Here is a 72,089-nt window from a genome sequence, read left to right as displayed (position 1 = left end):
TGGTTGAAGCTGGGAAAACAGCCATGGTTTCTAACCCTATGAGCACCACTATAGTAAGATCTATTCTGTTCCATTGAAACAAAAAACCAGGTACTAAGAGTAAACTTCCACCTCTTAGTTCCATTAAGTGAAAATTACAATTCATTTAAAAGCTATAACGCTGATCTAAAGAAGTTCCTTGCCCCTCAAAAATACCTGCTTATGGAAGTGTTTCCTTGGGGTGCCAGAAAGAAGCTGTGACAGCAGGTAAGAGCAAAGGAAGGTAGACTGCAACTTGAGCTCACAGCACCTAATGATACTGATCTCTGCTTAATTGCCACTAATTTCCTATCTGCAGCTGACCAGCCTCAATAGTCCCAGCAATGAGAAGGTTTTGCTTTATAGTTCTGGTATATTGTTAATCACAGCTGATTCTTCAGCCCCAGAAAACCAAAACAACAAAACAACCAAACAGCAACAGTCCTGATAAGAGTCCTTAATCTTCTCTCTGAAATTTCACAAGCCAGGCTTCCGTGGTTTGCATTCAACACCATTGTCCAAACTCCCACAGAGCTATTAACATCTCAATGGCTCTTTTAGCTCAAAGTTCCAAAGTCCTTCCACACTTCCCAGTCCAAACATGGTCAGGTTGTTACAGGAATACCCCACTCCTGGTACAAATTTGTCCTAGTCAGAGTTTCTATTCCTGCACAAAACATCAGGGGCAAGTAGCAAGTTGGGGAGAAAGGGGTTTATTCAGCTTAAACTGTCCACATTGCTCTTCATCAACAAAAGAAGTCAGAACTGAAACTCAAGCAGGTCAGGAAGCAGAAGATGACACAGAGACCATGGAGGGATATTATTTATTTTTTGTTTCCCTGGTTTGCTCAACTTGCTTTCTTATATAACCCAGAGTTGGCACCACCCACAATGGGACCTCCCACCCTTGATCACTAGTTGGGGAAAAAATACTTAAGGCTGGATCTAATGGAGGCATTTCCTCAAGGGAAGTTCCTTTCTCTGTGATGACTCAAGCTTGTGTCAAATTGAGACATAGAACCAGCCACTACACCAGGTTTTCCCATTTCTCTTCAAGAGCATAAAGTGTATGCCTGGGTACCCAATTTACACAGTCCAAATGACAGATGAACAACCAGGGGAAACATGCTGATCGTTCCTCCACTCCATCAGCACCGTGCTCCCAAAGCTGCTTCTGTTTTTCATTTCACATCATGTATCCGTAAAAATGCTGCAATGACAAGGTAATAGAAGGATGATTAGCTTTAATGTACTCCCTTTCATGTTTTCAGTTAGAGCAAATATGAGCTAATTTATACTCTTAGCTATTTTTCTTTTCAGTGTGTATTGTAACAAATGTGAAAATTGAGGGTGTGAGTGCAATCGATCAATTGAGATAAATGCAAGTCAAGTTCGATGAGTCTTTAACAAATTTTATAAGGCAAGTGGTAAAAACTGTCAGTAATTTCTGTGTCAGCATAGAGACTGTAAATCTGGAAAACTCTAGCTTCTGGGAGGCAACATGGATTTACTGATTAAGCATGTGAATCAAATAGCATCAAATCAAAATAGCAGACAATTTCAGTGTTTCCAAACAAAGAAATCACATAGCTGACATTTGATTTTAAAAATACATTTTGTTATCAACAATGTAACTAATCAATATTTTGAGATGATATGGAGAATTTGAGATTGTATAGTGGGTTCTGAATACATTAAGTAATTTGTGCTCATAATTTACTACAATTTTTTAGGACAGTATTTCTGGATGGTCTTTAAAAATAGTTCTGCACACTAAAATTGATCATTACTATTTTAGCATTTATCACATTTTAAAATACATTTAATGGATTAATAGGAAATGTCTTAAATCAATATTTTAGAAGTAATTTTACTTTATTCTTGATAAGACCATATAGCTATACAATGAAATAGGATAATGTCTGCTTCCCATTTTCCATTACCTTCTCCCACCATCATTTCATGTTGCCCTTCACAACATCATTTTTTATTTTTGATAAGGCAATGAGTCCAATTGATGTTGCCCATCTGTACACAAGTGTGAGGTCAGCTACCAGAGAATGGGCACATTCCCAAGGCCAGAATGATTTTCCCCTCTACCAGCACTTACAAACTGCCATAGCTTCTCAGTAAGGGTTGAGACCAAAAGTACTCTTCCCCTATGTCATTAGGAATTTTGACTAGATTGTGAAAGACCTCCGAAGGGAGACCCTCACTCAAATCTCAGGAGAGGCGCGCACCCAGCGAGGCACCGAGACCAGACTTGCTGCAATCGCATGAGGAAGTTTATTGAAAGTGAAAGAGTGAGATCTCAGGCCAGCATGCTGGGGTCGAGACTCATACACCACGCAGGGGTAGAGGAGTTCGACCCCGGCCTGAACTTGTAACAGGCTTATAAAGGCAAAAATCACAAAGGAGGGGGAGGACAGGCGGAATGAGGAAAGTCAAAGGGGAAGAATCAAACATTTTTTTATCAGTACACCCCCAGGCACACCTAGGGCGTTGGAACATTCCACAGAGGTCATCCGGACCTTCTGTGGTATTTTGGGAACTCAAATCTCAAGAAAGTGGGATTTCCTGGGTGGGATTTCCTGGGAGCGATTTCCTGCAGAGGAAATCCCTAGGGCAAGGAATCAGTGTCCTTTGACAACCTTTTACTCTTCAATTGCTCTTGTTAAGGTCATAACTATGAGTAATGAAGTAGTAATGATGTCATGTTTATAGGACAAAACTGTTTTAAATCTTCTACTATGACAAAGATACCCTCCAAAAGGAAAGCAAAATATGTCTATGGCTGGATATATTAATGCATATCTTTGTTGGAAATTTGCCATTCTCTTAACTAATTGAAAAGCAAACTTCTGTGATATCTCTTTTGTTAACCTTGAATAATAGGAAAAACAGAACAAAACTAAGTTATTAGTATAACCAATTTCATTTTTATAAATATCTTATTGTTGTATATTACGTGCTCTTATGCTTTGCTATAGATGTGTTAGAATAAAGAAAATATGGGGAAATCTTATAATCCACAATAATAATCACTTAAAAATCCTGAAAATATGAGTTGTTTTTAAAATTCATCAACAAATTGTAAGAATTGTATTTAAAAATACTATGTATGGAGAGATACATACCATCATGAAAAATTTTCTCTTGAGACAATTTAACAACACAAATTTTTTATGAATGACTATTCCTATGTCCTCTTTTTGGTTGTAAATATATGACGAAATTTTGAAATTAATTAATACTTAATTTTAATTTTGTTGACATAAAAGATTATATCATATATATATATATATATATATATATATATATATATATATATATATATATTCCAAGAACATGTATGTACACAAGGAACATTGAGATATATAAAATAAAATTGTTCATATTTACTTTCTACACTATCACAAATAAATAAAAATATAAATGTCCTCTTTTGTTATAAAATGCAAATGTTTTAGAAGTCATCACTTAAATACTTCTGGCAAGATTAAATTTCCAGAAAATAAATTAAAATGTTGTATTAAAGAAAGAATTAGGTTGCAGGACAGAGATGGTATCATATCAACCATGTATATTTAATTAATTTTTCATTATTATGACAAATGCTTTGAGAAAGCGAAGGAAACATTCAGGCTGGTTATTTGGGCATTGGTTAACAAGCAGAGAGCATAAAAGGTGGGGTACAAAATATACTCTTTAAGGAAAAGTTTCCAATGGTTGTAAGACCCGGAGGAGTTTTAGCTCAGGAGCGCGACCCACAGAACACAATTAGACAATAGACCACTGTAATAACAAGAGGGTTTTATTCCATCTACATGATGTTTATCATCCTCGCAGGAGACTCAATCCCAAAATCAAAAAGCACACATCTTTTATACATTTTTGTGAGGGGGATGAAATTCTATCTTACCATTGGTCAGCAGTATAAGTTTTAGACAGAGGAGAGGAAGGGGGGAAGAAAGGGGGGAGAAAATTTGAGAGTAAGGTTGTTTACAATTGCATTATCCTTGGAATTCAGTACAGGGAGGAGTGGGGAACTGTTCCTAAAGCAGTCATTTTTGTATTGTCTTAACTCAGCTTGGTCATTATAGCCTGACATGTCCATTAAAAGTTTGTTTTTACGTTTTTAGAACCTTCTTATATATTTTAAAACTCCTTGTTTTGTTTCTCAGAACTGTGTGATTAGAGCATGAGCTACCTATGAAATGTGTCAGGACCCTATCTAGGGCTTTTTAGAGGGCCAGGTGTCTATCAGCCAGTGTATTTTGTGGTTCTTTTTTTTTTTTTTTTTTTTTTTTTTCTTTTTCTGAGAATTAGTCTGGGCCATTGTTTTTATTTGTCAGGCACAGGTAAGATCTCAAAGCCTCGGGATGACTGGAAAATTCCTGAGTCTGACTTTAACTATTTCTGTATCTTTAGAGTCTCACATTGTAAGAATGGGTTGTTTTGGAAGTCTCAGAGCCCCTAAAAACCTTGGTTTTGTTCATCACAACTGGGTTCCATACACAGAAATCTCCATAACCCTTCAATAATGCTATCAAATTATGATTCTATATTTAGATAATTAATTGAATACATCAAATCACTCACTACCTCTCAATGACTGGATTTCTAGACTAAGCACCAAGTCTTCAATAAGTGAAGAATATGTCTAAATCAATGTGAGGTGGACTTAGTCCCAGATACATTACCAAAGAACTGCTGAGATTTAATTAAAAAAATTATAGAGCAGTGGTTCTCAGCACTCCTAATATTATGATTCTAATGTATTCTTGTTGTGATGACACCCACCATAAAATTACTTGCATTGCTACTTCATACTCTAATTTTGCTACTTTTATGAATCAAAATGAAAAGTTCTCTGATGGTCTTAGGAAGCCACTGTGAAAGTGTCATTAAGCCCTAACGGGGATCGCTACCCACAGTTTGAGAGTCACTGTTACAGAGTCTTTTTTCCTTCCTTTATAACTAATTATAATGTCATCAGTATTTTAGTATTGGGAATTTTATCCCAAATTGTGAGACACAATGAAATAGGAATGGTTATACAGGATATGAGATGGATGGCTGTCAGGGACAGATGACTAACATAGAAAGGCCTTTAAAATTATTCATATATGAAATTACCATTGTAGAGACTTTGTTAAATTTATACAAAGACCTACAATGGAGAGCAGGAAGTACCCTAACTAGGCAACACATGCTAGTATATAAAATCTCCAGTGTCAGGTTCTTTCCCTTTAATTGTTGGTCAGTGGCTCCATTGAAACCCAAACATTATAGATAACTGCCATTACTCTTCATTACCGTTCCTCTTCCAGAACTTGATGATAAAACAACACTGTCAAAAATACCAATTATGAGTCATAAAGTATAAAAATTTCAACCTGGTACTCACCTGAAGTTTCATCCTTAATGATAGCCATATAATATTATGCATGCTTCTGCAGAATAAAATTAACTATCCATCTCAATTAGTTCACATGGTGGAAAGACCCATGGCCTGAGGTACATATGCAGCAGAGGACAGCATTTTCTGATATCAAGAGGAGAAGAGGCCCTTGGTCCAGTGAAGGCTCCTTTTCCCAGTGTAGGGGAATGGCAAGGTGCTGAGGTGGGAGTGGTGGTTGGAAGAGGGAGCACCTTCATAGAAGCAATGAGAGGGGGAGGGGATGGGATTGTGGGAAAGGGATAATATCTGAAAGGTAAATGCAGAGAATTTCCAATAAAAAAGTTTGAGGGAAAAATCTCACTCATCTGTTAATTTGACAAGCTAAATTACATCTGGCCTGAGAAGATAGACCCACTGTATAATAGTTGTGTGAATGTCAAGGCAGATATCAACCACCTTCTGACTGAAGTTATGGCTGACACTATAAGACAAAACACAAACATACAGTTGATACTAGGGACTAAAACCCATGACTCCACATGTCATCAGCCCTAGAATAAAACAAAATCAATTTGTTGGCACAAAAACATGGCTACACTTGTACACAAAAAATAATTCTTGCTTTAAAAAAATTAATTTGTTAACCAACTACCAGTACTTATGACTTATTATTATATCTATAGATTACTGCATCTCATAAATTCCACCAAAGAATTTTTTTTTCTGTTGATATAATTAACATTATGATCGACAAATGTTCAACGCAAAAAGAATGAGAGTGTGTGGAATGCTCAGTTTCATGTGGAACATCATCATTACAATCCCTGCTCCTTTTAAGGTCCAGCAATTTTTGAAGAGGAAGGAGAAGAAAGATTTTTAAGATTCAGAGATGTTGCATGACTACTAGAAAGCAGTGTTGTCTACACACAGCAGGGCAGTTCCACACATGAACTTTTAACAGTGTGATCTCAGGGGTAAGACTTACAAAAGCCAGAAAAAATTTAGAATGAAACATGTGGTAGCCAAATACCACAGAGTGTTATTGAGGAGTTATTGGCATTCTGCAGCTGCTGGGAGAGGAAGACTAAATCTTATTTAACAGTTTGACCCCTTGTAAGTTTACAACACTCTAAGACAGGACCATCTCCTCAGACTAGTTGTCTAAAACTAGGTCTAAACCATTAGACCTAATGGTTTAAAAAAAATTCAAAGCCAAATTTGTGTAAGGTTAGAGCGAAGAATCTGAGAGAAATTGGGGAACTAGTGGGTAATATGATCAAAATGCATTGGGTGAATTTCTCAAAAAATTAGTAAAACATAGTTTAAAGTCACAGAAGTCTCTCAGAAAGAGTTAAGAATATTGGGCAAAACAGTATTAGAAATTATGAATTCTGTGAGCATCAGAGCATTGCAAATGTTCAAACAATAACCACATAAAAATTAAGACTCTCATAAGGGGCATATATCTGGTCTTATTTCCTATAATACACACACACACACACATCACAGGGATACCATGAGACAAAAATAAAAAAAAAAAAAAAAAAAAAAACAAAACAAGTCATCATTAAAGTAAGAATCATCTATAACACAAATGTTGTCAGAATCACACAAGGAAAAAGTTAAATAATTGACAATATAATGTTGAATATTCTAATAAAGAAAGAAAGAAAACCAACCAGCAAGTATAGGTATCATAACTAAAAATTCCAAGAAAGAAAACTGTAAAGGGTTGAATTAAAGCAATACAGAGTGAAGGATATATGGACTCTCCATATTAACTGATACAGTGAAGGGAAGAATTAGATTGAGAAAAGTAACAGCATGGTAAAAAAAAAACCTGAAAATGTAAAAACTATAGGACAAATTTACAGGTGTGATAAATGAACCAATAGGAATAAGAGAGGAAAGCAATAATGGAGTATAAGACCTAAGTCGTAACAATATAATTTTGTAAAACATATGACAATTCATGGCAAACATTATATTAGTAACATAAGAAACAGAAAGAGCACCAAGTTCTCCCCCCGTCGTGTGTGTGTGTGTAACAGGAAGAAATAGGTACATGTAATCAAGCTAGACATGTATTCAGTCAACCTCCGCAGAGAGAAAAGATCGTATGTACAAAGGAATAGGGGTAAGAATGATAAACAACAAACTAGTATAAGCATCTACGGACTGAAGCATGATGGAATAAAATATTTACAGCTGAAATAAAAAATTATTATGATGGACTTAGTACAGCCAAATTCTACTGCAAAAGAAATGGGAAAATTCATTCTCAAACAACACAGAGAAATCTGAATGCCAGCAAGCCCGTCTTGCACAAAAAGCTAAAGCAAATAACTCAGGCAGAGACAATCCATAGAGGCTATGACTGTTGATCTGTATTGAAAAAAAAAAAAGGAAGTATCCAAAACAAAATAAAAATAAACAAAGGCAACAGAATAGTTTTTCTTATTCTCCACTAATCTAAAGGTCACTTTTGATAAGAAAGCAAGAGCTCATCACAACTGTGGATGTCATAGTTTGAAAAATGAAATGAGTAACATCTTTTCATAAGGAAAAGAGGAAAAAATGAAAATAGTTTGTATGATTCAATAACAAACTGTGGTTTTGCTGTTGTTGCTGCTTTATGATACAGAACTCCTAACATCCTTGAGATTTCCTAAATAGTAATCATTGTCGTTTCGTTATTCAAAACTAACTCCTTAATATGTAATCTTATGTTAATGACTGGACTAGTATGGTAACTAAGAATCTAAAGAGCTTGAGCACAGAGACTGGTCACAAGAGGATCCAGCCATGTGATCATCATGTAGAAATCTTGAGTTTTTTCCTCTGATCTCCATGGAAGGGTGAAGAACTAGAGATAGAAGGGAACAGAAGGGAGGATGAATTCCATTAACGGTGCCCGGGACATTGGAAGGCCACAAAAATATCATGGGATCTGTTTCAAAAGCTCCAAGATGTCAAACATATCAATACTCTGAAAGTTGCAAGCCTAATCTGAGTGCACTTAAGGTACACAGCTCCTAAGTGGAAATAGTAAGAGACAGTGTGTAATCCCATATTCAAGGGTCCTGCTTTTCCACAAGCCTGTTACACAAGTATTATACATGATGTTAGACAAGTATTACACATGAGTCTCTGATTCCCAGTGGTGATGAGCTGAGCCTATCAGTCCCTCTATGAAGTCTGTGTACTGAAAACAGAAAAAAACTCCCAGCACATTGTGAATGAACAGAAAATGAAACAAATAGAGAAAAGCCAAAGCAAGGATACCGTTTGGGGTTGTTTGTTACGGCAGTGAAAATTAACTCATTTTGACTAAAACATTTTTTTATCACCTTTATTTCTTCAGACAGAAGAATATGTAGCTCATAGTTTTTTAGGGTAATATGCTAATGAATTAAAAATCAAATACTGAGCTCTTATCACTTGACATTGAAAGATGTGATATGCTCTGTCCTTAAAAAAACATCCACTAGATTGGAGGGCATGCAACAGTCATCTGTCAACAAGTTGTCACTTTGATCACATATAAAGAAAGTTGGTTCATGAAATCTTTCATTTAGAATGTTTAATTATTAATATTTCCCCAAATCCTATCTGCCAGGATAAGTTATGACACCAATCAAAAATTTAAAAATTATACTGATCAAAATTAGAAATTATAATAACTTGACAGCTAAAGGCACCTAACTTTTAAAACTGATAAAAGTTCACAAAGTTGATAACATATTTGAACAAAAGCATCATTTCTGTGATAAATCCTGAAGGGGAATTTAGTCTGCCACTTACATACTAGAAATACATTTCCATAAGACCATAGGACTTGTTAGAAATATGTATTCCAGCACACGGGATAAGCTCTAGCCAATAAAGTGTGAGCTCAGTGGGCATACACTACTTTCAGTCTGAGGTACTTCATTTCTCATGAGGTACTACAAAGTCTGTGCTTCATTTCCCAGCATCCTTTCCCAGCTTCAGCATCAAAACAACCTCCTCCAGGAGGAGCAGGTGAAGGATGGCATCATCTCTGCCAGTGTTTCCGTATCATTTGTTGTTCCCTAACCTCTGCTGATACCTTAGTGAACTGGCAATTTGTGAAACATTCCTTAAGTTACAGTCATTTAAATAAGCCATCTGCTTCATACTGAGTCCCTGACAGATAGAATAAGACCAAATCCCAGAGTGGAATGTGGGGGAAAGAACACCTCCCTCATCTTCTGATCTGTGCTAAATGCATAACCTCAGGAAGAAATCAGTCTCACATATATAACCACTGTGATCTGAGGGTTGCTTGTTGATACTCCATTACTCTAACCTATTCTGACAAATATACTGGTACACAGGCATACCAGCTTTACTAAGTAGTCTTCCCAGGGGAACGTAGCAAGAAACCCAACAAATAGCAAAGGAAAAAAAAAGGCCAAGAGGTTTCCTTTTATTGTTACATTTATAAAAAAAAATTCACACACAAAAATATCATATATAATTTTTAATAAGAAAATAAATTGAGGTTAAAAAGTTTTCAGTTATTTGTGCTAGAAGAATTCCTGTTTAATTCACATCTTATTCTAAACGCTAGAGGCATCTGTGGAAGTATTTCAGCTAGAGACCTCAAAGAATGTCATTTCCAGAAACCTTAACAAAGAATCTTAACAGAAAAATGAGAGGTACATTCAACCTTTTTTATTCCCTTAAGAGGTAATTCTTGTGTGACTTCTTACATGCAAAAGGAGTTCTGTTTCCTCTGGTATATGCAGCCTTATGGTAGAAATAAAAGAAAGTAAATGTGTACAGGTGTGAATTATTATCAGGTAGCAAAATGTAGAAAAAAGAAAAATCATTAGAATAAGGGAGCAAGCAACTTGTAAAAAAAAAAAAGTCAGAGACATTTGCGATAAAGAGGTCATCATATGTCTCTGATAACATAACCTCATTTGCCCTAGTAGTCTCAGTGAATTGAGGAATTAAACTCTAGAGGCATCTGTGGAAGTATTTTGGCTAGAGACCTCAAAGAATGTCATTTCCAGGAACCTTAAGCTGGTTTCTTGCTTAAGAACAACCAAGCCCTGTTCTGTATTCATACCTTGTGGAGTAAGAAAGAGAGTGCATCTCCCAAGATGCCCTTGAGAAAGTGGCTAAGGCAAGCCACATATGACAATGGAAGGATTGTATGTGTATATCCACATATGTTGGTGCTTTTATTTTTTAAACTGTCACATTGAAAATGCATTTGTCGAGAATTTTTTATGTATATATGCTATATATTGATCATATCAACTCCAACAATTTTCAGGTTAATTTATTTGTCTTATGTATGTGATTACACTGTAGCTGCTTTCAAACACGTCATCAGATCCCATTAAAGATGGTTGGGAGCCACCATGTGGTTGCTAAGAATTGAGCTCAGGACCTCTGGATGAGCAGTCAGTGCTCTTAACCACTGAGCCATCTCTCTAGCCCTGTTCCAGCTCTTACTATGTCCTCCTCTATTATCTTCCATCTATCTCCATGTTCATTTTTTAAAAATGAGAGAAAAAGTATACAGAATGTAGTTGCTATGTACATACATGCATAGGCGTGTGCAAGCAGGCAGGCCCTAGAGCATGGGGAACGTTCCAGTGACTCTCTCTCTCTCTCTCTGTCTCTCTCTGTCTCTCTCTGTCTCTCTCTGTCTCTCTCTCTCTCTCTCTCTCTCTCTCTCTCTCTCTCTCTTCTCTCTCTCTCTCTCTCTCTCTCTCTTTCTTTGACTGTCTCTCTCCCCTAGTAACCATAAACTATCAGTTCATCCGAGGGTGGGCATTCAGTGTCTCCTTTCTTTGCATGCTGCACTGCTGACTGGCTTGATCTTGTGTGGGCATTATTGTAGATAACTACAGATGCTGTGGTTGCATGAGTGCAACAGACCTTGTCATGTCCAGAAACTGTTCTTTCTGATTCCCCCAATGTCTTGCTCTTAGAATGTTTTCTTTTTCTCCCTCTTCCTCAGATTTCCTGTGCTTTGAAGGGAAGGCTGTGTGTGATATGAACTATGAGCACTATACAGATACTCAATTTTAATAAAGATTTGAAAAGTTGTTTAGTGTGTGTAGTGCTATGAATAAGAATGACCCACACAGGCTTATATATTGGAATGTCACTGAAGGTAGGCTTTGACGTTTTAAATGATCAGGCCAGGCCAAGTGTATCTTCCTACTGTGTATGGATCTGGATTTACAGCTCTAAGTTCCTTCTCTGGCATCCTGTCTGCCTGTGTTCCACCATGCTCACTGCCATGACTATAATGGACTAAGTCTCTGAACTAGGAGCATTCCAAGTTAAATAATTTTTTTATAACCATTGTAATAATCATGGTGTCTCTTCACAGCAGCAGAATACTTACTGAGACAGTGTGTGTGTGTGTGTGTGTGTGTGTGTGTGTGTGTGTGTGTGTGTGTGTCTGTGTGTGTGTGTTATATGCAAGTGCCTGAAAGTGAGAAGAAAAAGAAAAAAGAAAGAAAGACATCAAATTCCCTAGAGCTGGAGTTAAAAAGTGTTTGGAAATTATCATATTTGAGCAATGGGAACCAAATGTGGGTTTTTTGGAAGAGCAGCAGACACTTTTTAATCGAGCCATTTCTTCATACCAGACAGACAGTGCTTTATTCAAGGATAAGCTATGAAAGTATCAAAAGCACAGAACTGACTTTGACTGATCTGAGACATGAACAAGTGCTGGACTTCATATCTTATATTGTAAATAGCTGCATATACCATGGGAAATAAATATTCTCAGACACTGAACAGTGACTAACTGTTAATTTAAATTTCGAATGCCCCCTAAAAATTCATGTTTTGAATATTCTAATGCCAGTTTGTGGAGATATTCTCGAGTATTCTAGAAAAATTAGGAGGCCAATTCTAGTGAGTGGAAGTGGATCATTGCAGGTGAATTCTTAAGGCTATGTTATACCTATGCACTGCCCCATCTGTTTTCTGGTCTACAGTGTTACGAACAGCCTCTGTAATATGCTTCTTCCTTAATGAACTAAACTGCTCCAATATCTCTTCCACGCATGATGGGCTAAAGCTACAAACAAAAATATATTCTTAAATTACTCAGGTATTTTGGTCATAATTATACAAAAATAGCTAATAAAGTAATGCATATTAAAATTTATAAAAAAACAGAAAGAAGTGCTATTTGACCTTATATATGCTTTAGTTTCTTCCCAGGTTGCTGTATCTAAACTGTAACCTCAGAGAAGTAGAAAAGATGGATGTACATCAGCATTCAGGGAGACTAGAGGGACTGAGAGTAGAAAACAGTTTTGGAAAGAAGGGGTTTTGTAGAAATACAGACTTAGAAATTGTCAGTAGGATGTTATTTAAAATTATATTGCATGTTTGTGTGCAAGGTAAAACTCCAGAGAGTTTAGCACCAAATTCCATAAAGTAGTATGTCATCATCATCATCATCATCATCATCAACAACAACAACAAAAACAACAACAACAATAGCAACAACAAAGTTCACAGCAGTCAAGAGTTGCTCAAATAATTAGCTAGGAAATGCAAACATCAGTGATCAGTCAGATTATTTGGTAAAAACTTCAGAAAATCACACCTTAGAAGTAGGGATTAATTATCCAGAGACTGAAATGTGTTCCAAATACATACTACAAAACTTTAAAGTGGGCTTCAACATCAAATATTTTTCCAAAAGTATTTACCTGCCAATATAATTTTCTAAAGCAGTTGCCTGGGACATGTAAGGTCCAGCTCCAATAAAAATATTGCATCCATGCCAAAAACACAAGGAAGAATAACTTATAAACAAGGGAGTAGGAAATAAAGTCCATCAAGCTGGTAGTAATGACCACACATAAGCACATTAGGTTAGGTGCTATAGAATAACTCCAGTGATGACCTTGAACCAATGGAATGAAATCAAGTGAAAGACAACAAAAGACAGTAAAGAAATGGAAAAGTGTTCAGTGGATGAAAGCTTCCAGATCTGACACACATAAAAGGAAGAAAGAAGAAAAAAAAGTGTTCAAACCTGGATTTCAAAATTGCCTTTAAAGCCTTTTCTCATTTGGTGGCCTTGAATCATTTGCATTCGGTTTTAGATCTGCATAAATTAGTTTCCTTACTGGGAGTTAAAATGTTATCTAGTTTGCTCTCTGGGAAATAATAAAGTGAGATGAAATTGAGATGGCATTTGGCCAGTTCTCCCCCCTTTTAATTCTAGGGAGATGCATACAGAAGGATAAAGCCAGGCAAAGAGAAACTTTATTACCAGCTGACATTTCATGCCCAGAGCCCTATGAAGAATACTAGTGATATAGACTGGAACAATTGGAAAAATCAGTTTTAAAATCTGCTTTGAGAAAGTCTATGTAAACCAGTATAAAGAAGGTGAAGGGTTGAATTTCATCTTTTCCATTTCCCATAAAGCCCCAAAGAATAAATGCCATTCTCAACTATGTATAACAGAAATGTAACAGGTATCCAGAAGAGTAACTGGTTCTTAGGAAATGGCCAAAGGTAAAATGTTGTATGTTTTAGCATCATCACAGGCAATGGAGTAAAAACTTGTTTAGTTGCCAGTACTTTGGATGCTTGTTGACTAGTTCCTTGAAGGAAGAGGGGTGGGATTTAAGACTATAAAATGTACCCAGCAAATGAACAGAAACTCTCTAGAATTTCTTTCTTTTAAAGACACATTTGTAAGATTTTTGTATACATCTAAGCTTTGAAATAAATTAGAAACATTATGAGTCAGTGCTCTAAATTTCTAATTAAACTCTCTAGAATTTCTTTTTGTTGTAGCAAGCTTTAAAGTTTTAAAGTGATATGTAGTGAGAAATCTGATCGAATGACTAACAGTTCTTTGCATTTCTATTTTTATATGGTCAAGAACTCATTTTATGTTTTCTTGGACTTTCCAGCTCTCATTATCTCTGTTGAATGAATTCACAGAAGATATACAAAGGTTAGTAGAGAAGACTAACAGAGTTTGTTATGGATTGGCATGGGGCACTTGTCAGAATGAGAGTGTATAATACCAAAAATATGACTGCATCAACAAAAATGACTGGTTTTGAATAAGTTTTGTACCCATGGTGGTTCAAAGCAGAATGCTCCCTACCTCATAAGCTCATATATTACAAGACTTGGTTCCCAGTTGGTGGAATTGTTTTTGGAAAGATTAGGAAATGTGGCCTTGTTGTAGGAGGTATGACATTATTGAATTAGATGTGGTGGTTTGAATACGAATGACCCAAGTAGGCTCATCTATGAATGCTTGTTCATTAGGCAGTGGCACTACCTGAGATCTTTGGACTAGAAAAGTGCACAATTTAAAAACAACTCAATGGGCCATCTTTAGTAGAAGCATGGAAGGCAATGATGCTTAGAAAAATTTGAATGTGAGCCTATAGCTCAGAAGGTTTTAGAGGAAAAGAATATAGACCTAGAGACCATTCTCGTGGTACTTTGGCAAAGAATGTGACTGCTATTTTGTTCTTTCAATAATTTACCTGAAACTAAAATGAAGAGTCTTGGATCAATAGCATTGGCAGAGAATATTTCAAGGCAGACTCTGTCATGTGGTTACTAGTGGTCACTCTTATGCACATCTATAATGAAAAAAAAAACAAGCTAAGTAAAGAAAAACACAAAATGTACAGTTTCAGAGTCACATGCAATATAGTCACATATGCTTTTTCCAATACTAGAAAGTGATATCAGCTAATTGTACTTAAATTCATCTTCCTGGGTGGTGATCATTGTTGAAGTTCAGTAATTGAACTTCAATTGTAGATTAGCATATTCTATTTCCTTCTGACTCAATAGAAATTAAGCCTCTCTGATTTATTAATTAAAGCATTATATAACATACATTAGAAGGAAAAAAATGTTATTTCAAATCTTTCAAAAACTCAAGGACCAGCTACTTGGCCCAGTTATTTTTCCCCCTAGGAAACAGAGCCTGAGGCAAAGCTTCAGGTGAAAGGAAACTTGGGTGGTTTCTTCTGAGTGTCAGGTGGAAGGCAGAAATCATCTAGAGACGAGATGAAAGAAGATACAAAGTGGGGCTTTAATGAGATGACCGTACCAGCACAGCTTTAGATGCATGGAGAAAGAACGTTTCTGTCTCAGAGCACTCCACTTAGTGACATTAAAAAAAAGATGCCAGTGTCTGCCTACCTCTTTCCCCACTCTGAAGTTCACTGTGCCATATGTTCCAGTCAGAAATCTCAAACTTACATGTTCTCCTGAAATGACTATTTCAGAATATGACAGAATGGACAAAAGAAATAGAGAGGTTTTGAGAAGAAATATAAATTGACACTCATAAAATTTGATGAAATGTGAATTTAGAAATCTCTTCCAATATTCCTCGACTATGATTATTAAAAGCATCTTGTAAAAATGGGATTGCCACTGGCATATCAAATAGTGTTGTGTATGATAATAAATTAATTTACCTTAAAGATTTTAGTCATATATTACTTTACATGTAATTCTCATGAGCATTTACTTGCTGTCACCCTGCATCCCAAGAGCTGGAGTTTTGTCAGGTAACAAACATCCACATCTATACACAGATCTTCCCCTCTAATCTTTCTTGCTCCAACTCATTGTTTTATCCCAACCCGTAATTTAAACAAATTATCCCGGAGAATTTACAGGCCATGCTGGACAGGGAATCTTTTTCTCTCCTCCATTCTTCCCAGTCCAATGATTTAATCTAATCCCCAGTTCTATAGCACACCAACAGCCACTTCTGTTCCTCATAATCTGTCTTAATTAAAGGGAATTAATACAATCTTAATAGAAAACCCTCATTTCTTTCCTCCTATGGATTCTATCAAGACTCCTAAGCACATCCTCATTTCTAAGTATCAGATTCCAATACCTATAATGATATTTTACCTGACATTTCCCAGATCACACCTATCATGACACCAGAAAAATTCCTATCAAGCAAAACACAGCAGCTAGACTCTTTTAATGACCAGGAAGGAAAACAGAAACCAAGAAAAAAATAGGCACTGAAAAAAGACAAGACCAGATATCAGCAACTATTAATACAATCTTCCCTAAAACAAAAACCAGTCTAATGAAATAACTAATAGATTTTGGGACCAGAATGTGAAAATACCATGAATCAATTAATCCTAAACTGAAAAAAATCTGGAAATAAAAAATTTGGAAATTCAACAGGAACCACAGAGGCATGTTTTACTTACAGAATATAAGAGATAGAAGAAAGAAAGTGCAACGCATTGAAGATTGAAGACACACATGCAAAATAAAAAAAAATTCTCCCAGAAAACGTCTAGTAAATCTGGAGCACTGTGAGATAACCAAATCTATGAACAACAGAAGTCAATTAAGAAGAAATCCAGGTCAAAGTCATAGAAAATATATCCAATATAAAGAATACGGGAGATGGGGAAATATCAGATAATGAGGACAGCATAGAAAAAAAAAAGATAACTCAGTCAAAGAAAATGAGTCTAAAAAATGCTGGCACAAATCATCTAGTAAATCTGGGACACTTAAAAGACCAAATCTGTGAATAATAGAAAGAAAAAGTGGAGGGGTAGGAAAGAAAGGTAGAAGAAGAGAAAAAGGAAGATAAGGAGGAAGAGGTGGAAGAAAAGGAGGAGAAGAAGAAGGAGGAGGAGGAAGAGGATGAGAAGAAAGGAATCAAGTTAAGTCAAAGGCATAAAAAAATTTCTAACCTAACGAAAGAGATACCTACCACAGTACAGAACCATACAGAATGAATGCCAAATAGACGGAACCTGAAAAGTCCCTTTGCCACCTAATATCAAACAAATAATCATACAAAACAAAAATATTTTAAAGTTGTGGGGGAAAAAAAGACACATGTAGATGCAGACCCATTAAAATGTCACCTGGTTTCTAAAATGAAAAACCTAACCACACCCAAGAAAACACAAGTAATAAATAAATACATACCAAGAAATCAAAAGAGATAAAACATATACACTCCAAAAATAACAGGAATAGATAAATATTGCTCATTGCTCTATCTCAACATCAGTGGTCACAATTCCCCAGTAAAAAGCCATAGCCTAGTATAATGGATGAGAAAAGAGGATCCATCTTCCTGCACTATCCAAAAAATATTCTTTAACTTCATGGATATATATCACTTCTGGGTAAAAGAATAGAAAAAGTTACCCCAAGCAAATGAACTTAAGAAGTAATCTGGTACAGTAATCAGAAAGCTAGACTATAGAGAATAAAATAATCCTATAAAAATGTGGTACAGAGCTAAAAAATATTCTCAGCTAAGGGACATGGAATGGCTGAGAAGCACCTAAAGAAATGCTCAACTTCCATAATTATCAGGGAAATGCAAATCAAAACAACTCTGAGATTCCACTTCACACCAGTTAAAATGACTAAGATAAAAATACTCAGGTGACAGCAGATGCTGGAGACTATATAGAAAAAGAGAAAGACTCTTCCACTGTTGGTGGTGTTGTAAACTGCTACAACCAATTTGGAAATTAGTCTCCTGGTTCATCAGAAAACTGTATATAGTACTACCTGATAACTCAGCTATTCCACTCCTGGGCATATACCACATAGATGTTCCAACATATAACAAGGACACATTCGGTTTAAAAGTAAAATACAAGAAATTGAGATTAGTAAGAATTCTAAATTAGATTAATAATGTTTCTGTTTCAAAAGAAAATACAAACAAAATTTAAAAGACTAGAGTCTCAAGTAGGTGGAGACTCAGATACCAATGTCCATTTGTTAATGTTTAAAAACATTAAGCTCAAGTCTACTAATACACTAAAAGGTGATAGAGAAAGGCAAAAAATGCAATGGGGCAATTCTAACAAAATATTTTTAAACTTTTGCCCTCTTTTTGGCTTGTCTATTGCAACTAAAATTTTTCTTTTTCTTTGTAGTCTATCATGACAAAAAACTTTACCTCTGTGACTGAGTTCATTTTTTAGGACTTAACAGCCATGTTGAGCTTCAAATTCTATTTATTTCTGGTGGTATATGTGGTCACAGTGGCAGGGAACCTGGGTATGATCCTGATTATCAAGATCAATGCCAGGCTCCACACACCCATGTACAATTTCTTGAACCACTTATCCTTTGTGGATATGTGCTTCTTTTCCAGTGTGTCTCCAAGGATGCTCCAGATTCTCCTTTCAGAGAGGAAAACTATTCCAATCCTACTTTCTTAGTCCAATGTTGAAATCTACATCCTGACTCTGATGGCCTTTGATCAATACATGGCCATCTGCAACCCTCTGCTTTATGGTAACAAGATGTCCCAGTGGGTATACACATCTCTAATCAGAGTGCCTTATGTGTTTGGGGCACTCTCTTGTCTGATGGAGACCATGTGGACTTACAACGTGACTTTTTGTGGCCACAATGAAATCAGTCACTTCTATTGTGCTGATCCATCACTGATTATGCTGGCTTGTTCTGACACTTAACACAAAGAAACTTCCATGTTTGCTGTAGCTGGATTTTACCTCTCCTTCTCCCTCTTCATCATTCTCACTTCCTACCTATATATCTTTCCTGCTATTCTGAGGATTAGCTCTATGGAAGGCAATCGCAAAGCTTTCTCAATCTGTGGCTCCATTTGACAGCTATCCATGTATTCTATGCAACTCTTTTTTTCATTTATCTCAGACCAACATCCAGAGAATCTGTCGAACAAGGCAAAATGGTGGCTATATTATATATCACTGTCATTCCCATGTTGAACCCCATGATTTATAGCCCGATGAGCAAAGATGTGAAAGAAGCAATAAGCAAAGAATTGTCACACACACACACAATGTATTTTTCTGAAGAGATTCATTTTTTTTTTCTACCCATTTTTTCTATCAAGGCTATGAGTTTTCCTCTTAGCACTGCTTTCATTGCAACCCATAAGTTTGGGTATGTTGTGTTTTCATTTTTATTAAATTCTAGAAAATCTTTAATTACTTTCTTTATTTCTTCTTTGACCATGCTATCGTTTAATAGAGTATTTCTTAGTTTCCATGTGTATATAGGCTTTTTGTGTCTTTGTTGTTATTGAAGACCAGCCTTAGTGTATGGTGATCTGATAGGATTCATGGGATTATGTGATGTTCTTGTATGTGTTGAGGCCTGTTTTGTGACTGACTATATGTTTAGTTTTGGAGAAGGTGCCGTGAGGTGCTGAGAGGAAGGTATATTCTTTTGTTTTAGGTTGGAATATTTTACAGATGTCTGTTAAATCCATTTGGTTCATAACTTCTATTAGTTTTACAGTGTCTCTGTTCATTTTCTGCTTCTATCATCTGTCCACTGATGAGAGCGTGGTATTGAAGTCTCCCACTATTACTGTGTGTGGTGCAATATATGCTTTGACTTTTAGTAGAGTTTATTTTATGATTGTGGGTGCCCTTGTCTTTTTTGATTACTTTTAGTTGAAAATCTATTTCATTCGATATTAGGATAGCTCCTCCAACTTGTTTCTTGAGACCATTTGCTTTGAAATATTTTTCTCAATCTTTTATCTCTGAAGTAGTGCCTGTCTTTGTTGCTAAGATAAATTTCCTGATGCAACAAAATGCTAGATCATGTTTGTGTATGCAGTCAGATAGTTTATAGCTTTTTATTGGGGAATTGAGTTCACTGATGTTAAAAGATATTAAGGAATAGTTATTGTTGTTTCCTGCTATTTTTGTTGTTAGAGGTAGAATCATATTTATGTGATTTTCTTTTTTGGTGTTTGTTGCAAAAAGATTAGTTTCTTGATCTTCTTAGTGTGAAGTTTCCCTCTTTGTGATGAATTTTTTCCATCAATTATGCTTTGTAGTGCTAAATTTGTGGACAGATATTGTATAAATTTGCTTTTGTCCTGGAATATCTTGGTTTCTCCATTTTTGGTAATTGAGAGTTTTTCTGGATATAGTAATCTGGTCTGGCACCTGTGTTCTCTTGCAATCTGAACAATGTCAATCCAGGATCTTCTAGCTTTCATAGTTTCTGTTGAAAAACCTGGTGTAATTCCAGAAAATAATTAAAATTTACTTATAAAATCTGGACTCCACAAAATAGGAAAATCTGAGAGAAATAAACAATCATATTCATGGATACTTCTCAAAGTCAGCAAAGATCAGAAAAGTGATTTAAATATGCTTATAACCACTGGTAAAACAAAAGCAGGCTTTAATATTTCTCAACCACAAAAAGCCTAGGCCAGATGACTGTAGAGAAGAAATATATCAGACCTTTGAAGAAGAATTTTCAAATTATTTCAAAGAATAAGAAAGCAGAAATCTTGCCCAATTAATTTTATAAGGCTACATTAACAAGCCATGTAAGGACCCAACAATGAAAGAGAATAACAGACCCATTTCCCTTTTGAACATAAATGCAAAATTTCTAAATATAATTTTTTTATCATTGCATTTCTTTTTTTTTAAATGACTTTATTTTGCAAAACAAAGATAAATGTAAAGATTTTAAAATATAATTTTTTTTAAATTCAATCTGAGAACACATCAGAAAGACTTTTCTATATGATCCAGTAGACTCCATTTATAAAATGCAGGAAAATTCACCATATGCCAGTCAATAAATTCAAATATAAGGGAAATTGAAAGAAAAAAATATGATTATCACATTAAGTGCAGGAAAGGCCTTTGACAAAATTCAACACCCCATTATGATAAACATTCTGGAGAAATTAGTGATACAAAAAAATGAAGAAGAAAAGAGCTTAAGACAATAAAAGCCCATAACCAACATCAACTTAAATACAGACAAATACAATGTAATCTACTAAAGTTTAGAACAAGAAAAGGTTGGCTGCAAACATACTCAATATAGTGTCTTAAATAGAACAATAAGACAAATAAAATATATCAAAATGGTTTAACTAGAAAATGACAAAATCAAAGTTCTATTGTATGTAATTAATATGCTAGCGTACATACCTGACCCTAAAATATTCGCCAGGAAGTATTTATAGATACTTTCAGAAAAGTAGTTGAATGAAATATAAACTCACAACACTGAGTAGGCTACTTATATACACAACCCAGTTGGAGTAAGAGAGAAATCAGAAAAACTAAGCCTTTTACAATAGTTTCAAATAATATAAACTATCTTGGGGTTAACTGTAACTAAGCAAATGAAAGTGTTGCATGATGAAACATCAAGGCCTTAAAGAAATAATTAAAAAAATATCAGAAGATGAAAACCCTAACACTAACCTTAACCCGAACCCTAACCATAGTCCTTACCCTAACATAACCCTAAACCTTGCTGATGTTCCTACAGTATCAAGATTATTACAGTAAAAACGGCCATACTACCAGAAGAAAGCTACAGATTCAATAAAATCTCCCCCAGCATGCCCACAAAATTCTTCACAGATCTTGTTAGGACAATATTTTAGCTTCATATAGAAAAACAGAAAACCCAGGATAACTAAACAGGCCTGAGCAAAAGAAAAATAATATCATCTAAGATTTCAATTTGTACTACTGAGATATAGTAATTAAAAGCTATTGGCACAAACTAGATCTGTTAATCAAACTGATGACTCAGACAAAAGTGTTTATACCTATGGCCACCTGATTTCTGATAAAAGAGATAGATATATACAACACTGGAATAAAATCAGATAGTCAACAATTGGGTCTGAAAAAAAAAAAAAAAAAAAAAAAAAAAAAAAAACACCTTGAGGGCTGCATGTGGAAAAAAACACATGAATCTATATTTATCTTCTGCAAAAAGACTCAACTCCAAAGACCTCAACGTAAAACTAGGTAAACTGAACTTGATAAAAGGGAAATTAGGCAATAGACTAGAAGTTACTGGCACAGTAAAACTCTTTCTGAAAGGAACATGTTAGTACATACACTAAGATCAATGATTAGAGCTGCAAAGCTTATCTACAACCAAGGACAATACAGCAGCCTACCAGATGGAAAAAGATTTTTTTTACCAACACTTTATCTAACAGAGAGCTAACATACAAAATAGAGAAAGAACTTAATGCACTAGATAGCATGCAAACAAATGATTTAATTATAAAATGAATACACATATAAAGACTTCTTAAAAGAGAATAGTCTAAACAATGTTCTATTATACAACAGAAGGGTCAAAGAAGAAATAAAGAAAGAAATTAAGTATTTTCTAGAATTGAAAGAAAATGAAAACACAACATACCCAATCCTATGGGATGCAATGAAAGCAGTACTGAGAGGAAAACTCATAGCTATGAGTGCTTCCAAAAAGAAACTGGAGAGAAAATACACCAGCAACTTGACAGCAAAGCTGAAAGCTCTAGAACAAAAGGAAGCAGATACACCCAAGAGGAGTAGATGACAAGAAATAATCAAACATAGGGCAGAAATAGATGAAATAGAAACAAAAAGAACCATTCAAAGAATCAACAAAACCAAGAGCTGGTTATTTGAAAAAATTAACAAGATTGATAAACCCTTAGCCAGACTAACTCAAGAGCAAGAGAGAGTATCCAAATTAACAAAATTAGAAAGGAAAGTGGAGAAATAACTACTGAAACTGAGGAAATTAAAGAAATCATCAGATCCTACTACAAAAGCCTATTCTCAACAAAGCTGGAAAATCAGGCAGAAAGGGATGAATTCCTAGACAGATACCAGATACTAAAGTGAAACCAGGATCAGGTAAACCATCTAAATAATCCCATAACACCTAAAGAAATAGAAGCAGTAATCAAAAGCCTCCCAACCAAAAAAAGCCCAGGTCCAGATGGGTTCAGTGCAGAATTTTATCAGACATTTATTGATGACATAATACCAATACTCTCCAAACTAATCCACAAATTAGAATCAAATGGAATACTACCTAACTCATTTTTTTGAAGCTGCAATAACCCTCGTTCCTAAACCACACAAAGACCCTACAAGGAAAGAGAACTTCAGACCAATCTCACTTATGAACATTGATGCAAAAATACTCAACAAAATCCTTGCAAACCAAATCCAAGAACACATCAAAACAATCATTCATCATGATCATGTAGGCTTTATCCCTGGGATGTAGGGATTGTTTAATATACAGAAATCCATTAATGTAATCCACCATATAAATAAACTCAAAGATCAAAATCACATGGTTATCTCACTAGATGCTGAGAAAGCATTTGACAAAATTCAACACCCCTTCATTTTAAAAGTCTTAGAAAGAACAGGAATTCAAGGCCCATACCTAAACATAATAAAGGCAATATACAGCAAACCAACAGCCAATATCAAACTTAATGGTGAGAAACTTGAAGAAATCCCACTACAATCAGGGACTAGACAAGACTACCCACTCTCCCCCTACCTATTCAACATAGTACTGAAAGTCCTGGCCAGAGAAATTACACAGCAAAAGGAAATCAAAGGGATACAAATTGGAAAGGAAGAAGTGAAAAACATCACTATTTGCTGATGACATGATAGTGTACTTAAGCGACCCCACAAATTCCACCAGAGAACTCCTACAGCTAATAAACAAGTTCAGCAAAGTGGTTGGATATAAAATTCACTCAAACAAATCAGTACCCTTCCTCTACTCAAAGGACTAACATGTGGAGAAAGAAATTAGGGAAAATATACACTTCACAATAGTCACAAAAACTATGAAATACCTTGGCTTGACTCTAACTAAGCAAGTGAAGGACCTGTATGACAAGAACTTCAAACCTCTAAAGAAGAAAATCTAGGAAGATCTCAGAAAATGGAAAGGTCTCCCATGTTCATGGATTGGATGGATCAACATTGTAAATATGGCCATCTTACCAAAAGCAATGTACAGATTCAATGCAATCCCCATCAAAAATACCAACCCAATTCTTCATTGAGTTGGAAAGAGCAATATGCAATTTCATCTGCAATAATAAAAGACCTAGAATAGCGAAATCCATCCTCAACAACAAGGAACAATATGCGGGAATTACTATCCCTAACCTCAAGCTATATTACAAGGCAATTCTGCTAAAAACTGCATGGTACTGGTACAGAAATAGGCACGTGGATCAATGGAATAGAATAGAAGATCCAGAAATGAGCCCTGATGTATATGGTCACCTGATTTTTTGACAAAGGAGTTGTAAACCTTCAATTGAAAAAGGACAGCCTATTCAACAAATGGTGTTGGTCCGAGTGGCACACAGCATGCAGAAGAATGAAAATAGACCCTTTCTTGTCTTCTTGTACAAAGCTCAAGTGCAAGTGGATCAAAGATCTCCACATTAAACCAGGTACACTGAAACTATTAGATGAGAAAATAGGGAAAACCTTAGAACACATAAGCACAGGAGTAAATTTCCTGAACAGAACACTAATGGCTCCTGCTCTAAGGTCAAAGATTGACAAATGGGACTTAATGAGATTGCAAAGTTTCTGTAAGGATAAGGACACTGTCAAGAAAACAAAATGGCAGTCAACAGAGTGGGAGAAGATCTTTACCAATCCCACATCAGATAGAGGCCTAATATCCAAGGTATACAAAGAACTCAAAGCGCTAGACACCAGAGAATCAAACAACCCTATGAAAATGGGGTACAGAGCTCCCCAAAAACAGGAGAGTCAAATGATCCTAAGAAATACTATACAGAAGTTTCAGCATCCTTTACCATGAGGGAAATGCAAATCAAACTACTTTGTGAATTCATGTTACACCTGGCAGAATAGCTGAGATCAACAGAACTAGTGACAGCTTATGATGGCAAAAGTGTGAAATGAGAAGTTTCATCCATTGCTGGTGTGTGGGTATGAACTTATACAGCCACTATGGAAATTAGTTGGCAGTTCCTCTCAGAGATTCGAATAAATCTCCTTTATGATCTAGCTATAATACTCTACCTGCCCAAGACAACTTCATATTACCACAGAGACACTTGCTCAATCATGGTCTTTGCTAATCTATTTTACAAGAGCCAAAATTTGAAACAACCTAGATATCCTTTGACAATAGAGAAAATGTCATTTACATCTGTGCAATGGAGTATTAGTCAATCATTTAAAAAGATGAACTCATGAAATTCACAGGTAAATGAATCAGGTCACAAAAAAAATAAACAAACAAATAATCAGAAAACATCCTGAGTGAAGTATCCCAGGCCTAGAAAATATATTTATATGTAGATATTGTTCAATGATCCTTATTCAATGATCACCAAGGTACAATTTATAGAACAACAGAGATTAGGCAGAAAGTAAGGATATGAAGAAAACAGAATAACTAGGAATATTTGAATAGGGTTAGAGCTGGAATAGGAGTTGGAAGGAAGAGATATATGAGAGAAGAGGGCCATTTGGGGATAGTTTGAACCCTAATAAAATATAAAATTTTTTAAAAATTGAACAATGTTATTTTTAAAAAAACAAAGATAAATGTACAGATTTTAGGCATTTTTGCATAAAACTATACAAGCACATTTTTGTCAGTACTTGATTATTTTAAAGGTTTGATAGTATGCATTAAAATCTTACTAGTTATAATGAGCATAAAGTACATGTAAAACAAGATGTAACCTAGAAATAGGCAAAGTTTTCTTGGTGTGTAAAGATTAAGTATAATGGTTTTTCATTTTCTTTCTTTTTTTTTTTTTTGGCCTTTGTTTTCCTTTAATTTCATATAGTCTGTGTGTTGTTTCTGGGGTGTTCAGAGCTTTCTAGGGTTAGCATCTAATTATCAGTGACTGAATATCATGTCTTTTCTTTTGTTACTGGGTTATCTCTTTCAGGATGATATTCTCTAGATGCATCCATTTTCTTAAGAATTTCATAAAGTCATTGTTTCTAATAGCCGAGTAGTACTCCATTGTGTAAATAATCCACAATTTTTGTATCCATTCACGTACTGAAGAACATCTGGGTTCTTTTCAGCTTCTTGCTGTTATAAATAGTGCTGCTATGAACATTGTGGTGCATGTGCCTTTGTTGTATGTTGGAGCTTTTTTCTAAAATATGAACATACATTAATGTGGTCTAAATAAAATCATAAAATAGTAGGAGAGACAAAACCCCAGTTTCATATATCTTGCCACCACATTAAGATTTTAGTGTTGGGTTTAGGTTGCATCTCATTGAGTTTTGGTAGTGTATAGTTTCTCTCAACAAACTGATGGCAAGACCTCATTCCTGGATACAACATCTATGGAACACACTGAAAATGGAGAGATCATCTGATAGCTATATAGAGTCTTCACCTTTACATGCTTGTGTTTTTGGTATGGAAAGTTATCTGCATACTATTGTAGAAGAAAATTAAATGCCAAACCATCCATGAAGACAGCAACATTGTCTTACCTGCTAGATATACTAGTTTAATTGTGACACAAAGCTTGTGGAAGTAACCAAGCAATAACTGATCTGATTGAAGGCATACTCTAGGCATTGGACCCCATAGCTAGCACTGCTTAGGTGACCTAGAACCTAAGACTAGATAGCCCAGGGACCTATCCAACTTTGTTTTACTAGTCTAAAAACAAAGGAAAATTAAATGGAGCAATAAAACAATTCCTAATGACATTCTATAGTATTCTTAGATCAGGGTCTTGCTCATCCATCATCAAAAAATCTTCCTTCAACAGTAGATGGGAACACATTTAGAGACCTACAGCCCGGCATTATGCAGAAAGTAAGAGACATTACAAAACAACAACAACAGCAACAACAACAACAACAATGGCAAGGTCTCCATTAAATCATTTTCCTCAGTATGCAGGAAGCTTTAATGAATAGGAGGAAGAAAGAGTGTTAGATCCAGGGGTAACATAGTACACCAAGAACTCAAGGACCTCAAATAACATGATTAATGCACATGAACTCAGAGACTGAGGCAGAATGCATATGGCTTATCTGGATGTGCTCTACATTATTTGAGCATATTTTATGACTTCTATTTTAATATTTGCATGGGATTCCTCTATGTTGAGACATGTGGGGCTCTGGTTCTTGTGCCTTTTCATGGGTTCCTTTCTTAGTTTTTGTTTGTCTAATTCTGATGTGTTAGTTTTTGACTATTTATATCTATAAATCATATCGTATCATATTGAATCTCTTGATTATATTTTATCCATTAGAAGCCTGTTTTCTAGTGAGAGTCAGAAAAAAAAAAAGTGGCTCCATATGAGAGAGTGCTCAAGGAAAACCTGAGAGCAGTTGAGGGAGCGAAACCATAAAACAACGCATTATGGGAGGGGAAAAATCTATTTTCAGCATAAGGGAGAATGCAAGAAAAATCTCAAGAAAATATTCACAGCTCCTCAAAGATAATTTATACTGGAGTAAATTTTGATCAAGCATAAAGCATCGCTAATTTTTGCTCTAGGGATTTTATTGCATAAGAGTTGGGACTTTTATGAAACAAAGGGAAAACTTTTTCTTTGTTATTGGAATAGTTTATTTATTTATTTATTTTTGATACAAAGTTGTCCTCTACCCTAAAGGTAACACTTTGAAGCATAAAGCTTGTTCAATATTTAAGCCAAAGGCCTATTTGACCTCATTTAACATCAATGTTAAATTCAAAAGATTAATGAAAATCAGATAGGCCCAGAGATAAGCACATTAAACTATTTTATTTTCCTTTATAGAATTTTCTGCCTTGTTTGGCAAAGCGATTATTGATTCTCAATCAACGTTTAGGAGAAAAAAAAAATGGAGGGTGCCTCAAAGAAGGAAGTTAACTTCTTTTGCTTGTTCTGGAGTATCTTAGGCTTAGATAAATTAATGGTTGATAATTATGTTCAGGAGGAAGGGCTGACCTAAATAAAGCTGTTAAAACACACATAAAAATGCCAATTGTTATGGCACACATTTGTTTTTGTTTTTGTTTTTGTTTTTTTTTTTAGCCACTATTTTTTTTTAAAACAACTTTAATTTACAAAAGAAAGATAAATGTACACATTTTAAGCATTTTTTGCGTAAAATTATACAATACATTTTTGTCAGTATTTTTTTCAGATTTTAAAATAATTTTTACATAAAAATATATGAATATATTTTTTAGTCAGTACTTGAGTTTTTTAAAGGTTTGATAGTATGCATTGAAAACTTAATAGTTACAGTGAGCATAAAGTACATGTAAAACAAAATGGAACATGGAAATAGTCAAAGTTATCTTGTTGTGTAAAGATTTTTTTGTTTTGTTTTGTTTTGTTTTCTTTATTTCTTGGACTTCATACAGTCTGTGAGTTGTTTCTGGGGCAGTGCGAGCCTCGGGGTTTAGCATCCCACTATCAGTGACTGCATATTATGTCTGTTCTTTTGTGACTGAGTTATCAAACTCAGAATGATATTCTCTAGATGCAGCCATTTTCTTAAGAATTTGGTTAAGTCATTGTTTCTGGTGGCTGAGTAGTATTCCATTGTGTAAATGTACCACAATTTTTGTATCCATTCATCTTCTGAAGGACATCTGGGTTCTTTCCAGCTTCTGGATATTATAAATAGAGCTGCTATGAACATTGTGGTGCATATATCTTTGTTGTGTACTAAGGTGTCTCTGGGATATATGCCCAGAAGAGGAATAGCTGGGTCTTCAGGTAGTACTATATCCAATTTTCTGAGGTATCGCCAGACTGATTTCCGGAGTGGTTGTATTAGCTTGCAACCCCACCAACAGTGGAGAAATGTTCCTCTTTCCCCGAAACCTTTTCAGCATCTTTTGTTATCTGAGTTTTGGATCTTGGCCAATCTGACTGGTGTGAGGTGGAATCTCAGGGTTGTTTTGATTTGCATTTCCCAGATGGCTAAGGATGTCTAGCACTTCCTCATATATTTCTCAGCCATTCAATATTCCTCAACTGAGAACGTTTTGTTTAGCTCTGTACCCCATTTTTAATAGGGTTATTTGATTCTCTGGTGTCTAGCTTTTTGAGTTCTTTGTATACCTTAGATATTAGGCCTCTATCTGATGTGGAGTTGGTAAAGATCTTTTCCCATTCTGTTGGCTGCCGTTTTGTTTTCTTGACAATGTCCTTAGCCTTACAGAAACTTTGCAATCTCATTAAGTCCCATTTGTTAATCTTTGACCTTAGAGCTTGAGCCATTGGTGTTTTGTTCAGAAAATTTTCTCCTGTGCCTATATGTTCTAAAGTTTTCCCTACTTTCTCATCTAATAGTTTCAGTGTATCTGGTTTAATGTGGAGATCTTTGATTCACTTACACTTGAGCTTTGTACAGGAGATAAGAAAGGGTCTATTTTCATTTTTCTGCATGCTGAGTGTCAGTTGGACCAGCACCATTTGTTGAATAGGCTGTCTTTTTCCATTGAATGTTTACCGCTCCTTTGTCAAATATCAGGTGACCATATACATGAGGGCTCATTTCTAGATCTTCTATTCTATTCCATTGATCCACATGCCTATTTCTGTACCAGTACCATGCAGTTTTTAGCAGAATTGCCTTGTAATATAGCTTGAGGTCAGGGATAGTGATTCCCGCAGATGTTTTCTTGTTGTTGAGAATAGATTTCGCTATTCTAGGTCTTTTGTTGTTCCATATGAAATTGCACATTGATCTTTCCAATTCCATGAAGAACTGTGTTGGAATTTTGATGGGGATTGCATTGAATCTGTAGATTGCTTTTGGTATGATGGCAATTTTTAAAATGTTCATCTTTCCAATCCATGAGCAAGGGAGATCTTTCCATTTTCTGAGATCCTCCTCAATTTCTTTCTTTAGAGGTTTGAAGTTCTTGTCATACAGGTCCTTCACTTGCTTAGTTAGAGTCACACCAAGGTATTTCATAGTTTTTGTGGCGATTGTGAAGGGTACCTTTTCCATAATTTCTTTCTCCACATATTTGTCCTTTGAGTATAGGAAGGCTACTGATTTGTTTGAGTTAATTTTGTATCCAGTCACATTTTTAATTCCCATATTGGGAAACCTGAGACAGGAGAATCCCTGGGGTCCATTTACCAGACAGCCCTGCTCACAGGGTAGACTCCACCTTAATGAGAATATCTTCCTTGAATGTAGGTGAATAGCATTCCAAAGGATGACACCCTATTTTGTTACTGATCTTACCACATTCATATACACATGCACATGTATGCCTCTGCACTCTAACACACACATGCATAAAAGTAATTATATTCCACATATCAAAATATGATTTGTTAGTGAGGAATTATAAAATAAAATTAAGAAATTACAAAGTAATGGAATAACAGAAATGTGAAGAAAAGTGACATACTTAAATAAATCTTAGAAAAATAGAAGGCTAAAGGTTATATAGAATAAATTATTTTATTTGTAAGAATGAATGTGTGCCATCTCTACTCTAGGCATTTTTAAAATACAATGTGTATCTTATTTTCTGTTTTAAGTTATTTTTAATGTGCAAGATGTATGTTCGATCTGCAGTGGGGACAGATGCACAAGCCTAGGTTCATGAATCACTCCATAGAAAGAGGCTCCCCCTGCTGACAGAGGACATTCAGACCATGCAATAGAGAAATCAGCCTTTTCCATCTTTGAATTGTTATGTGCTCTGAGACTATTTCAGCATCCGGCTATACACTAAAGAAGAAATCTACTTTATAGTAATGGAAAACAGCTGAAAGTTAACACTGTCTCTTGCTTGGTGGCAAAACTTTATGAACATTTTATTTCTGTAAATATATGTTTTGTGATTTTTTTCTGCAAAACATTTGTATTATTATTCTCTAAGTTTATGTGCAATTGCACTATAATTTCATGTGAATAGTAAGTATATACATATATACTATATATATAGATAGATAGATATTTATATATACACATGTATTCACACTTATAATCTTACATGTGGTGCTATAGGAGTTTGAAAATGTACTCAAATACAGAACTCTTAAGGATCTCTTTTAGAAATTTCCCTGGCTCCCTTTCTGCCTCATTGTCCTCTGGAGATCACTCTTTTGACTTCTGTTGAGTATAGCAAATTGGCTTTTTTTTCAAATTCATATAAATGAAACGATTACAAAACCATGATACAATATGAACTCTTAGAAAATATTTCGAGAAATTACTTTCATGGTGGAGTTGAAAGTTTTCCAAAAAGTCCTGTACTCTTTACCTCAGTTTCCCCCATATATCTGGCACAGTTGACAGCATTGTTTACTTGCATGTTTCTGCTGAGTAAGCAGTTATTGACTTGAGGATCAATCTTGTGAAGCCAGTGCAGACACAAAGTAGCTCCTCATAGAGTTGTAATGGATGACCTAAAATATCTTGTACTGTAATATAAAGGTTTATCTTTATACAGAACATCATATAATTTTCGCCCTTCTTTTGCTCTTTCTTGAGCTGCAGTTTTTATGTTTTCATTATGGTATATAAAAATGTTTAATCCATACACACCAAGAAAACTCTGACTGTTTCTATGTTACATTTTGTTCTACATGTACTTTATGCTTATGGTAACTAGTGGGGTTTCAATGCATACTATCAAACCTCTAAAAGAATTGCCAAAAATGCTTTTAAAAATCTGTACATGTTTCTCTCTTTAAATAAAATTGTAAAAAAAAAAAACTAAAAAAAAAATTAAAAAATGTTTTGGTTTTTGTTTGTTTGTTTGGCTTGTTTCTTTTACTGTAATTTAATACAAATTAAACTACTATTATATTTGCTCTTAGACAAAGATGTTTTTCATTGTAAAAAATGTACCATAAATGGAAAGAATAGTGTAATCTCAATACTACACAAAAATGTACAGGCAAATAAGGAAGGCTGCAAACTGGAGAGGTGGTCTGCCCCATGTAAGAAGATGCCAATTGTTTGTCCAGTGCCAAATGGTCACTACTGAAGACATGCATAAAAACAACGTTATGGAGACTCAACAGGTTATTTTTAGGGACATCCATGTATATATCAATATATCTATCTGTGCACTAACAATCATTGAAAAAGTAGCAGGATTTGAAGAAGATTGAGAAGGGATGAGTGGAAGGTTTTGGAAGGAAAAAAAGGAAAAACCAAACATTGCAGTTAAAGTTTAATCTTTAAAAGAAGAGTAAAACCAACACTGTAGGACTTGGACTAACATTTTCATGTGTATATAAACAATTTCGGGAGAGCAGGAATTTTAGGAAAATGTGACTGAGATTCTCAGGAATGGGGCACTTGTATAATCCTGGGCTAGAGTCTCTTTCTGTGGAGTCTGACTAGGGATAAAACAACGATCTACTCATTTTCCCTTGTGCAGTCTAAAAGGATGTTAATGCCAGTTCCAAGAAATAAATACAAATAGAAACAATGTAGAAAAGGGGAGGAACATTGCTTTGCTGGTCCAAGTCTCAGATTCCTTCATGCCCAAGATGTCTCTTTTATTATTCCTTATAACTATTTTATTGTCATAATTAAACATCCTCTTTTCATAAGAGACAAGGCATTGTGTTTGCTTAAGTATGAATTAATTTTATACTGCATTTTCACATCACCACGATTGCTTTACTATACTTGAAGAAAAATAATTTAGATTATAATTAAGATGTAAGAGTGTTTAGTGGCTGGGACTTGGCAGCAATAATGGTGATACAACTCTTAAATTTGAGAACTTCATCTATTCAGACACCTCTTGAGCCATAGTCTGTGATCCACATGATTTCTTTCTATGTGACACACCAAAATAATGATAAGCAAGTGTCAGTCAAAACTTTCACCTTTTCTTGTCTCAAACTTAGTTAAAAGCAAATCTGAGGACATTAGATGGTAAACCTACATGGTTCAATTTTCAATACAATCAATTTCCCATTAAATAGTCATTCTTACTTCTCAAAGAAGATACTTTCTGAATTATGATTATGGTGATATCACAAAGATAAAAAAATTAGTTAACTGTATTTTTTTTACCTGGACAACATTTACAACCCGTTTCAATCCATGCCCTTTCCATGTAGGTAACGATACGAAGTCCACAAGGGCTAGAAAGTTCTGTACTTGAAAGCATAACTGATTCACTTAAATTGGTTTGAAACTCCTCAAAGTCCTATGAACTTATTCATACTGTAGAACTTTATGAATAATAAATATCAGTTGTTTTCCAAAAGGACATAAATGTAGCCTAAAGCATGTATACACCAGATATAATTTTATTTTATACAGTTTATAGAAACTGGCAATAATGTTCAGTGTTAGAATGACAATTCATGATCCAAAATTTACTTTGTCTTCTTGCATTAAAATATTTTCCAGATAAATACCCAACAATATCAATTAAAACACCTAAAATATTACATTTATAACATTTAAAATATATAATTATATAAATATATTTATATGCAAGTATATATTTATAGCATAAGCAGAATATAGAATATAAAATATAATGTATTTTATCCTTCACCTATGTTTTTCTTCAGGGTGCAAACCAAGACACTATTACAGATGCCAAGAAGTGCTTGCTGGTAGGAGCCTGATATAGCTGTCTCTTGAGAGGCTCTGCCAGAGCATGACAAATGCTGACATGGATGCTCACAGCCAGCCATTGGACTTCACACAGGCACCCCAGTGGAGGAGTTAGGAAAAAAAAAAAAACCTAAAGGATCTGAAGGAGTTTGTAACTCATAAGAAGAACAACAATAAATCAACCAGACCCCTTAGAGTTCCCTGGGACAAAACCAGAAACCAAAAGGTAGAGATGAGGGGAGGGGCCCATGAGTGCATCTGCATATGAAGCAAGGGATGGCCTTGACATCAATGGGAGAAGAGGTCCTTGGTCCTGGGAAGTCTTGAAGCCCCAGTTTAGGGAAATGCCAGGGTGGAGGGATGGGTGAGAGTGGGTAGGTGGATGGGGGAACACCCTCATAGAAACAAGGGTAGGGAGGATTGGATAGGGGACTTACAAAAGGGTATCCAGAAAAGGCAATGGCATTTGAAATGTAAATAAATGAAATATCCACTTTTAAAAAAAGAAAGAAAATCTCAAAATTTAAGTAACACCCAGGAAATACATTCATTTGTGGGTTTGAACACAAATGATATATTTAATGGTGGTATTATAAAATATTTGCAGATACTCTACATACAGTTAGGTAAATTGAATAAGTTCCCCAGTATTTATGATGTCACAAGGAATATTTATAAGATATTCAGATTTCTCATCCAGTTAGTTAATTCAGTTTAGCAAAACTATTTAATAGCATCAATCTTTGGATGTTTATAGGAAAAATGGCATCAAGATTTTTTATTTGGAATGATTTTGTGCCTGGTCCTTGCTCTACCTCATAGAAGGTGGCTAGGCTTCCCAATTCATTCCCACTCTCCACTGCCTACCTTCTTACCCAATCTTAAAAATCTGTTTTCAGGTAATGACTAAATTAACATGATTCTCTCTAAATTGTCTTTTTAGTATTGTCTGAAATCAGAGAATAGCTTAAAATCTTTAAAAATGGCTGATAATTCCAGGGTAAAAAACACACCCCTCTGAGTGTGCATGTAAGTGTATGTGTATGTGTGTGTGTGTGTGTGTGTGTGTGTGTGTGTGTGTGTGTGTAATATGAATTGTTGAAGTATGAGTCAAGTCCTAGTTCACAATAATTCTGTCTGATGTCCATTGCTAATCCCTATGTTTCAGGGATGTGCGGCAGATGCTTCGAAACAAGCTGTTCCCATAAAGGAAAGGGGCTTTCCTGTTCTTTCATGACAAAGACTGTCATCATTCAGTTATCTAGAAAATTCTGTTGATTTTAAAGTAAAGATATCTGAGAAGGTCGCAAACAAACAAATAAAACAAAGAAAAAAAGAAAAGAAAAGAAAGGAATGGGAAAGAAAGAAAAAGAAGAGGTAGAAAAGTTTGTAGAAATGCTTTGACTTGAGAACCAGAAGCAGGGAAGTTATAATTGAGAATCATAGTCAGTAGAAGTCTTTTCTTTATAACCCAGGCCTTTTCCACTTGTTTGTTTTAGTGGCACAGAGAATGGAACCCATGGCCTCCCAATGGCTAGGCAAGAGCTGTGCCAATGATCAATACCTTTTGTTCCAAGTTTTGCTACTTGCAGAATTTTCCACATGAGCTCATCTGTGGGGCGCCGCCCACACATTCCCACGCTTCCGTCATTACAAGGTGGCGCGGATATCCGGCTGTGGGGCGCCGCCCACACATTCCCACGCATTCGCCATTACAAGATGGCGCTGATATCTGGCTGGAGTTAGCAGTAAACAAGCCATGTGCGCACAGGCTGGGTAACTTCCGCTTCATGAGTTCCGCCTCTTCCCGTGGCGTCATAGGGCCTGCTGAGTCTCAACCAATCAGGGGGCTCCGCGTCCAAGGCAAGGACTGATCCTTTTATAGGGGACGGGCTGGATAGCTTCTCTCTCTCTTCCTTTTCTCTTCTGCCTCTCTCTCCCTCTCTCTTCCCCTCTTCTTCCTCTCTTCCCCTCGTGGTTTTCGGCCGTCTCGTGGAGCTTGTTCGTCTTGTTCGTCTCCTTGGATCTCTTGGTTTTCCCCGTCCTTTTCGTTACGTGAAGCAAGTACCGGTTTTTCCAGATTAATAAAGTTTACCGCAGAAGGATTCTATTTTGTGTGCCGCGTCGTTCTTGCAGGCGAGACGGTTGCGCGGGACATCTGGTGCCGAAACCCGGGAAATTCGACCACTCCATCGTCTGCACCACAGAATTCAGAACTGCGGGGAGATTAGTTTGGCAAGGTATGTCTGATCCTGGATCTTTCTTTAATTTGGTTTAAATCCTCCACGGCCGTGTGAAGGGTCCGTAGAGGCTCCGGTCTTCGTCAGTGCAGTTTTTATTCTCTTCCTCTTAATTTCCTCTGTGTCCAACGGGGCTGGTGTTAATTTTGTGCTTAAGTCGGACGTAGATAAGCAGAGGCACCCCTGCGTTCCATAAGTCTTTGTAGATAAAAAAAAGCGAGAACGCGCTGAGACTTGCCTTTCAGTTTCGCCGTGGGCCGCCACGCGAATAAGCCGCGGGCATTACATCGCTGTGATGGGCTCTTCACACTCGACCATTACAGCCCTGCAGTCAATTCTTAAGCAGAGAGATTTAGAATTGCCCACCCGCATCTTGCAGCGTTTTGTAAGAGAGGTTGAGCGAACGGCCCCTTGGTTTGCAGTTTCTGGGTCTCTCTCACCAGCCTCATGGAACAGATTGGGTAGAGAATTAAACTGTGCACAGAATGCTGGAAACCTCGGGCCCGGAACCATGGCCATTTGGACGATGGTACAAAATTGTTTAAGAGATGAGAGTTGTAGGCCCGCCGTCGCTGCGGGGCAAGAGGTATTGAGTGAAGCGCAGGATAGGCTATCAGAAGCCGAACAGAGTGAGAGAATGGGCGCGCGCAGGAAAAGGTATTATCCCCCTAAGGAAAAAGGACCTCCAGAAACGCTGTACAGCGGGAGAGTTGTTACCCACAAACCTTCAGATTTTCATTCTTTTATGCCCTCTAATGTTAAGAAAAGGAGAGTCAGCTTGTACCCTGTAGAAGACTTTGAGGCCCTTAACATTGGTAGCCTCGAGACTTCAGATGATGATTATGAGCGAGAAGGCTTAGACCCAGAAGAGGAGGCAGGGGTAGATGAAGGAGCAGCTAGTTATGAGGAAAAAGGATATTATCCTGACGAGCAGTATAGGCCCACGCGCTTGTCCCCAGTTGTCCCGACAGCGCCTCCTTTACCAGTAGCTCCTCCTTATGAGACACGCGCACCTTTAAAAGCCTTCTCATTCCTCCCAGAGAGAGTAAAGAAACAGGTGCGTCTTGCATTATGCCACAAAAATTTGATGATTTTAAAAGAGGCATTTCCTATATTGTTACAGGCCCTAAAAAGTAAGGGCCTATATATTGCCACAGAAAAGCTCCAGATTTTTGATACTGGTCAATTCCTAGGGTCTGTGGTATTTATTCACTGATAAGATTGTCCCTCAAAAGCTCGAGATAAGAAGGGATCACCTCCACACTCTTAATGATTTTCAAAAATTACTGGGAGACATTAATTGGCTTAGACCTTTTCTTAAGATTCCTTCTGCTGAACTTAAACCCTTATTCGATGTTTTAGAAGGGGATCCGCATGTTTCCTCACCTAGAAGTTTGACCCCGCAAGCAGAAAGAGCGTTACAGTTGGTAGAAGAAGCTATACAGGATGCACAATTGGTTCGCATGGATTATGATAAACCTTTCTCATTATGTGTTTTTAAAACAAACCGGCTCCCTACTGCAGTGCTTTGGCAGCAAGGGCCCTTATTATGGGTGCATCCTAATGCCTCGCCAGCTAAAATAATTGACTGGTATCCAGATGCTGTGGCGCAATTAGCGCTGAGGGGGCTAAAATCTGCCATCACGCATTTTGGCAGTGAGCCACAGCTGTTAATTGTTCCCTATAATGCCATGCAGGTTTCCACTCTTGCTGCCACTTCAAATGATTGGGCTATCTTAGTCACTTCCTTTTCAGGAAAAATAGATAATCATTACCCAAAACACCCAATTTTACAGTTTGCTTTGACTCAACCTGTAGTTTTCCCCAAAGTAACGTCCTGTAGTCCCCTAAAAGAAGGGTTAGTTATTTATACTGACGGTTCCAAAACTGGGCTGGGGGCTTTTGTGGTTAACGGTCAGGTCTACTCGAGGCAATATGCAGAAACTTCCCCACAGGTGGTAGAATGTTTAGTGGTTCTTGAGGTTTTACAACGTTTTTCAGAGCCTATAAATATAGTGTCTGATTCATCTTATGTTGTTAACGCTGTCAATTTGCTTGAGGCGGCTGGCATTATTAAACCGTCTAGCAGAGTTGCCTCAATTTTCGCGCAAATTCAAAATTGCCTTCTAGCCAGAAGATCGCCCTTTTTTATTACTCACATTAGAGCTCATTCTGGATTGCCAGGACCTATGGCTAAAGGCAATGATTTGGCAGACAGGGCTACAAAAATAATTGCTATAGCCATGTCTTCGCCGCTAGAGGCTGCTAAAAGTTTTCACAAAAACTTTCATGTAACTTCCGAAACTTTGCGGCGCCGCTTTTCCATTTCCAGAAAACAGGCTCGCGATATTGTTGTCAATTGCCAAAATTGCAGTCAGTTTCTGCCTGCGCCCCACTCGGGGGTTAATCCTCGGGGCATCCAGCCTCTTCAAATATGGCAAATGGACGTTACCCATGTCCCCGCCTTTGGTAAGCTGCAATATGTACATGTATCCATTGATACCTGTTCAGGAATAATTGTAGCCACTCCCTTATCTGGAGAAAAGGCCTCACATGCCATCCAACATTGCTTGGAGGCTTGGAGTGCCTGGGGTAAGCCAAAGTTCTTAAAGACAGACAACGGGCCGGCTTTTACCTCACAAAAATTTCAACAATTTTGTAGCCAGATGGCTGTGACTCATCTTACAGGTTTGCCGTATAATCCACAAGGACAAGGTATTGTGGAACGTGCTCACCGCACTCTTAAATCATATCTAATAAAACAGAAAGGGGGGGTTATGCAGGCCTTGCCCCCCGTGCCTAGGACAGCAATATCCATGGCACTGTTCACCTTAAACTTTTTAAATCTTGATGACCATGGCCATACGGCAGCTGAAAGGCATTGCCTACCCATGGATAAACCAAAAGAGATGGTAAAATGGAAAGATGTCATAACTAATGAATGGAAAGGACCGGATCTTGTGTTGATAAGATCCAGGGGAGCTGTTTGTGTTTTTCCTCAGGATGAAAATAATCCTTTCTGGGTTCCCGAGAGGCTCACGCGAAAAATGGCAGAGACTCCTGATGACAGCCCTGCTCCTGACGCGGTGGAACCAGAGAGCCAGAGAAGAGACGAGATGGGCGATTCTGTCGGCATTCCTGAAACCAATTCCAGTGGAACTTGATGCTACAGTCTCCCCTAACCTTTTCACCCCCAATACTAACTTGGGTGGGGGTGGGACTCTTGGGAGCAATCCTTTGCTGCGGACTTGCGTTGCTTCTCTGGCTGGTTTGTAAGCTCGAGGCCCAAACAAAAAAAGAGACAAGGTGGTTACTGCCCAAGCGCCGGTCGCTCTAGAACATGCAGCATCAGCCGATATCTGTTTGTCTTTGCTTAAGCAGTAGGTCGCCGGCCAGACAGCTCTTGCACTCCTAGAACTTCGGTTCATTGCACAGGATTAGAGTGTCTGGTTTGAGCAGCCCTTGAGGGATGCCGAGCTTAGCATCGCACTGAGAAACCCCTGGTCGCGGGGTATTCTCCGGGAGATAAGCCATTTGTATGAGGGTTTCCTGCCCCAGTGTCCCTCCCTCAGAAAAACGGCAGAGGACAGGTCAGGTGTACTGCGGGCTACAAAAGGCCTAGCGGTTACTCCTGTACATGGTCTTTATACACCTTAATGAGGATTTGACCTCTATCTCCGCCCTCCTAATATGGGTGTCCTACTTTGCTTAAAGTATAAAAGATAGGGGGAGATGTGGGGCGCCGCCCACACATTCCCACGCTTCCGTCATTACAAGGTGGCGCGGATATCCGGCTGTGGGGCGCCGCCCACACATTCCCACGCATTCGCCATTACAAGATGGCGCTGATATCTGGCTGGAGTTAGCAGTAAACAAGCCATGTGCGCACAGGCTGGGTAACTTCCGCTTCATGAGTTCCGCCTCTTCCCGTGGCGTCATAGGGCCTGCTGAGTCTCAACCAATCAGGGGGCTCCGCGTCCAAGGCAAGGACTGATCCTTTTATAGGGGACGGGCTGGATAGCTTCTCTCTCTCTTCCTTTTCTCTTCTGCCTCTCTCTCCCTCTCTCTTCCCCTCTTCTTCCTCTCTTCCCCTCGTGGTTTTCGGCCGTCTCGTGGAGCTTGTTCGTCTTGTTCGTCTCCTTGGATCTCTTGGTTTTCCCCGTCCTTTTCGTTACGTGAAGCAAGTACCGGTTTTTCCAGATTAATAAAGTTTACCGCAGAAGGATTCTATTTTGTGTGCCGCGTCGTTCTTGCAGGCGAGACGGTTGCGCGGGACACTCATCCAACTTCCACTACACTTATCAATGCAAGTGTGGAATGAACAGTGGTTTGAATGTTTTGACTCTGAGTTATAAATAGGAGAACTAGAGAAACTTGGTTTGTAAAGATGAGAATATTGGTGTAGACAGTTCTATATGAAAAGTTCATAATAAAGAAACACAATTCCTTCAAATAAGAAGATCTGAGCTGCATACACAGCGGAGGGAGACTGTATATACTTAGATCACTAAATGAGATCTATATGAAGAACAGAATAAGACCTGAGAAGACAAAGCAGGAGAACCAAGAATCTTTACCTCAACTTTGGCGTTAACTTCTGTAGAGCTCTAGCTGCCACTAACCTCAGCCTATTATCATTTTACAGTTTTTAACTCATGTTCGGGGAAACACGATTTGTTTTTAAAAAGCTTTTACTAGCAGGCAGGAGGTCTTCTTTTGATTTCCTTAATGTACCTTTAAAAGTCAACCTGTAATTCAGAAAAATGTTCATGACATTCAGAGCACCAGAGTGCCTTCTATATAAGGACTTTATAACTTGCCAGTCTTCTTTGGATGAGTTGTGACACAAAATTGGGTTATCTAAAATTCTCTGCAGCAAGCAAAGGAAGCCCGAGTGGAGCCTGGCATCTGCCTAAAGGCCGTTCTCCTCATGACACAAAGCTGAGCAAACTGTGTCCTTAGAGGCCTGGATCCAGATTCCCCCACATTCACGGGTCCTTGCCTTGATAAGCTACTACTGCATGCATGAAATATGTACCTTCCTCAAAGCCATACTGAGAGCAGTAAATGAGATCAAGTGTCATGAAATTAAAGCAATTGACATTTATAGGCCAGAGGCAGGCATCAAGCACAATTTGGCATTTTTATCAGCATCTGTGCCAAGGCGCTTAAGACAGGTCCCTGGGCTTTGTGTGAACTGGCCAGAAGCCATGATAAAATTATTTTTAAGAACAAAGATGATCTGGATAGACAGGCCAAAAGGATTTAGACTGATTGACTTTATTAAAACCTTTTGTTGAATGTTTCTCTACTTTTCCTTCTCCTGTCCCTCCTCCCTTCCTCCTCCTACTTTTCTTTCCTTTTGCATGAACGGGTATAACCTAGAAAGACAGATTGAATACAGTTAATAAAAAACATGCAGCACATTTTTTTTTTCAGAAACGTTAAAGTATTCATTACAATCCTGAGGGTCAGATATTACGACTGATGATCTGACAGTGAAAGCAAGCCTGTTGCTGGTGGAAAGCATTACTTTCCCCATAATGTGTTGTTTCAGAAATAGAAAACCAGATTTAACTGGAAATTTTAAGTGTACTTTAATTGAAATATGTTAATGTATAAAATTTTATGATGTGTACTCTTGCTACAGGAGCATATGCTGACTGTTTTTATGAACTTGCTTTTGTAATAAATATAAGCAGAACAGAAAGACAATAACACAAAATTTCTACTGAGAGTATCCTATGGTTAACACACACACACACACACACATACACACACACACAAACACACTGTGACTTGAAGAAGGTATAATCTATTGAGCTGCAATGCTCTGATTCTAACAATTCACACTTAATGATACTGTTCATTTAAATATGCTATTACTGATATTGTTTCATTAGGTATACAATTTCTTGTTCAGTGTTTTCATGCCTAAGTGACCTCTAAATTGGTCTGCTGCAAATCACTGCTAATAGACTCACAACAATCTACACCAATCAACCGTGTACAGATGCGAGACGTTCAGCTTTCTCAGGAGATAGATGAATCTTCAAAAACAAAATACACCTCCATTTGTATTTCCTTTTTATTTTTCTCCTCTCTCTTGCTTTCCCCCATTGTCTCCTTATTTGCCCCACATTCTGTTCCCTCTCAGCATCCTTCCCCACATTCCCAAGACATCTCAGCCAAGAGCATCACTGACCTTGACTGGAGAGTAGAATTGTTCGCCTTTTACAATAATAGAACTTATAGCTTCAAAGAGAGACTTATGAAAATATAAAAAATTGAATTTCTATGAGACATTATCAGATAACCCAAGCCAACATTAAGGTTGTAGTTGACAAGTGACAGAAGGCATGTATCCCTGGTTTCACTGAAGAATGTGTTCAAACCCATGATCCCAGTCACTCATCCCCTTTAAAAGCAAGTTGTGTCTTTGCAGGTATGTGTAGAACCTGCTGTAACAATTCCCAATGTTAGTTCATATAGAAAGGACAAATATTTATTCCTTAGTTACAGAAATTGGTAAATTCAGAACCAAAGTGCGAGCAGCTTTAGTGTCGGGTGAGAGCATATTTCCTGATTCATAAACGACCCCTTCTCTATAGGTGCTTAAGTAGTAGATGAAGTGATCAAGCTTTCTACATCTACAGTCTTTCCAGTAGAAACACTAATTCCAACTGTGAGGGGGTCTATGAGAATGGATTTTCCTAAGAACCCATTCCCTATGGGTTCAAATTGAATATACAAGGAACACACACAAACACACATACACACACACACACACACACACACACACACACACACACACACACACTATTATCCTTTTCTGTTTTGTCAAATTGGTTATTTATTCACATTTCAAATATCATTCCTTTTCCCAGATTCCCCTCTACAAACCCCCATTCTCTCTTATGAGGTTGCTCTATCACACACCCACTCCTGCCTAACTGCTATAGCATCCCCCTTTGTTGGAGCATCAAGTACCTACAGGTCCAAAGGCTCCCCCCGCCCACATTGATGCCAGATAAGAAAATCCTTTGCTACATACGCAGCTGGACACATGGGTTTCTCCATGTCTACTCTTAGGTTGGTGAGTAATTCCCTGGGAACTCTGGGGAGTCCGGTTGGTAAATATTGTTCTTCCTATGAGAATTCAATCTACTTCAACTCCTTCAATCCTTCCATAACTCTTTGATTGGGGCCCCCTTGCTCAGTCCAATGACTGGCTGCGAGCATCCACATCTGTACTGTTCAGACTCTGGCAGAGCCCCTCAAAATAGATTAAATTATTCATTTGTCCAATAAAAGTATATCATTGTATATTTTCTCTGACTAAATGTCAATCTGTTAGTAATAGAGCAATGAAAAAAGATATAAATCCTTATCCTGCTGATACACATACTCTCACACACACATATGCACACACATACATATGTATATATATATATATATCCTATTTACATATATATATATCCATATATATATATATATATATATATATATATATATATATCCTATTTAGAGGAGTAAGATAATGAATCTACAAATGTGAGGTAATGATAAATATATATGAACTGTTTAGCAAGATGAGTGTAATTCCTTGACACATATTTATTCATCCGATGTATTGTTTAATAGTGCACTGAAGGAAGGCAGTGTCCTTTACTAAGTGAACATACTTTCTGCTAACCTTTTAGCACTGGGCTGAAGGCAGAGAGGCAATGATTACCTGGAGGCCAGGGAACCTCAACTGACTGGACAGAAGGAAATCAAGAGCATTTCTGCTATGTTGTGTGCAGGCATGTGCCCTCTGGCTCTTGGAAAATAAAGGCCATTTTGTTCTACCCATAAAATAGTGTGTTCATCTGCAGAGACAAAGAAAGTTGTTATTTTGCACTGACAAGGCCTCTAATAAAAATAATATATAAGAATCAATTGATTTTTTTTTTTGCAGTCGGTTTTTATTTTCTATGAAGTTTTATGTTTACCATGCCTGAGTAAAGGGGTATTTACTTTGGATGCCAGCAAGTTCCATCAAGGACTCATGTCAGACGTTTCTGTGAAAATAAGTGCATGCCAAGGAGATGGCTCACGTATTTATATAATTGCAAAGCAGCTGTGGGACAAGAAAGCAAAGCCCAGGGACACCTGGGAATTTCTGTCCTATAAATAGGCCAAAGTGCAGTTTAGAGATGTAAGAAGAGCAGCAGGGAATAGGAGAATAGGAAAACGCCCAATTAAAATCCAGAGGCTCCTGTTCCATAGACACCTTGACATTTATGCATATTAACTGTGAAACAAAGTGTTCTGAGACTTGATATTTGGGAACTTGCCCTGCCTGTCCTTTCTCGGGCCATTTTCTAGGACTTCAGAGAAATGGTGCGATTGAGTGGGGAGACTGCATCTCCTTTGTGACATGCACTTATACGTAATTTGCCACTAGGGCCATCATCTTTGGGAACAGTGTTTAGACTATTTCATGCTGGATTGGCAGGGCTACCTAGTTACTTCATGGTGGAAGTTCAATTTGTTTCTCAACATATGCCCTGGAATGCTCTCTGTGTTTCAGAAAGTCAATCTACTGAGCCATTTATGACAGAAAAATACCCATTCATTTTGTTTGCATCTGCCAGGTTTATCAAATCCTTTGGAGGGTCAGGGTCTGGTGTTGTGAAATATTAGCCCCTTAAGCTTGCATTCTGGTGCTGACTGTAGATTGTTTGGGGGATAAAGGGCGTGTGTACTAATTCTTTCCCAATAATATATACATGTGTCTGCAAGTGTGCTGTAAGTACTCTTCACACCATGCCTTGGAGGAAGAGCTAAAATAGTTGCAATAATTTGCTATAGGCTAACAATATTTGTAAACCATGATTATAAATTTAACATCTCCTGTGGGACCTGGAGTTTATTTGTGCTGAAGGCTAAAAGAGTCCTTAGGCATCGGTGTGTGTGAGTTATAGTATTTCACATTACCATTGCTGGCCCCAATTTTATTTTACAGAATCTGTATTCATAGCATCTCTCCTGTGTTACTCTGCTTTTTGTCTGAATTGTTTACAGCAAAGTGCAGTGAGCTACCATCTGTGTAAAATAAGAGAAATCAACATAGTAGATTAGTCTGAGCATATCAGAGATTTGTTATGAGAAAACCCCAGCGTATACAAAACTAATCTATGGAGGACAGAAGTGTCATTGGAAAACTTCAAAAGCAACAATGCCTAGAATAAAGTGAGTCAGAAGAGCACTAAGCAAGAAGTCAGAGAAGCAACAGTCTCTTTAGCATATAAAAGGTGATTTGAATCCCATAGTCCCCAATGAACTCTGAAAAGAAGGAAGGAAGGAGGAAAGAAAAGTAAGATGGTAATGAATGTCATCATTTCAGATTGCAAAGATTGGAACTGTCTCTGCTTCTGTCTGTCTTTTTGTCTATTTCTGCATCTCTCTCTCTCTCTCTCTCTCTCTCTCTCTCTCTCTCTCTCTCTCTCTCTGTGTGTGTGTGTGTGTGTGTGTGTGCATCTGTGAGTTCCTGGGTGTGTCTAAGTATGTGTTTATATGTGTTTGTTTTATTGCTTGTTTTGATTTCAAGACAAAGTGGCATGTTTAAAACATTCTGATAATTTTCCAATCAGGTTATGGCTTAGACTGTTACATGTTGTTTTAAATGAACCTTGGATCTTATTTAAACAAGATTTATTTTGTATCTAAAATCAACTGGATATCTGCAGCTGGTTGAGTGTATATTTTAATAAGAAAAATAGCACCTCAAGTTGGGAGTGTGTGCACTTAGGTGTGTGTGTGTGTGTGTGTGTGTGTGTGTGTGTGTGTGTGTGTGTGTGTGCATGTATGTATGCAAGCACACACAATTGCAAGTATAATATAGTGGAGGTGTTGGCAAGAACAGAATAATTCTTTTATACCAGTGAATAATAATCCACTGTTGAGGACGTAATCCACTTTAGAAGAGAAATATTAATTTCATCATGGAGACAGGCATATCTCTACTACATCTCATTAAATTGTACCTCTTAAAGAATTGGGGACCAAACTCTTAACATATGAGCCTTTGGATGACATTCCACATTCAAACTATAGCATGGGTATCTGTCTGGTTCTTTTTTGTTCTTCAGTCTTTTTTTTTTTTTTTTTAACTATGCTAACAATGCTAGTATCTGAAGTTCACTGTTTTGCTTAAATGAGCACATGGGTATTAGGAGTGCTTGCAAGTTTAGAGAAAACAAGTGTAAGATATAAGAGTAGATGTTGGTCAACATAACATGCATATCTGGGATCCAAGAAAAATGCTAATTTCTTTATGTTTGATTTCCAGGTACAAGAACCATTTTTTCATGTGCTTACATAGAAGCAATGAGAATTTGCATGAGATAGGGGGGTTGAGGAAGTATAAAAAAGGTGATAACATTTGAAATGTAAATAAATAAAATATTCAATAAACAAAAATAAAATAAAAAGAGAAAGCCATAAAATGGTTTAAAATGTTCTAATTCTTTGAGAAAGTTTTGAAAACTATGTTTTGATCATAGTCACTAAGTCCTTACCCAAATCTCCCCACATCCATCTCTTCTTCATTCATTCAAATTTGTCTCTTTGTCCCTTATTATCAAAAGTGATATGTACTGCCCAAATATTCTGTCTTTCACAGAAATATGGTTGACTTTCAATGGGTTAGAGTCATAGAGAAAACTGACTCTTTCTCTTCCATTAGCTAACAATGGCCAATAGATCCAACCCAGAGGCAAAATTTAGTGCCCAATATTATTATCTCTTATTTGATCTGACTTGACCTTGCATAGGTTTTGTGCATGCAGTTGCAACTACTGTGAGATCTTTGTCCATCTCCCCTGTGGTTTCCAGAAGATATTTCATCCTAAGGTATACACTATATCTGGCTCTAACACTCTTTCTGTACCCCATACTCTTTAGCCATGGCCTTTCAGAAAAGTTCTGTTGTCATCAGGATCATCCATCCTTTAGCTACATGATAATGAAGAGGTACAGTTATATATGTTCAATTTTAGGTTGAGGATTCTACAGGGGTCAGGTCCAACACGCTTTCTGTTTTTTTATTCTGTAAATATTTATTAGTTTTATTATTAAGAAATTATTAAAAAGAAATTATTAAAAAAACTACTTCTGTGATTCATGCAGCTTTGTTGTGCTAATCCTTGGCTGGACCACTAATAATAATATATCAATGTCGTTCTTATATAATATTGTATGTACTTCACTGAATATAGTAATCATTTGCTCTTCTTTAGCTAGAAGTAGCTCAGCAGAAAAATGTGTTCTACCATACAAAAGGCAATCATTTTTATTTTACCACTACACACTAAAAGAAGCTTCCCTTAGTACGAGATACAGTCTCCAGTAGAGCTTTGTGACCAAAGCTTTTGGTGCAGTGTTACATTAGATATTGCCCAAAACTGAGTCAATGAATATTTTTCTTGGACAAAGAATTCTCATTCCTTCTTTATGACTATACAGAGATCCTGTCCTTATAGTTAGTAAAACATATCCATTTCTGACAGATTCATAAACCTACACATGTTTGATTGACCTTGGAGAAAAGGGAATTCAAATAAGTATTCATGTTGAAGTAGGTTGTAAACTCTTGGCTTTGTGGCCTAGCCTCAAGAGGCTTTTGAAGATTTTATTTGAGATTCTATATAAAAAGAATTTCAGGCCCTTTCCAGTCTGACTGGCACAAAGCTCACAGAGGTAAATTACACACTGTCCCCTGACAACCATGGTCTGCTTTGAGTTTACACTTTAGTTCTAAGGAACCTTGAAGTACTTCAAGAGCATCTTGCTTTCCTGTGGTGCAAGTCTCAAGAACTAACATCTTGGAAAGTTGCACCACTAGTACTAGGCCACTCGGGGATCAGCCAACATAGTCAGGTCCCTAACCTCCATTGTCTGGCTCATAGCTCCTCCTGTCTTTCTGAGAAGTCTTATTGTCATCAGAATCATCCAGTCAACACCAGAGAAAACCATACCTCTAAAGAACACACACACACACACACACACACACACACAAAATGTGAAGAAAAGGCCAGCCAGAGACTGCCTCACCTGGTCACCAAACCCAGACAATTCTGCAGATGCCAAGAAGTGCTTACTGATAGAAGCCTGATATAGTTGTTACCTGAGAAGCTCTGCCAGAGCTTGACAAATATAGAGGCAGTTGCTCTCAGCCAACCATTAGATTAAAAACAAGGTCCCCAATGAAGGAAAGGACAGAAGAAGCTAAGGGAGTTTGCAACATTATTGGAAGAACAACAATATAAACCAACCAGACTTTCCCCCCCCCAGAGCTCACAGGGACTAAACCACCAAAGAGTACACATGAACCAATCCGTGGCTCAAGCCGCATATGTAGCAGAGGATGACTTTGTTTGTCATCAACAGAAAAAGAGACCCTTGGTCCTGTGAATGCTTAATGCCCCAGTATAGAGGAATGACAAAATGGGGAAGTGTGAAGGAGAGGGAGGGTTGGTAGGGGAACACCTTCATAAAAGCAAGGGGAGAATGGATGGGATGAGGGTAAACTGGGAAAGGGGATTCATTTCAAATGTAAATCAAGAAAATATCCAATAAAATATAAGTTTAAAAAATATCCAAGGAAATATGGTACCCTCAAACACCAAATATTCTGCTACAGCATGCTCCGAGTATCCCTCTTCAGGGAACTGAAAGAAAAGCACAAGAGAATAATCTTAAATCCAGTCTTATAAAGATAATACAGGCACTTAAAGACAGAATACATCTCTTAATGAAATACCCAGAAATACATTCAAACAGGTAGACGCATTAGTAGAGGGAAAAATGAACATACAGAAATGCAGGAAAATTAAATTAAAAGGGTAAAGGATATGAATAAAATTGCACATGTCCTGAATATAAAAATAGAAGCAATAAATAAAAACACAAACTGAATTAATGCTGGATATGGAAAATATAGGAAAGAGAAGAGAAACTATACTCACTAGAGTCACCAACAGAATAAAAGAGTTAGAAGAAAAAATTGTAGACATGGAAGATAAGAGAGATAAAATTAGTCAAATGAAATTTAAAATCTCAAAAGCTCATGACACAAAAAACCCCAGGAAATTTGGGACATGATGAAAAAAAATCAAACCTAAAAATAATAGTAATAGAAAGGGAAGATCCCAGCTCAAAGGCCCAGCAAACGTCATCAACAAAATCACAGATGAGTTCCCTAACCTAACAAAAGAGATGCCTAAAAATGTACAAGAAGCTAATGTAACAACAAACAGACTGGGCCAGAATAGAAAATACCCCAGCAACATAATATTCAAAACACTAAATCTACAGAACATCAAAAGAATATTAAAATATGCAAGAAAAAGGCCAAACATAAATATAAGAATTACATCCAACTTCTCAAAAGAGACTGTAAGAGCTAAAAGACCCTTGACAGATGTATTGCAGACTATAAGAGATCACAGATGTCTGCTCAGACTACTATACCAAGCAGAACTCTCAATCACCATGGATGAGAAAACAAGATATTCCATGACAAAATCAAATTTAAACAATATTTTTTAATTAATTCAGCATTATAGAGGATAATAGAAGGAGAAAAAGAGAGAAAACTCCAATAAACAAAGTTAAACACACACACACACACACACACACACACACACACACTCACTCACACACACACAAAATAAATAACTTTACATAATTAAAAACAACACAAAAGAAACACACGCAGACACACGCGCTATCACTACCAACATCTAAATAAATCGATTTAACAATCATTGGTTATTAATATCTGTCAACATCAGTAGATTCAACTACCCAATTAAAAGACACGTGTTAGCAAAAGAGATACATAAACATAACCTATCTTTCTACTATATATAAGAAACATATCCCATCAACAAAGATAGGCATGACTTTAGAATAAAGGGATGGAATAGAATTTTCAAGCAAATGAACCCAAAGAACAAGTTGAAATAGACATTCTAATATCTAACAAAATAGACTTTCAGCAAAAGGTTGTCAAAAGAGACATAGAAGAATGCTTCATATTCATCAAAAAAAAAAAAAAGTCCACTGAGAGGATGTCTCAATTCTGAACATCTGTGCTCCAAATTCAAGGGCACAAATATTCATAAAAGAAACATTATTAAACTTAAATCACACATCAGACTCCACACATTAATAATGGGAGATTTCAACACCCCACTCTCACCAATTGACAGGTCATCTAAACAGACACTAAACAGAGAGATACAGAAAGTAACAAAAGCTATCATTCTAATAGACTTAACAGATATCTATAGAACATTTCACCCAACACAAAAGAGTATTCCTTCTTCTAAACACTTCATGAAACATTCTTCAAAATTGACCATATAATCAGTTACAAAGCAAACCTCAACAAATACAAGAAGATTGAAATTACTCCTTGCATCTTTTTTTTTTGAACAACTTTATTTTAAAACACAAAATAAATGTACAAATTTTAAGCATTTATGCATAAAAGTATACGAATACATTTTGTCAGTGCTTGTTTTTTTTTTTAAAGGTTTGATAATGTACATTAAGATCTTACTAGTTACAATGAGCATAAAGTACATGTAAAACAGGATGTAACTTGCAATTAGTCAAAGTTTTCTTGGTGTGTAAGGATTAAGCATAATGTTTTTTTTCTTTTTTTTTTTTTTTTTTTCTTTTCTTTTCTTGTACTTCATATAGTCTTTGAGTTGTTTCTGGGGTGTGCAGAGCTTTCTGGGGTTAGTACCCAATTATCGGTGACTGCATATTATGTCTGTTCTTTTATGACTGGGTTATCTCACTCAGGGTGATATTCTCTAGATGCATCCATTTTCTTAAGAATTTCATAAAGTCATTGTTTCTGATAGTGGACTAGTACTCCATTGTGCAAATGAACCACAATTTTTGTATCTATTCATCTACTGAAGGACATCTGTGTTCTTTCCAGCTTCTGGCTATTATAAATAGAGCTGCTATGAACATAGTAGTGCATGTGTCTTTGTTGTATGTTGGAGTTTCTCTGGGGGATATGCCCAGAAGTGGAATAGCTGGATCTTCAGGTAGTACTATGTCCAATTTTCTGAGGAATCGCCAGACTGATTTTCAGAGTGGTTGTACCAGTTTACAACCCCACCAACAGTGGAGAAGTGTTCCTCTTTCTCCACATCCTTGCGAGCATTTGTTGTCATGCAGGGAAAAATTATAGCAGAAATGAACAAAATAGCCAAGTAATGAATTGAGTTCCATCTCATGAAAAATGACAAATCCAAGACACTTTTAATGATTCTCTGATATGCTACATAGTGTTCATGTGGGTTTTCCAACAACTGGAGTAGGGGCTGTCCCTATATTGGTTGCTTGCCTGGCTATGGATCCTCTTCCCCTAACTAGGCTGCCTTCTCTGTCCTCAGTGGGTGAGAATGTGCCTAGGTGTTCAGTGACTTCATGTGCAGCATTAGGGAGATAAAATGGGGAATACTCAGATGAGGGATCCCCCTTCTCAAAAGAGAAGGGGGTAGGGGAATGGGGAAAGAATTTGTGTAAGAGAGTATTGGGAAGAGAGGGCACTAATATGTAAAGTTAATAAATTAATACATTTAAAGCTTTTTCATTAAATATATTCACCACCACCACCACCACCACCACCACCATCATCATCATCATGGTCTGGAGTATGGCTCAAAGTTAGAATGTTTACGTTGCATGTCTTGGTGCTTGAAATAGTCTTATGTGGACCAGGAGAAGGATTGCCACTAATATGGGATCCTTGCTGAGCATGTTCCCCAGCTAGAAGTAATATACACAAGTGTCAGGTCTGCTAGCATCTGCATTTCAGTTAAATTTTATGTTACCTGTACAATCTTCAAAGTCTCATTTCAGCCTCAATTTTTACAAGGCACTGTCTCCGTTTTGAGAGAGGTTCCATGAATATTAAGTTTAAAAAATAAAAATAAATTCAGTAATGGTTTTCATCTTGTATCCCTGAAGAATATTGAAATCAGAACAGCTGTGCTTAATAAACAAAGCCAGTCTGTTCCTGAAGGTCATTAGGGAAGAATTTTTGGTGGGAGCACAGTCCTGGCAAGGGACAGGCAGGGATCCTGTAACTGCCTCCATGGGACCATGGATATTGGTTGTAGGATGTGTGGTATTCCTACATAAGCAATTCTTTACCTTTTTCTAGTACTCCACACTATAGTTTTCTGACTCAAAAAGGAACCGCTAATCTGTAATGCAAGTATCACGAAAATATAATTGTATAAATTGTGCTCATTTTTTTTTAAGTATCCTTGGCATATGGAAGAGAAATTGGGGGAAACAGGGCTACTTGAGATGAAAACACAAGTGAAAAGTTTCTCAACATGTACCTAGACACTTAGAGTAGTTGTTCAACAGATGGGTTTATGAGATCCATCAAATGCTCATTTGAAATCCATGAATTTATAGCCATTTTGATCATATTTTAGTGAGTTTACATGGTGATGGCTATGGATACAATTACTATAGATAACAGATTAACCATTTTGCTAAGTTGTAGTTTTTCCACAGTATTTTCTTTAAACAGTGAGACCATAGGGGAGGGAGGCAGTAATGTACTGAATTACCAATTACATCCTCTGTGTACTACTTGATATTTTCATGTAAAAACTTTCCCCAGAAAAGCTAAGAGAAATGCCTTTCATTATTCTTGGTTTTTGAAGCAGTTACTAGAATGCCAGGGAGATTTAGCTAGTCAGAGGTCATCACAATGGCTGGAAGATGGTAGAATGTGACTCACTCTACCTCAAAGCAAGTACCTCAAAGCCCATGAATGACTAAAGGCCCATTTCTCTTAACAGATCTCTATGCGATGTCCTTCAAAAGTGCTTCGCTGGCCATTCACTTGATTTATGTCCCTTTAACTTGGTTGTTTTCATTACTAACCAACTTTTATGATGTGTTTGTTTATCACTGTCAATAGGCTTTTTTCAACAGTGCCTGGGTAGTTAAATCCACATGTTTCTGTCTGGCCCATTATTAAAATGTGCTTTCTGCATATTTGCACATCAGCTCCCTGTGCAGTTGTTTGTTTCTCGGTCCAGCTGTAGATTAATTGTAATGCCCATGCTTATGTTCTTACGGGTGTTGGAATACAATCACTTAAACTCAGTTATTAAAATGTTAGATGGTATAAAATGGTTTCCCTTTTTATAATGAATGTCATAGTTTAAAATACCCAAGTCCTAATTCAAGAACAGACATTAATTATGTAATGTGGAGTCAAGAGAAATGCATAAGGATAAGAAAATATGGCTTTTTGCTAGCATACATTGAAATTACTTTAGAAAGTCAATACTGGCTCACAGGAAACAAATAAGCTCCTTTATTTAGAAAAGTAACAGAATTCAGCCATGGAAGTATGTAGTACTTTGATGAAATTAGTACCCATAGACTTGTATATTTGAATGCTTGGTCCCTAGTTAAAGAAACTATTTGGAATAACAAAAGACCTAGAATAGCGAAATCCATCCTCAACAACAAAAAAAACATCTGCGGGAATCACTATCCCTGACCTCAAGCTATATTACAAGGCAATTGTGTTGAAAACTGCATGGTACTGGTACAGAAATAGGCATGTGAATCAATGGAATAGAATAGAAGATTCAGAAATGAGCCCTCATGTATATGGTGACCTGATTTTTGACAAAGGAGCCATAAACATTCAATGGAAAAAGGACAGCCTATTCAACAAATGGTGCTGGCCCAACTGGCACTCAGCATTCAAAAGAATGAAAATAGACCCTTTCTTATCTCCTTGTACAAAGCTCAAGTGTAAGTGGATCAAAGATCTCCACATTAAACCAGATACACTGAAACTATTAGATGAGAAAGTAGGGAAAACCTTAGAACACATAGGCACATTTCCTGTGTGTGAGAAAATTTCCTGAACAAAACACCAATGGCTCAAGCTCTAAGGTCAAATATTAACAAACGGGACTTAATGAGATTGCAAAGTTTCTGTAAGGCTAAGGACATTGTCAAGAAAACAAAACGGCAACCAACAGAATGGGAAAAGATCTTTACCAACACCACATCAGATAGAGGCCTAATATCCAAGGTATACAAAGAACTCAAAAAGCTAGACACCAGAGAATCAAATAACCCTATTAAAAAATGGGGTACAGAGCTAAACAAAATGTTCTCAGTTGAGGAACACCGAATGGCCGAGAAACATCTGAGGAAGTGCTGGACATCCTTAGCCATCAGGGAAATGCAAATCAAAACAACCCTGAGATTCCACCTCACACCAGTCAAACTGGCCAAGATCCAAAACTCAGATGACAGCAGATGCTGGCGAGGCTGCTGAGAAAGAGGAACACTTCTCCACTGTTGGTGGGGTTGCAAACTAATACAACCACTCTGGAAATCAGTCTGGCGATACCTCAGAAAATTGGATATAGTACTACCTGAAGAACCAGCTATTCCACTTCTGGGCATATACCCCAGAGACACTTTAATACACAACAAAGATATATGCACCACAATGTTCATAGTGGCTCTATTTATAATAGCCAGAAGCTGGAGAGAACCCAGATGTCCTTCAGAAGATGAATGGATACAAAAAGTGTGGTACATTTACACAATGGAATACTACTCAGCCACCAGAAACAATGACTTAACCAAATTCTTAAGAAAATGGCTGCATCTAGAGAATATCATTCTGAGTGAGATAACCCAGTCACAAAAGAAAAGACATAATATACAGTCACTGATATTGGGATGCTAACCCCAGAGGCTTGCACTCCCCCAGAAACAACTCACAGACTGTATGAAGTCCAAGAAATAAAGAAAACAAAACAAAACAAAATATTTACAAAACAAGAAGACTTTGACTATTTCCATGTTGCGTTTTGTTTTGCATGTACTTTACGCTCATTGTAACTATTAGGTTTTCAATGCATACTGTCAAGCCCTTGAAAAAATCAAGTACTGACTAAAAAATATATTCACATAGTTTTATGTAAAAATTATTTTAAACTTTAATACACAACAAAGATATATGCACCACAATGTTCATAGCGGCTCTATTTATAATAGCCAGAAGCTGGAAGGAACCCAGATGTCCTTCAGAAGACGAATGGATACAAAAATTGTGGTACATATACACAATGGAATACTACTCAGCCACCAGAAACAATGACTTAACCAAATTCTTAAGAAAATGGCTGCATCTAGAGAAGATCATCCTGAGTGAGATAACCCAGTCACAAAAGAACAGACATAATATGCAGTCACTGATAGTGGGATGCTAACCCCAGAGGCTTGCACTCCCCCAGAAACAACTCACAGACTGTATTAAGTCCAAGAAATAAAGAAAACAAAAACTATACATATATTCACAAAACAAGAAGACTTTGACTATTCCCATGTTGCGTTTTGTTTTGCATGTACTTTACGATTATTGCAACTAGTATGTTTTCAATGCATACTGTCAAGCCCTTGAAAAAAATCAAGTACTGACTAAAAAACATATTCACATGGTTTTATGTAAAATTTATTTTAATGTCTGAAAAAACAGTACTGACAAAACTGTATAATTTTAAGCAAAAATGTTTAAAATCTGTACATTTATCTTTGTTTTGTAAAATAGTTTTAAAAAATAAAAAAAAAAGAAACTATTTGGGAAAAATAAGGAGGGATGACCTTGAGGAGGTATGTCACTGGGGGTTAGGCTTTGAAGTTTCAATAGGGTAAAGCAGGTCAGGTCTCAGTCCTCTCCTGATCCCTGTGGCTCAGGATTTAACCTCTTAGTTTCTGTTCCAGCAGCATGCCTGCTTACCACCAGGTCACCATCATGATGATAAAGTACTAATGTTCTGAAACTATGATAAGCCTCCCATTTAATTGTTTTTTTTTTTTTTTATTTTTTTTTAAAGTTGCCTTGGTCATGGTTTCTTGTCAGAGCAATAGCACAGTAGCTAAGACATTGTGACCTGAAGAAACCCCACTATAATCAGACTAGATTTATCCTTGACTATGTATTATATACAGCCTATAATTAAGGGTCAACATCAGGTGTTGCCTTACTCTCTGGTGAAGTTGAAGGGGCCTCACATGGCCTAAGTATAGATTTTCAGCCCTGCTCTGCTCTAATGATGCCATTTTTAAATAACTAAGAGTTTTCTTGGGGTTTAAGTTCTTAGTCAGCCCATGAGATTATCACTGAGGGCAAATATGCACTCCTTATTGGAATTAGAACATTTCTCATCTTTTTGATACAAACCTGCTGCTAAATTTCCCTTCTGAACATATTGCACTTTCTGCTTATAACATCCTATAGGCCTATATTGTTTCCAGTATCCTTTTGCACAGGACCGGAAAACATTAATTAACCATATCTGTCCAATACTGGTGTCGTGACCTGACTTCTATCTCACCCGAAAACTCTAAATGAGTCTAAACGACCCTCTCTTTTAGAAATTGACTAAACAGAGGTAATTGTAAAATAATGCTGTTCTTTTACTCTTCGTTTCCTATCAGAATCTGTCATTTCTAGGAATTTAGATGATATCATGGAGAAGAAGGTGATAGGAAGTATCTTTTTAAAAATGAGATTATTAATCAATACATTCCATAGAGCTCAAATATGTGGAGATAGAATGAAAGATGAATTGAAAATTTAGCTAAGAAAAATATAAATAATTAATTAGTTATGGTGCTACATTATTATAATTTTAGCATTTATGAAGACAAGACAGAAGGATCAGAAACTCAAGGCCAGCCTTAGCTATATAAGGAGAACCTGTGTGCAAAAACAATGAAACCATTCACTCATTAATTAAAGCAGTTAAAAAGTATAAAAATATTAAAACATTTCACAAAGTTTTATGAGAAATAAAGGCACAGGAGCTATGTAGGGAAGCTACTAATTTTAAAGATGAACAAGAATACTCAAGGAGAGTACTAAGCTAATAGAAGAACTTTGAGCCTCAGTGCTGAGAGTCTGAAATCAGATGCAGTTATTTGGTATGTGTGCTGGGGTGTTGACATGACTTGGGACACAATTGATTTATAACAAACCATCATCAACAAATATGTCAGCAACCTGGATCAAGTCCAAAAGAAACTGACCATCAGTATGACCCATGAACTTCTTGTATGTCCTGAAGTCACAGGGAGCAGGAAGAGCTGCTATCTTCCTATATCCTCCTATATCTATGATTGAGGTCTATACACAAAGCTCAATACCAGACTGGGGAGTGTGAGATCCTATTTTTAACCATACACTTACTGATTTCATCATGTATAAAAGCCATAATCCTCTAGTTCCTGAAATTCAGTTGTTAAAAGTAAAAGGAAATTACTTTTTATTTATCACGACCTTCGTAATAATCTCATCTTGTTCCTAGGGGATCATTGATCACTGTTCGGGGCAATGTGCTTTAAGACATGTGTAGTGTTTTGACAGCCACACTGCTTGGTCTTAATGCTGCATAACCTTTCTCTACAATATAAGATCTAAACAACCTACTTCCTGGCAGCTGGGATCTGAACAGCTACAAGCCTGTGGAGCAACATGCCTACGTTTGATTGTGACTACTGTGATATGTATCTTACGCACGATTCTCTGTCTGTGAGGAAGAAGCACAGCAGTGGACAGAAACCCAAAGAGAATGTGAAAGACCATTACCAGAAATGGATGGAGTAGCTGGCCCAGAGCCTGATTTTAAAACAGTGGCCGTGTTTTAACAAGGAAAGATCCCTGCAGCTCCACCCTCTGCCCCCACTGCCTGCTGGGGCCATGATCCCCTTTCCCCCCAGTCTCCCGGGTCATCCAGGCATGATACCTGCAGCCCATATGGGAGCTCCTCACATAATGCCAATGATGGGCCCTCCTCCTCCTGGGTTGATGCCTGTGGGATCAACTCCTGAGATAAGCCCACCAATGGGAGGCAACATGTCCACGATGCCTGGGTCTCCAATGAGGAGACCTCCTGCCTGCCCTAGAAAACACTGACATGGTCTGCCATGACCCAGCCAGACAGGTAAGAGCAGAAACACTCTTTATCATTTTGTTCTTGTTTCACCAGGAGATCTTGGTGCTGAGCCCGAGTGTTTACTGGCTGCAGAACAAGGAACTTCCTTCCTAAGAGCGAATGTTTCTGGAGAAAAAAAATAACAAATGTGAAGTTTTCACTTATATTGTGAAATGTGAAAATAAAACCATCAGCTCTTTTAGTTAAAAAAAAATCGAAACATGCAAATGTGATAGACTAACTTTTATCAATCACAATGGCATCTCTACTTTATATCCCAGACTCATGTCTCATCAATTTTTTACTTCTTGAAGTTCTGGAAAACTGTTATATTTCTGTTAGTTTGTTTGCATGGCCACAGGCTGAAGTGCTCCACGATCACTCCAGTCTGTTATTCATGCACAACCCAATGTTGTACTTTAGCTTCCATCCCATACCTTTCAGGGAGTGTTAGATTAACTCTTCAACTGTCCAGACTATGATCTTTAAGCCATCACAGGGTTTGCTATCATGTTACACTCATAGGGAACACAAAGTAGAAAGGTTCCAGGTTTAAGAGTAGCCAGATTGCTCAATGGAACGCTATTTCAAACACAAAATACTTTGCAAGATTCTCATAGTTTTAGGCATTCACTTCTGGGGTGAAAGGCGTTATCTGTTGAGATCTTTTCCCCACAAACAAAAAAAGCTGCAGAAAGGATCTATCAGGATCTCTTCCCCATGAACATGAAAGCTATAGAAGTACATACAAATGGTAGCTATGTCATTTAATGTTTAAATCTCTCCAAGATTCATGTATGCCTTCATTCCTCTTACATTTCCTGTTTTATACTGTGTGGCACATTATTTGTATTTGAATATTCCCTGGAAGTCTATGTTAATGTTTGACTAGATGTTACTCAATCGGGGTGTCAGGTAACTTATTCTGAGATAGGTTACAAGCATCCTTAGCTAAACTTTCAGCTTTTACAGAACTAGACGTTCATCACGCTATAATATCCAGGTGTCAGTCCTCGTCCAGGAAGACTTCACTTCAGCCACAAATGAGTATGGTCAAAGGCGATTAACTATGTCACCTTAATAGATGAGGCCTCCCTCCCTGCCTGCCCTTGCAGGGCTGCTCACCTAGAAGAAATGTTGCTTTATAGATGAATGAAAAGTTTAAGTTTAAAGGGGCAATCGGGTGGAGAAATGAGTGAAGCAGTCCATTAGCCTACTCGGTGTTCAAGGTATGGTTTTATGCTGAGTTGAGGTTCAGTAGTTGGCATTTCTGATACTGTTTAACTACCAAAAAATTGAATTAGACCCATGTTCTTTTCCCGCAGTGACTCATAAATGTCTTAAGACAGAAAAGTGTGTGTATGTCCGGGCATGGGGTAGGCACATAGAACCGTTTTCCAGCATTCCCAGGTCAAATAAAATCAGAATGATTCCATTGTAGAAAATTTTGTTTTAAACAAGGGCATCACGGTTTATAAAATTTAATGTACAGTGATGTAATTAAATAAAATACATTTATAACCATAAATTATATTAGAAACTAATAGAATATATTTTCATAACTTTTTTTTTAATTTTATTTTTATGTGTACTGGTGTGTTACCTGAATGTTTGTGAATGATCATTCAATACCTAAGGAAGCCAGAAGAAAGTAGGGAAACCCTGGATGGTTGTAAGATACCACAGAGGTAGGTACAGAAATTCAAATCCAGGACCACTGGAAGAGTAATAGTGCTCCTAATCAGAGATCCACCCCTCCATCCCTGAAAGTGAATAGATTCCTGATCTATTCATTAACTTCAAAGCATGCAAAGCAACAGTGTAAGTAGATTTCAATAGAATATCTGTAGATGGGAATATTTTCAGAGTTGTTACATTTTTCATGCAGAATGTGAGTTACTTTTACTTTCCTACTGAGCAGTCAGCAGGTGAAGAATATTCTAAGTGGGCAGGCATGGAGATAGGTAGCTGAGGAACATTCCTAAGGGGAACCCAGCTGTCAGCTGATAACATTACTAATCATTGGGAACTATGCATCTTCATCCCATCATGGGATCAGAACTTGCATCACAATAGGTTAGAATGCCCTGTGAGACTCTCATGCTTTCACGAAAAGCAGCATTGTGCAGAAACATTAAAAGACAACACGGAGGGCTGGAGAGGCATCCTTGAAGCTAAGAGGACTTTCTGCTCTTGAAGGGGACATAAATTCTGTCCCCAGCACCCACTTCCGATGGCTAATAACACAATTTTTCCAGCTCAAGGGGCCTTAATTCCTTGACCAAATAAACATACACACAAAGACACACAATAGACTTAAGCAAAATATATTTATTGACGTCACAGAGACCCCATGAATGCTGTAATGAATGGCTTATGCAAGCATACCCAACCGTATTTTAATCATTCAGCATACTATATGTATCATCCTCAGGCATCAGTGCAGTAGAGAAATATCCATTCTGTTCTCTAACACACTTTTCAGGATGATGATGATGATGATGATGATGATGATGATGATGATGATGATGATGGTGATGGAGCTCTTGGTCCTGTGAAGGTTTGTTTTTCCAGTGTGGGGAAATCTCAGGGTGGTAAGATGGGAGTGGATGGGTGGGACGGGGATCATCCTCACAGAAGCAGGAGGAGGGAGGATGGAAGAGGGGGTAACCAGGGATGGAGATAACATTTGAAATGTAAATACATTAAATATTCAATTTTTTATAAAAAGGAAAAAGAGAAAACGTTTGGGTTGACTTGATGTTTGGATGCCCACAATGCTGGAGTGAAACATCGACCACACGAAGGAACAGATCCTAAAAGATATTCAGATGGTCTCTCTCAACAACTGCATCTGATTTTATGGCATGAATAAGTAACAATAAAAAATTTGAGTTATTGTATTGTTTAATTAGTTTGGCGGTCGTGTTATATCACTTTAAAATGTGTCTGCAGAAGGCATAGAGAATCTCACTGAGGAGTGGCTTTAAGCTTGTAGTGTGTCCCACATCATGGTGATATTGTTAGCAGCCATTTCTGTCTTTTATTTTCTTTAAGGATTCTTCCAGTGAAGCAAACTATACCTTCATACCCACCAGTCACCAATGGCCTATTCATGGGAGCAGCCCAAAGAACAGTCATTCTAGAGGATGGCATGGCAGAAAAGGTAGACTTTTCATGACAACCAACCTATAATTAAACAGGTAATCTATATTGTTATCTCAGGACATTTTGGTGTGATAGACAAACATTTCTTCTTTTACTTTATTTTCACTGGTGACACTGTTATAGGTGCTACACACACATACACACATTCATGTGTGTGCATATATGTATGTATATATAAAATTCGAGGAACAAAGAAATGTTTAGCACTGGATATTTAGACAGAAATGTAATTGAATATTATAAACCCCAAATCCTTGGGTTGTAGATTCTGTTCTGGCCTTCATTAATTATATCAGTTGTCAACAATGAAAATATATCTTTGAAAATTAAGTGAAAGTAATGATTGTTGTCTCTTATAATCTGTACACATTCTAGGACTACAATATAACAAATGCTGCAAAGAATTATGTTCCTCTTAATTTTACACACCCCAAACTTACTGGAATAGCATTAGAGAGTGGGGATTTGGAAAGTCAGTCAGTCATGGAAAGGGGTCACAGCAGTGCTGTTAGTGACCTTGCAAATGAGGCCCATGAAGATGCAACAGCAAGCTGCTGCCTCTGAATCAGGAAACAAGAAGTTTACCTATTGTGAATTGTCCTGATCTCTGAGATTAAATTTTTGCTTTGAAAAATATGACAAGTAAGTTTCTGCTATGTGCAAACTACCCAGCTCCTAGTATTTTACTACAGTTTTCTGATAGACTAAGAAAGTTAATATGTGTAAAAAGAAAGAGATGAAACATTGCTTGAAGTATGGCATAATATGCTATTCAAAATGCAGTAGTTGAACATTTTATATTAAAATTTTGTTGCATAAAGTTGTACCAACAGAATGACATCCATATGTGAAATATGTGTGTCTAATGACATGATGATTTTATATAAATAAATGAATGAAAGCTCATTTAATAAATGAATGGTTTATCAACAGGTCCTTCATACATACTAATGTGGTAAGAGGTAATAATTTTGATTAGAAAAGTAAAACATAACAGGAAAGTAAGCAAATATTTTTAGAACAGTTGTCACTACAAAATCACCTTCAGGACATAAGGAATTGAAAACCTTTCATGCATAAAATCACGTTTTCCTGGTAACTTTGATGGGTTGCATTTTCATTTTTTTCATTAAGGAAAATGACAGCAAATGATTAGCTCTTCCAATGGACTTGTGTGAACAGAATAGATTGGTCTCTAAGAAATGTTTGTCAAAATTTTAAAGGTAAGTTACCAGACTTATCTGAAGAATCATTTTTGTCAGAATGATAAAAATATAACATTGAATAATCCGTGTCAGGATACCAAATTAATCTTCAAGCAACCCAAAACTTGACTCCCCTTTAGGGGTTAAAAATTATATAATAAAGCTTATATAATACATAATTTTGATATATATTTTTGTACCCCAATAACTTTCAGAATGTCAGTGATAGAAACTTCAGGTTAAAGTTTAATACTCATGATATAGTATTTGAACTTAACATTACCAATGCATAGAAAAGGTAAAAATCACCATTTGTTGACACACATATTATGTGGAAAGGACTTGACACTCATGATTGAATTTAATGCTTGTGAAAGCCTTTAATGTAGAGTCCTTATCCTAGAATTACAGATGGAGACGATGGGGCTAAGTAAGTAATTTAAGATCACACAGCAGAAAAGGTAGGAAAGAAAACCCTCAAGCACACACACACACACACACACACACACACACACACACACACACACACACACAAACACACACATATTTAAAATACATGGCCATATCTACTTCTGTATATATGAGCACAAGCTGAGAGAACTGGACTTTCAGGCTTAGTGAAAATAGGAAAATGTTTGAATCAGAAAACTGTGGGCTTAGATGGAACCTGTACCATTTAGTGCTAACCTTTGTGTTTCTGACCATGTTTATTGCATTAAAATAAATGTTTGCAGATAAATCAGAACTTTGTTAGCAGTTTTGTAAAAATGAAGTAATAAGGCTTTCTCAGGGGGACACAAATGTCTAAGCATCATCTAGCTAGGAATTACCTGACATGCTTTTAGCATAGCCCAAACAGAGATCAGATATGACCTGAAATATCTAGGTTAGGCCATTTTGTGAATGTGTGTGCTCCTAAAGATTTATTTTATTTTTTCCTTTTATTTGCTTTTTTTTTTTAAATTTTTACACTCAAGATTTTATTCCCCTCCCAGTCGACTCTCCTACAGTACCACATCCCTTACCTCCTCCCCCAGCCCTGTCTTCACAAGGGTAAGTATATAGCTCTTTGGCATTTCAGTTCAGATCAAGGGCGATTCTTACTTTCATCGTCACAGTTTACATTTGACACAGGACTCAATAACTTACCTTCCATACCACCTATCTTACAGTTTTGGACTCAGCCATTGCAGATATTCACTTGCTTCTTTTGCATCCTCTGAAATTGTCCTGGAACCCAGTGTCATGGAGATCTGAAATTGGAAGAAGGAAGGGCAGAGATGCAGTTTCCTCAGCCTCTTTGTTCAATAATAACAGTAATCCTGCTAGTAGCAATAAGTCCTGTTCACTGAGGTCTTGTGGTGGTGCCATTTTGGAGCTCAGCATTTTGCTTTGCATAGTTTATGGAGTTCATGAGACTGAGCTAAAAATGATGAGCTAATGAACTCAGAGATTCAAAACTATCATTCCCTGATTCTGTGGCCAAATTCAACCACATGTATGTATGCTCCTCGCTGCCTACATGTATATGCATCTGAACATGTCTGTATACACACAAAAAATGCACACAAGTTAACACACAAAGTATGATTAGCTATTCCTGCCATTTCCCTGTCCCTACCAATTGTCCACGGGAGTTAGAAATATTATATTCTGATTCTGTTCCTGTGGCTCATCAGTTTCAATCAGGTCTCATGAACTCCGCAACCCTGTCAAATAGGTAAAAATTGCACAATCAACAGACAAGGACATGAAGGATCATAAGACTAGATGTCACTCATCTTATATATAAACAGACTTGTGACTGACAATTGAAAGATACTGGGAAGTGAAAAAAATTCTCTTTCATGCAAATCCCAATTTCTTTCATATATTTCCCACCTGGGAAAAAAATTCACACATTCCACATTCCACATATACACATATTATTTTGAACATAATTTCCTAAAGGTATACATTGTAATTATTTAAATAAGATTGTCATCGGCTTTGCTTGTGCTGAAATGCTCAGATTTTTAACTAAGAAAAAGAGAAATAAATACTCATTAATACTGAAGGCCTTAAGAACTTAAATTTTATTTTGGGATAGAAATTGGTAAGAAAAGAAGCCCTCATTAGTCATCCCGATGTACCCTTCCCATCCTTATTCATAGGAAATAATTTATAAAACTGATCATCTTTAAAGCCAATGTGATTTTAGAGAAAACTTCAATCACTTTAAATTTTTAAAACCATCTAGCCCTATCAAGTACATAGCTAAAAGTCAACTTTCTTGCTTGACTAGAAACAGTCTCCACTTGCTCTCTTAGTTCTACAGACAGTTCTGGCAAGCCAGGTAGTAGTCAGGACCATAGAGTATGCTTGTTGTAGTAATTCGTTGATTTTTTTTGTGTGTACAAATATTTCCATGTATTGACTAGTGCCTTTAAGATTCTGTATCCTCCCGTCCCTGTGTGATAGGTCTATTATCACAACCAGTGGCTCCTGAGAAGGAAACCAATGCTAGAATGACCCGGAGTAGAAGAGACTGCAGGTTTCTGTGAGCACAGTGAGAATAAACCCTCAGGGGACAGCGTTAGTGAGAAAACCCACTTAACAGGAAGAACAAAGGCTGCTTAAATTTGGGAGAGAGGAGTGCACATAATGGTTGAGGGCCAGGGTACTGAGGATGCCTCGCTTTCATAAAGAGGACATCCAGCTGCCAGGAGTTATGACCTTTCATGAGGAGAGGATGTTTAACCTGGATACTGGGATATATGGCCTCCTCTGTGGGGCACTGGGGTATATGCACCAGAACACGAAGGCATGGAGCAGGAGGAGCATGATCCTACTGATGACCTTGGGGACATATTTCTGGGGTTTGGACATACCTCAACCCCTCTATTAGTCTGGACTGCCTCCTGCCATCCCATGGCTCTCTGGACCCACAATGAACATAATAACAGAGGAACATTTATGTTTTAAAGATTTCTGTGTTGTGACAAAGTGAACATGCTTTGGACACTCTACCTTCCGTTAGGAGGTCCTACAGAGTGTTCTGCAACTGTTTTCAAGCTATGGCTACCTGTGTTGGGTTTAAAATAATTCATTACCCTTCCAGCACTTCAGCATTTCATAGCTCTCCTAACCTGGGTCTGGTCGACCAGTAGTTTAGAAAACTGTGAATGACCATTCTTCCGCTAGCAGCAGTCCTTTTTCATACAATGCTCTCTAAATGCCCCTGTCTAACTTTCTGCTTACTACTTCTGTGTTTATTATCCCATAGCGTCAGTAATGACCACTTCTAATAACAACAGCAGAGAAGCAATAACAATTGCTATTGCCTAATGTTAACGATACGATTTAACATGTACTTTTTATGTGGGCCACAGACAATTATAAATTGAGGATATACGTACACAAGCATAAACATATGCCCCACCAGCTTCAGAAGAAGGCACTATTATTATTATTATTATTATTATTATTATTGATGCATTCCTGATGGTGACAATTTTGCATGGATTCTAAAAATGTCTGATCTATGAAACACAGTAAAATGGTTCTTATCAGAGATTGGGGTACGAAGGAGTCATTTGGGTCAAAGAATGTTGCTTAATAGGTACAAGGTTTTAGTTCAAAGAAGAATACATTCTGGTGTTTTCCTGTGCGATATCATGACAAGGTCCAACAAAACTAGAAGAGGATACTAGCTAGATCTTCATGCATTCATCATAGAGAAATGACAAATATCTGAGGTAATGTGTATAAAAATTACTCATTTATAGACATAGATATTATTAGTATATGTATATAAATATGTATATGTATATGGATGTGTATGTTTATGTGTATATGTATATGAATATGAATATAAATATAAATATATATATGTATATATAAAACTATCACACTATGTGCCATACAGTTCTACCTACATAACCAACCATAATTTTAACATTATAATGATATACTTAATACCATTTTAATTACATTTGTATAGCTGTAACCAAAAAACAGACAGAAATAACTGAATGAGAACAATTTTGTTCTGTCTCATGGTTACAGAGGGTTCAATACATCATGGAATAGAGGATGTGATCAACCAGAAAAGTTCCCATAATGGCAGACATTTGGGAGGAGGGTTGAGAAAGAGGGGGGAGCTGATAACTTGATAGTTCCAAGGAACAGCCTCTAGTGATGTACTTCTTTAATTAATTGAAGTTTCCAAAACCCTCAGAAATAGCATTATGGGCTGGGGGACCTAGGCTTTAACACGTGACTCCAAGACATTCCATGTCTTTTTCCCAAACACCATTACTGAGCTACACAGAACACTGTAAAGCATAGGGTTTCCCCCTCCTGTTACCATAGGAATCACCTCATAAAGTCAGTTACTTAGGATCCCAAGCAAGAAGTCCACTTCATATTATTTAGTCTAAGAAAATATCAAACTCCAAATCACATCTTCTACTAAAATTTTATACTGTTTTTCTACTAAAATTTAGTTACAAAATGAATATAGACAGAAATTTCATCAGTAATTTTGCTTTAATTAAAGAAAATACAAAAAAATGTAAGGTCCTTACTGAAATACACTTTTAACTAACTTAAATGATACGTTTTTTTTCCTTTCATTGTGTCTTGTTTAAGACAAGGTCTTACTCTGAAACCCTGGCTGCCCAAAAACTTTCATCAGTCCTCCTGCTTCAGCCTCCTGAACGTTGGGTTTAAGAAATGAACCAGTGTGTTCATCTTTAAAAGAATCTCTATTAAATCAAGTAATAGATAATGGTTATTTGGGGTAAAATTTGTTAGTTATGGCTGTATCTATAACATAATCCTAAAATCAAATTTGGCTAAAACCAATACATGAAAATTTAAGATGGTTGAAATTATAAAACACATGGTGATTTCCTCATATTCTGGTGGCTGTGAATTATTTTGTTAATAAATGTCTCCTGGAGTGTCACTTAAAAAACAAATTCCTTATGGGCCTCCCATGAGTTCCATCTGTTGGCAAGTCATAATTGAAGACCAGGTTTTTGTTTGTTTATTTGTTTGGGTTTGTTTTTCTTTTTTTATTTCTCTCTAATAGGTGTGCTGAGGGTGAAACTCACCGGGTTTCTCATCAGTAACCTACATTGGCTATTTAAGAGCATGCAGCACAGGAGACTTGAAGAGAATTTGGGGCAGGCTGACCAGGAGGCCATGCCAAGCATGTAGCTAAGCATTTTCACCAATCCCCCCAGGCATTTTAAGCCTGGAAAGTTATTTTATCTCCATGAGTGGTGTTAAAAAAAATCTCTTTAACATGAAAGGAAAAACATTTCCTTTAGTTGACTCTGGTTTTCTGTTTCCCCTCTTCTCATCTCTGACTGAAACAAAGGGGACCCAAGAATCTTTAAGGTTCTGAGATGGATTGGGGTTGATTCTTCCCTCTCTTCTGTCTCTTAAAGGACAATTAAAGGACTGTCAACTACTCGGTGAGGTGCCCTTCATTCCATATTCACCTTGATTAATGCACATGTACGGTGACATTTCCAACCATAACTCTAGGATAAGACACAACTAGGCAGATTCCAAAAGTGCCACATTGTGACTGTTTGAACTTGGGTAGAAACCATTTAAGGACATATATTTCTGCTATTCTTATTTGTAAAAGAAAAATATGAATCTGCTTACCACAGTAGGTTCTTAACATCAAACCTAATAATGTATGCAAACTACCTAACTAATGTCTTATAAATGCTAGTTATCTGTGTTAGTAATTAAATTGCTTAAAATAAATAATTCTCATGGATCTATTTTTCAATACAAATATTTCTTTTTGACAACGTTACTTTAAATGCCTTTATAGTTATAAATATCCAGAAAAGACATGAAAGATAAACAACATTATAGGGAAATGTGGATGTATATTTCGAATGTCTAGTAAGTTTAAGTGTAATGTGGTCAATGTTGTGATTTATTAAAGGTCCTCAACCAACCCATTTCAGTCTTTCAAATAAATTGTCAGAGAGATATTCTTCATGACTGTACAGTTACTTTAGAAGCCCTGAATTTATGCTGATATTCTACAATATACAAAAGACCATCATGTTTATGATTTTTGAGACAAAGTGTTTATTTTCCTTTCAAATGAACCACAGAAAAAAACACCTGATAAAGCCAAGGGAGCCCTAGGATTGCTAGGTCAAATAAACCCTAGACAAGAATAAGTAGAATCTGATTAGTCTATGTGGCAGTTTGAATAAAATTGGCCCCCATGGGTTTACAGAAAGTGCCACAATTAGGAGCTGTGGCCTTTGGTGGAGTAGATGTGGCCTTATTAGAAGAAGTGGTCACTTATTTGACATCCCAGATGCTCAACCATGCTGAGCATGCCATTCATTTCCGAGTTCTTTCAGATCCAGGTGTAGAACTCTCAACTGCTTCTCCAGCTGCCTGCACACTACCAAGCTTCTTGCCATGGCAATAATGATTAAATCTTTGAAACTGTGAGCCAGTCCCAAATAAATGTTTTTCTTTATAAGAATTTCTGTGACCATCATCTCGGTGACATGGACTTTAGAAATACAGGTATATGAGCAAAGCACCAAGAAGGTGAGTGGTTCTAATAGGTTTCATATTCTTTGCATTAATAAGTTAACATTTTCTTGAACTTTCATGGAGTCTTATGTTGCAGCTATATATGCTATTGGCTGTATAAAAAGGCTCTTGTTCTATCTGAATCCTGTATTCAAGTTTAATCATATAACGAGCCACAAACTATTTAGTATATACTTTCCTTTTCCCTGGGCACTGGTGCTATCCCTGTAAAAAAAAAAAAAAAAAAAAAAAAAAAAGAGGGGAATGAATTAGAGGAGCTCAAAACACCACTAGCCTCAGGGGTCTCCGTGTTCACCATACTTTTCCTTTATAAATGGCAATGATGGCTGTTAAGCAATCTCTCAACTTCTGTTCTGAAAATTACACAAAATAGTCCATGTACCTTTTATCTTTCTTCACTAGGACTATTTTCTATCCCTTTAATCTTTTTGTTGATATTCTGTGGACCTTCTTTGTTTTCTCTATATCTCACTCCTCTGTATAAAATTTTTAACTTAAAAAAAAATCAGACAGAAGAATCAATAGCATGCCTTAAGCAGGTGCACTCTCAGCCTTCTGCCCCTAAAATCGTTGTTCATTCTACCTATGTATTTAAAAATATTTTCCTATTCTCATATTTCCCTTTTAGATTGCTTTGCTTGGTCTTTAAAATGCAATTTTTCAACTTGAACTTTTATCTGTTACAAAACTTAGATTCAATAAAATATACAATTCTTGTCATATTTTCATTGATTTTTGAATATGCGTTCAGTTATGTAATTCAGACTTTGATGTTATAAAATCCAACTTTAGTTCATGTCCTGCCTGCCCTTCAGTTCTTGATTTAGTGATTCCAGAAGGAACAATAATTCCAATTTTTTCAACTATAGAACCAATTTACCAGTTGTATAATTTTGTTTATATATAATCAGGTGATATGCTTTTCTGTATACAGAGGCTACATTTAGAGTCAAAATTCGATTAACTATATTTATATATGTAATTTTCTTGCTTCTCTATTCAACTCTATAGTTCTACATGCATATACTGTTTGCCAATACAACATTATCTTGATTTCAATGCTTATTAGAAGTGTCAAAATCCAATTTCTGGTCTTTCAAATTTCAATATTTTCCTCAAACTTGCTTTGATTCTCTGAGTTCCTTTACTTTCTCATATAAGTGTTATGAATTACCTGTTGATAATTTCAAGGAAGACTAGATTGTTTGGCATCCATAGATATATTTATAGAAAATCAATTTTTTTACCAATATTTAACCAAGTTCAGTCTTTCATTATTTAAAATGTCTTATAGTTCATTTCCTTCATTTTTCCACAATAATTTAAGATTGTATCATTTCAATTTGTAATAAAAATCTAAAAGGTAGAAATTTTATAATAGGTAAACATGAGAAACTAGAAATTATCATCTCAATCAATAAGGGTATTTTTTATGATTTTTAATGCCAAATTACCTAAAATGCACACATACACACAGGCACACACACATAGGAAGAGAAAAAGAGCCAAAGACAATGACAAAGGAAAAACCCTAGGAAGCATTTCATGGTCACATTCAACTTGATCAAGCCTGGTGGATGGAAACTATCATGATACAGGGTATCTGGGAGCCATGCAGTAAGATACTGACAACAGGTGAGTCGATTTAACTCTCCTTGTCCTCTTGAACTACCAGAGAGACCTTAACTGGAACAGTGATTCTTGACAACTGTAGTTATTCTGCAAGAGGACAACACAACAAAGGGAACAAACACATCTTTGATGCAAAAAAAAAATAATAATTTTTTTTTCAGTATAGTTCTGTGGCTGGGTCACCAAAAGTGCTACAGATGGCAAAGGGGAGATGGATGGATTACAAGAAAAGGGGCAATGAAAAACTTCTTACAACAATTTTGCTGAGTAGTCATAATAATTATCTTTACTTTTGGAATAAAATTAAAAAATATGAGATAATTTTGGGTGCATATTTCTTATTAAATTTTTTATTTTTATTTGATGTGCAAAAACTCTACACCCAAAGTGCCTAACACTTACAGAACACTTGAAATAATTTATCAGTGTATACAAAAAAGAGAAAAAGTCTTACATGTATAAGAAAGAGAGACTGCCATTTTTATAAAGTCACATTGGCTGCAAGGTACCATAATTCCTCCATCCACTCCCAAATGCTAAACTTAAACAAATCGCTGATATCACACAACTTTATCTTTAGGCTGAATCAGAAAATTTATTTACATTTGTCCTTAATTAGTCCAGAAAGGAAGGTGTGGATCAGTCGGTTTTTCCTTACAGGAGAATGATTTCCAGGTCTATATCATATCTTTCTGGGAGATGCAGAAAGCATTAGAGACACAATCTCTTTGCTAGGATCAAACAAATTAAAAAGAGATTCTGGGAGTAAAGTATATGTGATGTGTAAACAGAAAATGAAATTTCTCATTTTAAATATAGCACCTAAGTTCAGACCTAAAGTCGAACTATCTGAAGATGATATTATAGCAGAAAAATCTTGAAAATGAAGTTGGCTATTCATTCAAGACAACACTGAAAGTGTTTGAAAAAATTTGTTTATTCTTTTTAGTCAAAGAAAATGACAAATCTCACAGTTTTATTTCAAAACCTTTCAAAGATCATTACAAGCACAAATGTAGCTTTTCTCTAAAATGGTTCTAATTTAAATCTAAGGCACAACACATAACTAAAACACTGTGCTATGAGTTATTTTAGGTTGTAATATTCTTACATGATTTGAGAAATTTATGAGAAACATCTAGATAGAGAGAAATAGGAAGCAGCAAGATGTAGTCTGGGTTGTTCTTGATTCTGTCTTTAATATCCTGCTAATTTATCATTACAAAGATAGTTTTTATCAAGGTTTCTTTGCTGGATCCAACTGAGAAAGTTATAAATTTATTTACAAATTATATACAAACTTATATTGAGCTAGTGAA

At 36.7% G+C, this 72,089-nt stretch overlaps 1 pseudogene across 1 annotated transcript; it reads left to right on the top strand.

The window, feature by feature from the left end:
* Positions 1–18,390: 18,390 nt before the first annotated feature.
* LOC308435931 (olfactory receptor 5M8-like) lies at positions 18,391–69,007 on the top strand (annotated as a pseudogene). The gene is made up of 3 exons: positions 18,391–19,264; positions 63,525–63,600; positions 68,807–69,007. The product of its transcript is annotated as an olfactory receptor 5M8-like (transcript).
* The last annotated feature ends 3,082 nt before the right edge of the window (positions 69,008–72,089 follow it).

This window comes from Micromys minutus (genome assembly GCF_963924665.1).
Source record: "Micromys minutus genome assembly, chromosome: 24".
NCBI classification, from domain to species: domain Eukaryota; kingdom Metazoa; phylum Chordata; class Mammalia; order Rodentia; family Muridae; genus Micromys; species Micromys minutus.
Note: the sequence above shows the minus strand (reverse complement) of the source record. Positions and strands in the feature narration are given on the sequence as shown.